The sequence below is a fragment of the Rhinoraja longicauda genome, unplaced genomic scaffold, assembly GCF_053455715.1.
Source record: "Rhinoraja longicauda isolate Sanriku21f unplaced genomic scaffold, sRhiLon1.1 Scf000427, whole genome shotgun sequence".
In the NCBI taxonomy this organism is placed as follows: domain Eukaryota; kingdom Metazoa; phylum Chordata; class Chondrichthyes; order Rajiformes; family Arhynchobatidae; genus Rhinoraja; species Rhinoraja longicauda.
Genome location: NW_027601644.1, coordinates 16241 through 87825, shown reverse-complemented (window position 1 = coordinate 87825; position 71585 = coordinate 16241). Strand labels below are relative to the sequence as shown.

The 71585-nt window shown below is 48.9% G+C and overlaps 2 protein-coding genes and 1 pseudogene across 2 annotated transcripts; all 3 read left to right on the top strand.

Annotated features, from left to right (window-relative positions):
• The first annotated feature begins 9352 nt into the window (after positions 1-9352).
• On the top strand, positions 9353-10433 carry LOC144590959 (galactoside alpha-(1,2)-fucosyltransferase 2-like). The gene has a single exon (XM_078395325.1). The coding sequence runs from the start codon at positions 9441-9443 to the stop codon at positions 10431-10433; it is 993 nt and encodes a 330-aa protein (XP_078251451.1). The 5' UTR covers positions 9353-9440.
• Positions 10434-25203: 14770 nt separating this feature from the next.
• On the top strand, positions 25204-28054 carry LOC144590957 (galactoside alpha-(1,2)-fucosyltransferase 2-like). The gene has a single exon (XM_078395324.1). It carries the CDS (start codon positions 25292-25294, stop codon positions 26297-26299), a length of 1008 nt encoding a protein of 335 aa, XP_078251450.1. The 5' UTR covers positions 25204-25291; the 3' UTR covers positions 26300-28054.
• Positions 28055-41058: 13004 nt separating this feature from the next.
• LOC144590958 (galactoside alpha-(1,2)-fucosyltransferase 2-like) lies at positions 41059-43747 on the top strand (annotated as a pseudogene).
• The last annotated feature ends 27838 nt before the right edge of the window (positions 43748-71585 follow it).

Sequence of the window (71585 nt, the reverse complement as noted above, 5' to 3'; positions counted from 1 at the left end):
CCAAATATACCCTATCTGTGGCCTTCAGTGATCAATCTTCACACCCCTATGATGTTCACCATCTAGAAAAATGGTACAATGGTTTCATTTTCATTAAAAGCACTAAAGATTGTAAAGCAATGACATGTACTTATTTAGATTAATTCACAAAATGCTGGAGTAACTCAGCGGGTCGGGCAGCATCTCGGGAGAGAAGGAATGGGTGACGTTTCCGGTCGAGACCCTTTTTCAGACTTATTTAGATTCACTTCAACTTCCTTATTACAAAACAAATTTGGCAAAAATCCCATTTAAACTGAGTGAGTGAGATATGCCTTGAAGCATTCAAAGTTGAACGGGTGTAAATATATGTCTCGTGTGTAAATCGTTGCTGCTTTGTTGAATGCTGCTGTTATTGGGACTAACATTTGTATTGGTTTATATTATTGTCAGATGTACCATGATAGATAAAAAGGCTATTATTTGGATACATCCGTAGTTTATGGGAGAATCATTCAGACATCTGTAAACAGTGGGGAAGAATTTGTTCTTGAATCTGGAGGTATGATTATGTTGGCTGCTTTTTCAGGGCAGAATGACAGACAGATGAGGAGGGTAGAGGCAAACACAGAGAGTCAGAGAGTCCCACTGTAAAGGAAATTGGTAATTACCTCAAGATTCAAACTACAGTGCCTGTCATACTCTTTAATATTGACTATCCTTCACCGCTGTCTCATCTCTGCACACAATTATTCCCTCTGTTTTCCAGAAATAGGTTAATTGGAAATAAATGTACCATGACCACACCTTTGATGTGTCTTTCCAAACCCGACTGTGCTTGGAGAAATTAGTTGCACATATTCATGTGGGCGGGTCAAAAATATCATGCTCATGTATGTAACTCGTCGTGTCCTGAGAGTTACATACGTAAGATGCCATTGGAAATCATGAAAAATTAATATTTTTCTGATCGATATTCATTTGTTTCTATGATGCTCGAGCCAAGTAAAAAAAAATACATGTCCAAAAATTCTTAACTCAACATACTTTAAAGCAAAGGAGACAGACATACTGTGCTTACTTAGTTCTCCGTGTCCAAATCGTTACGTACATAAGCAGGCATCATTAACACACTGTTTTCATGTATTGTGGGTCTGTCAACATATAAAGACATTTACAATGCTGTCATGAAAGAACCCGGGGGTAAGTGTAGTTTGTCAATTTTCTGCTGACGGAGCTGCAACCTGATGACCTTTTGTGTCTTCGCAACGTCTGCTGGTTACGTACAGGAGACGTTCAATGTAATTATAAATATATAAACATTGTTTATTAAAATCATATTATGAAATTGGGATTAATGATTTGAGTCCTTGGCAAGAATGTCCATGACAATGAAGAAGGGTCTCGACCCGAAACGTCACCCATTCCTTCTCTCCCGAGATGCTGCCTGACCTGCTGAGTTACTCCAGCACTTTGTGAATATGTCCATGACAATGGTTGGTGCTGTCAGATTAGAGGGTGTTGCATGAAAGTTGAACGTTCCTTGATTTCGTAAAGCCAATTATTTTAATTTGAAGATTGCAATGTTGCAATACAACTTAATCCGGTTTCCCTGGCAGAACCAGAAAGGCAAGCACAATCATTGAGACAAATAAAGTAGGCATGCAGATGCAGCAGGCAGTGAAGAAAGCCAATGGTATCTTGCCATTCATTCGTGCCAGGGAGATTGTCAGCTGTCAACCCCTTGTGTCGATAACCAAATCTGCAGTGGATCAATAGACAATAGACAACAGACAATAGGTGCAGGAGGAGGCCATGCTGATCCGGTTTTTCGCCTCTCCCAAGAGATCACTCAGTTCTTTTGGGTGGGCGGTTGGAGCGGTTGGAGTAGCAGCTGGGCGGTAGGTTTAGTAACCGAGCGCGGGGCTTTGTTTGGAGAGTATGACTGCCAGGGCAGTTTTTTGTTCTGGGTGTCAGATGTGGGGAATCTGGGAGTCTGATAGTCTTCCAGACATCCACATCTGCGCCAGGTGTGACGAGATGGGGCTCCTAAGGGACCGTATTAGGAACCTGGAGCGGCAGATTGATGACCTCCGTCTGATCAGGGAGAGTGAGGAGGTTATAGATAGGAGTTACAGAGAGGTGGTCACTCCTAGACCACGGGAGGTAGACAAGTGGGTCACTGTTAGGGGGGGCAAGGAACAGAGGCAGGGACTAGGGAGTACCCCGGTGGCTGTACCCCTTGGAAATAAGTACTCCTGTTTAAGTACTGTTGGGGGGGACAGCCTACCTGGGGGCAACGACGGTGCCCGGGCCTCTGGCAAGGAGTCCGGCCCTGTTGCTCAGAAGGGTAGGGAAAGGAAGAGGAGAGCAGTAGTAATAGGGGACTCTATAGTGAGGGGGTCAGATAGGCGTTTCTGTGGACGCAGTAGGGAGACCCGGATGGTGGTTTGCCTCCCTGGTGCCGGTGTCCGGGATGTGTCTGAGCGTGTCCAGGATATCCTGAAAGGGGAGGGAGAGGAGCCAGAGGTCGTGGTACATATAGGTACCAACAATATAGGTAGGATAAGGGAAGAGGTCCTGAAAGGAGAATTCAGGGGGCTATGAAGAGAGTTAAAAAAAAGGACTTCCAAAGTAATAATCTCAGGCTTGCTGCCTGTGCCACGCGATAGTGAGAATAGGAATGGAGTGAGGTGGAGGATAAATACGTGGCTGAGGAACTGGTGCAGGGAGCAGGGTTTCAAGTTTCTGGATCATTGGGACCTCTTCTGGGGGAAGTATGACCTGTACAAAAAGGACGGGTTGCATCTGAACCCGAGGGGAACCAATATCCTGGCGGGGAGATTTGCTAAAATAACTGCGGAGACTTTAAACTAGTACGGTTGGGGGGAGGGACTCAAACACAGATAGCTAATAGGCAGTGTGTGAGGCAGGAGGCAGAAAAGGGAAACACTCAGACCCAATATGTAGGAGAGAAAGAAGGGAAAAGAAATAAACTGAGAATAAGAAATGATGGGTCCCTTAAATGTGTATATTTTAATGCTAGGAGCATTGTAAGAAAGGTGGATGAGCTTAGAGCCTGGATTGACATCTGGAAGTATGATGTTGTGGCGATCAGTGAAACATGGTTGCAGGAGGGTTGCGATTGGCAATTAAATATTCCAGGATTTCATTGTTTCAGATGTGATAGAATCGGAGGGGCAAGAGGTGGGGGTGTTGCATTGCTTGTCAGGGAGGATATCACAGCAGTGCTTTGGCAGGACAGACTAGAAGGCTCGATTAAGGAGGCTGTTTGGGTGGAACTCAGAAATGAGAAAGGTTTAGCAACACTTATAGGGGTGTATTATAGACCGCCAAATAGGGAACGAGAATTGGAAGAGCAAATATGTAAGGAGATAGCAGATATTAGTAGTAAGCACAGAGTGGTGATTGTGGGTGATTTCAATTTTCCGTATATAGACTGGGAATCACATTCTGTTAAAGGGCTGGATGGTTTGGAGTTTGTAAAATGTGTGCAGGATAGTTTTTTGCAGCAATACGTAGAGGTGCCTACCAGAGAAGGGGCAGTGTTGGACCTCCTGTTAGGAAATGAGATGGGTCAGGTGACGGAGGTATGTGTTGAGGAGCACTTTGGGTCTAGTGATCATAATGCCATTAGTTTCAATATCATTATGGAGAAGGTCAAATCTGGACCAAGGGTTGAGATTTTGGATTGGAGAAAGGCTAATTTTGAGGAGATGAGAAAGGATTTAAAAGGAGTGAAATGGAAATTGTTGTTTTATGAAAAGGATATAATAGAGAAATGGAGGATATTTAAAGGTGAAATTTTGAGAGTACAGAGTCTTTATGTCCCTGTTCGGTGGAAAGGAAAGAATAATAATTTGAAAGAGCCGTGGTTTTCCAGGGAAATTGGACACTTGGTTCGGAAAAAGAGGGAGATATACAATAAATATAAGCGGCAGGGAGTAAATGAGGTTCTTGAGGAATATAAAGAATGTAAAAGGAATCTTAAGAAGGAAATTAGAAAAGCGAAAAAAAGATATGAGGCTGCTTTGGCAAGTAATGTAAAAGTAAACCCCAAGGGGTTCTACAGATATGTCAATAGCAAAAGGATAGTGAGGGATAAAATTGGTCCATTAGAGAGTCAGAGTGGACAGCTATGTGCTGAGCCGGAAGAAATGGGGGAGATATTAAACAATTTCTTTTCTTCGGTATTTACCGAGGAGAAGGATATTGAATTATGTGAGGTAAGCGAAACAAGTAGAGTAGTGATGGAAATTAGGAGGATTAAAGAAGAGGAGGTACGGACACTTTTGAAGAATATAAAAGTGGATAAGTCTCCAGGTCCTGATAGGATATTCCCTAGGACATTGAGGGAAGTTAGTGCAGAAATAGCAGGGGCTATGACGGAAATATTTCAAACGTCATTAGAAACAGGGATGGTGCCGGAAGATTGGCGCATTGCGCATGTTGTGCCGTTGTTTAAAAAAGGTTCTAAAAGTAAACCTAGCAATTATAGACCTATTAGTTTGACGTCTGTGGTGGGAAAATTAATGGAAAAGATACTTAGGGACAATATATATAATTATTTGGATAATCAAGGCCTGATTAGAAACAGTCAACATGGATTTGTGCCTCGAAGGTCATGTTTGACTAATCTTCTTGAATTTTTTGAAGAGGTTACCAGGGAAATTGATAAGGGCAAGGCTGTGGATGTTGTCTATATGGACTTCAGTAAGGCATTTGACAAGGTTCCACATGGAAGGTTGATTAAGAAGGTTAAATCGTTGGGTATTAATAGTGAGGTTGCAAGATGGATTCAACAATGGCTGAATGGGAGATACCAGAGGGTAACGGTTGACAATTGTATGTCAGGTTGGAGGCCAGTGTCTAGTGGAGTGCCCCAAGGATCTGTGTTGGGTCCACTGTTGTTTGTCATTTACATTAATGATCTGGATGATGGTGTGGCAAATTGGATTAGTAAATATGCAGATGATACTAAGATAGGTGGAGTAGTTGATAGTGAGGTAGATTTTCAAAGTCTACAGAGAGACTTGGGCCTTTTGGAAGGGTGGGCTGAAAGATGGCAGATGGAGTTTAATGCTGATAAGTGTGAGGTGCTGCAATTTGGTAGGACAAATCAAAATAGGACGTACAGGGTAAATGGTAGGGAATTGAGGAATGCAGTGGAACAGAGGGATCTGGGAATAACTGTGCATTGTTCCCTGAAGGTGGAATCTCATGTGGATAGGGTGGTGAAGAAGGCGTTTGGTATGCTTGCCTTTATAAATCAGAGCATCGAGTATAGAAGTTGGGATGTAATGTTGAAATTGTACAGGGCATTGGTGAGGCCGAATCTGGAGTATGGTGTGCAGTTCTGGTCGCCAAATTATAGGAAGGATGTCGACAAAATGGAGAGGGTACAGAGGAGATTTACTAGAATGTTGCCTGGGTTTCAGCACTTAGGCTACAGAGAGAGGTTGAACAGGTTGGGTCTTTATTCTTTGGAGCGTAGAAGGTTGAGGGGGGACTTGATAGAGGTTTTTAAAATTTTGAGAGGGACGGACAGAGTTGACGTGGATAGGCTTTTCCCTTTGAGAGTGGGGAAGATTCCAACAAGGGGACATAGCTTCAGAATTGAGGGACAAAGGTTTAGGGGTAACATGAGGGGGAACTTCTTTACTCAGAGGGTTGTGGCTGTATGGAATGGACTTCCGGTGGAAGTGGTGGAGGCTGGCTCGATTTTATTATTTAAGAGTAAATTGGATAGATATATGGATAGGAGGGGATTGGAGGGTTATGGTCTGAGTGCAGGTAGATGAGACTAGGTCAGGGAGAATGGTCGGCGTGGACTGGTAGGGCCGGACAGGCCTGTTTCCATGCTGTAGTTGTTATATGTTATATGTTATGTATGTAACTCGTCGTGTCCTGAGAGTTACATACGTAAGATGCCATTGGAAATCATGAAAAATTAATATTTTTCTGATCGATATTCATTTGTTTCTATGATGCTCGAGCCAAGTAAAAAAAAATACATGTCCAAAAATTCTTAACTCAACATACTTCAAAGCAAAGGAGACATACTGTGCTTACTTAGTTCTCCGTGTCCAAATCATTACGTACATAAGCAGGCATCATTAACACACTGTTTTCATGTATTGTGGGTCTGTCAACATATAAAGACATTTACAATGCTGTCATGAAAGAACCCGGGGGTAAGTGTAGTTTGTCAGTTTTCTGCTGACGGAGCTGCAACCTGATGACCTTTCGTGTCTTCGCAACGTCTGCTGGTTACGTACAGGAGACGTTCAATGTAATTATAAATATATAAACATTGTTTATTAAAATCATATTATGAAATTGGGATTAATGATTTGAGTCCTTGGCAAGAATGTCCATGACAATGAAGAAGGGTCTCGACCCGAAACGTCACCCATTCCTTCTCTCCCGAGATGCTGCCTGACCTGCTGAGTTACTCCAGCACTTTGTGAATATGTCCATGACAATGGTTGGTGCTGTCAGATTAGAGGGTGTTGCATGAAAGTTGAACGTTCCTTGATTTCGTAAAGCCAATTATTTTAATTTGAAGATTGCAATGTTGCAATACAACTTAATCCTGCTGCCCTGGCAGAACCAGAAAGGCAAGCACAATCATTGAGACAAATAAAGTAGGCATGCAGATGCAGCAGGCAGTGAAGAAAGCCAATGGTATCTTGCCATTCATTCGTGCCAGGGAGATTGTCAGCTGTCAACCCCTTGTGTCGATAACCAAATCTGCAGTGGATCAATAGACAATAGACAACAGACAATAGGTGCAGGAGGAGGCCATTCGGCCCTTCGAGCCTGTACGCACCGCCATTCAATGTGATCATGGCTGACCATTCTCAATCAGTACCCCGTTCCTGCCTTCTCCCCATACCCCCTGACTCCACTATCCTTAAGAACTCTATCCAGCTCTCTCTTGACGATCTAGTTCTCTCTCTATCTCGAGCTCTATCCTTAAGAGCTCTATCCAGCTCTCTCTTGAAAGCATCCAACGAACTGGCCTCCACTGCCTTCTGAGGCAGAGAATTCCACACCTTCATCACTCTCTGACTGAAAAAGTTCTTCCTCAACTCCGTTCTAAATGGCCTACCCCTTATTCTTAAACTGTGGCCCCTGGTTCTGGACTCCCCCAACATTGGGAACATGTTTCCTGCCTCTAACGTGTCCAACCCCTTAATAATCTTATACGTTTCGATAAGATCTCCTCTCATCCTTCTAAATTCCAGTGTATACAAGCCTAGTCGCTCCAGTCTTTCAACATATGACAGTCCCGCCATTCCAGGGATTAACCTGGTGCACGCCCTCAATAGCAAGAATATCCTTCCTCAAATTTGGAGACCAAAACTGCACACAGTACTCCAGGTGCGGTCTCACAACTGCAACTGCAACTGCAGAAATACAACTGCAGAAGGACCTCTTTGCTCTTATACTCAAACTAGGAGACCAAAACTGCACACAGTGCTCCAGGTGTTGCATGAAAGTTGAACGTTCCTTGATTTCGTAAAGCCAATTATTTTAATTTGAAGATTGCAATGTTGAAATACAGTTCTTATTCCTTCTTCCCTGGCAGAACCAGAAAGACAAAAACAACCATTGAGACAAATAAAGTAGGCATGCAGGTGCAGCAGGCAGTGAAGAAAGCCAATGGTATGTTAGCATTCATAGCGAGGGGATTTGAGTATAGGAGCAGGGAGGTTCTGCTGCAGTTGTACAGGGCATTGGTGAGACCACACCTGGAGTATTGCGTACAGTTTTGGTCTCCTAATCTGAGGAAAGACATTCTTGCCATAGAGGGAGTACAGAGAAGGTTCACCAGATTGATCCCTGGGATGGCAGGACTTTCATATGAAGAAAGACTGGATAGACTCGGCTTGTACTCGCTGGAATTTAGAAGATTGAGGGGGGATCTTACAGAAACTTACAAAATTCTTAAGGGGTTGGACAGGCTAGATGCAGGAAGATTGTTCCCGATGTTGGGGAAGTCCAGAACAAGGGGTCACAGTTTAAGGATAAGGGGGAAGTCTTTTAGGACCGAGATGAGAACGTTTTTTTTCACACAGAGAGTGGTGAATCTGTGGAATTCTCTGCCACAGAAGGTAGTTGAGGCCAGTTCATTGGCTATATGTAAGAGGGAGTTAGATGTGGCCCTTGTGGCTAAAGGGATCAGGGTGTATGGAGAGAAGGCAGGTACGGGATACTGAGATGGATGATCAGCCATGATCATATTGAATGGCGGTGCGTACAGGCTTGAAGGGCCAAATGGACTACTCCTGCACCTATTTTCTATGTTTCTATGGACATGTATTTTTTTTACTTGGCTTGAGCATCATAGAAGCAAATGAATATCGATTCATATTAATTTTTCATGATTTCCAACGGCATCTCACGTATGTAACTCCCAGGACACGATGCGTTATGTACATGAGCATGATATCTTTGACCCTCCCACATGAATATGTTTAACTAATTTCTCCAATTTGGAAAGGCACATCAAAGGGTGTCCTAGTGCATCAGTCACTGAAAGGAAGCATGCAGGTACAGCAGGCAGTGAAGAAAGCCAATGGAATTTTGGCCTTCATATCAGGAGGAGTTGAGTATAGGGGCAAAGAGGTCCTTCTACAGTTGTACCGGGCCCTGGTGAGACTGCACCTGGAGTACTGTGTGCAGTTTTGGTCTCCAAATTTGAGGAAGGATATTATTGCTATTGAGGGCGTGCAGCGGAGGTTTACTAGGTTAATTCCCGGAATGGCGGGACTATCGTATGTTGAAAGACTGGAGCGACTAGGCTTGTATACACTGGAATCTAGAAGGATCAGAGGGGATCTTATCGAAACGTATAAGATTATTAAGGGGTTGGACACGTTAGAGGCAGGAAACATGTTCCCAATGTTGGGGGAGTCCAGAACAAGGGGCCACAGTTTAAGAATAAGGGGTAGGCCATTTAGAACTGAGATGAGGAATAACATTTTCAGTCAGAGAGTGGTGAATCTGTGGAATTCTCTGCCACAGAAGGTAGTTGAGGCCAGTTCATTGGCTATATTTAAGAGGGAGTTAAATGTGGCCCTTGTGGCTAAAGGGATCAGGGGGTATGGAGAGAAGGCAGGTACAGGATACTGAGTTGGATGATCAGCCATGATCATATTGAATGGTGGTGCGTACAGGCTCGAAGGGCCGAATGGCCTACTCCTGCACCTATTTTTTATGTTTCTATGTTTAAACTAAATTAAACATTGTTCAAATGTAATGATATTAATGACAATTTTATTATAATAATTTTCAATAATACAAACTTAAATAATTTTATTTCAAAAAATCTATTTTCAGAAGCACTGAGCTAAATTGAAAGAACAGAGATACAACTGATAAACTCCATGAAAATAGTTTTTCCAAAGAACATTTCTATTGATTAAAGCAAGATGAAACATCGCATCTTTATATTAATTTTACTTTCAGTAACGTTGGTTTTCATAACAATTGTATTCCAATATAAATATAAGGCTAATATAGATTATTTTAAAAAATCTACAAATGAAAAATGTGTTCAAAGCAGCGTGCAGAATATTCCAAAGGGAATTTGGACAATAAATTCTGCTGGACGTCTTGGCAACCAGATGGGAGAATTTGCATCACTCTATGCTTTGGCAAAGATTAATGGTCACCAGGCCTACATTTTGCCCTCCATGGCCAATTATCTGTCTCCTGTCTTCAAAACTACTCTTCCAACCCTCCATGAAAGTTTGGTCAATAAATTACCCTTTCAACCTTACGGACTCCACGACTGGATGGCTGAGGAGTATCGTAATATTCCAGGGAACTATCGAATGCTCCAGGGATTTCCGTGCTCCTGGACCTTCTTCCATCACCTGCGGGAAGAGATTCTCCACGAGTTCACCTTTCACGACTTCATCACGGAAGAGACAAACGCGTATCTGAGACGCATCGGGGGAGAGCGAAAGAATGTGACTTTTGTTGGAGTCCATGTTCGAAGGGGTGATTATGTTGGCATCATGCCTCTTTACAAAGGGGTCGTGGCTGATAAGGGATATTTAGAAAAAGCGATGGGTTACTTCAGAGATAAATACAGGAATGTTATTTTTGTGGTGACAAGTGATGGAATAGATTGGTGCAAGCAGAACATCAATAATTCCAAAAGGGACGTTTTCTTTTCAGATACTTCAAAGAGTCCAGGTGAAGACCTTTCCATTCTTGCTCACTGTAATCACACTATAATAACGTTAGGGACATTTGGTTTCTGGGCAGCTTACCTGGCTGGTGGGGATACTGTTTACCTGGTTAACTACACTACGCCTCATTCACGGTCTCGAAAGATATTTAAGTACGAAACATTTTACTTACCTCAATGGATTGGAATTGCAGCCGACCTCTCACCTGTTCTGGCAAAGATTTAAAAAAACAATCATTAAATTAACCAGGCATTCTGAATTCATAGTGTCCTACAGCATGGAAAGAGGCCCATCAGCCCAACTTGCCCATACCAAACAACACGCCCCATCCACATTAGTCACACCCATCTCTCTCACCCTTTCCTATACACCTACCTGTCCAAATGTCTTTTAAATGTTCTCATTGTACATGCCTCAACGACCTCCTCTGCGAGCTCTCTCCATATACCCACCACCCTCAGTATGGAAGACTTTGCCACTATTTGCCATCTATTAATAGTTTAAATGGAACTATTTAAATCTTTCCCCTCTCACCTTACACTGGGTAAAAGACTCTCTGCATTTACCCTATCTGTTCCCCTCATGATCTTATACACCCCTATAGGATCACCCCTCAACCTCCTGTGCTCCATGAAATAAACTCCGAGCCTGCCCAAACTCTCACAACAGCACAAGTCCTCGTAAATCTTCTTTGCTGCCTTTCCATCTTCACGACATCCTCCCTATAGTAGGGGGACCAAAACGGAACAAAATGCTCGAAGATTCAAGAAGCAGCAGATTCTTGAAGTCAGGCAGCTTCTGTGGAGGGAATGGGTAGGGAAAATTGGCTGTCACTCTCTCATCCTATGTCAGTCCTGCCATCCCGGGAATAAACCTGGTGAACCTAATCTGCACTCCCCCAATTGCAATAATGTCCTTCCTCAAATTAGACCAAAATTGAACGCAATACTCCAGGTGTGGTTTCACCAGGGCCCTGTACAGCTGCAGTAGGACCTCCTTGCTCCTATACTCAAATCCTCTCGCAATGAAGACCAACGTGCCATTAGCTTTCTCCACTGCCTGCTGTACCTGCATGCTTAATTTCAGGAAGAAGTATGTAAAATACCAAGACCCATTGGTAGAGTCGACAGTCAGAACCTTTTTTCCCCATGATGGAAATATCAAAGGGCATAGGTTTAAGGTGAAAGGGACAAAGTTGAAAGGACATGTCTGGGCAGGTTTGCACATAGAGTGCATTGGGTGATGAGAACGCACTGTCAGGGTTGGTGCTGGAGGCAGATACGATAGTAGCATTTACAGAGGCATTTGGATGGATACGCACATGGATATTCTGAGAATGGATAGATATGCCTTATGTGCTGGCAGATAAGAGGTAGTCTTGGAATCATATTCAGCGCAAACATTGTGTGCTAAAGAAACTGTTCCTAAGTTGTACACTTCTATGTTCTTTGTTGTAAACCCCATGCACCCAAATCCAGGTAATTAATATGGTGCATTCTCTGGGTCCCAGAACTAATAATAATAATAATAATGCATTTTATTTATATAGCGCTTTTCATATACTCAAAGACGCTTTACAGAGATTTAGAGAACATAGGGAAATTAATAAATAGATAAATAAGTAAATAAGTAAACGAACAGAGAAAGGAGACAGAAGGTGAGGTGACCTTCAGTGGTTGAAGGCAGTACTGAACAGGTGAGACTTCAGCGATGTTTTGAATGTGGTGAGTGTGGAGGAGTCTCTGACGGTTTGGGGTAGTGAGTTCCATAGGGTGGGAGCAGCGATGGAGAAAGCCCTGTCCCCCCAGGATCTGAGTTTGGTCCGGATGTGGGGGGATAGGAGATTGGCAGCAGCAGAGCGGAGGGTGCAGGTGGGAGTGTGCCTGTGGAGGAGGTCGGTCAGGTAGGATGGGGCCAGGTTATGGAGGGCTTTGTAGGTTATGAGGAGGATTTTATACTGGATTCTCTGGGGGATGGGGAGCCAGTGGAGTTTGTAAAGGACGGGGGTGATATGGTCACGGATCGGGGTGTGGGTGAGTAGACGGGCAGCGGAGTTTTGAATGTATTGAAGTTTACTGATGATTTTTGAGGGTGCGCCATAGAGGAGGCTGTTGCAGTAGTCCAGACGGGAGGTGATGAAGGCGTAGATGAGGGTTTCTGCAGCTGTGGAGGAGAGGGATGGACGGAGACGGGCAATGTTTTTGAGGTGGAAGAAGGTTGTCTTTGTGATGTGTTTGATGTGTTTGTCGAAGGAGAGGGTTTGATCAAAGATGATTCCAAGATTCCGGATGTGAGGTGAGGTGGATACTGGGAGACCATCAATGTTGAGGATGAAGTTTTGGGTGGATTTGGTGAGCGTTTTTGGACCAATGATGATGATTTCAGCTTTGTTGCAATTGAGTTTGAGGAAATTTGATTGAAGCCAAGATTTGAGTTTGAGGAAATTTGATTGAAGCCAAGATTTTATTTCAGAACTATACTCAACCTCCCTCTCCCTAGTGCCATCCAAAGAACAATTGTCCACCCTAACTCTCTAACAGGGAAATATTGTGAGACAGCTCTTTTTATTTCATAAGCAAACAAAGAGATGATTATTAATGGATATCATTCTATATACAGTATATAATTTGTATTATATTTGATGTTGTGGGAATTAGCTTCTAAGAAATAAACTTTTGTGTGGCTCTTAATAGAAGTGTTTCATCCATCTACAATTCTAGAAATAAAATCATTGTGAAATATGTCACATTGCACAATGAATGTTTATAATTCCCCAGTTATAAACTGTTTTAATCTCCGAGATTAAGGGTGAGTTCTTCCATTCTAAGCTTTTTGCGACTACGTTTGATTACATTTTGCGACTACGTTTGTTTGCTGGCAGTGGCTGGAACACATGGATGGAGGTGGATGTAGATACAACAGTGGTTTTATGAGATCAAAAACACACATACAATGTGCTGGAGTAACTCAGTGGGTCAGGCAGCATCTCTGGACAACGTGAGCTTCTCTGGGTCTTTCTCTGGTCACTTTTTGGGTCTTCAGAGCAAAAGTTACTAGTTTGCCTAGAAGATTGGCTGACTGGTGGAAGGGAAAATGTGGGGATAATGTTGGTTGGCAGCCTCGTTCTTCAGAAAACGGGGCTTCCCCTCCTCCATTATAGATGAGGCTCTCACTAGGGTCTCTTCTACATCCCGCAGCTCCGCTCTTGCTCCCCCTCCCCCCACTCGCAGCAAGGACAGGTTCCCCCTCGTTCTCACCTTCCACCCCACCAGCCAGCGGATCCAACATATCATCCACCAACATTTCCGTCACCTACAACGGGACCCCACCACTGGCCATATCTTCCCATCCCCTCCCCTCTCTGCGTTCCGCAGAGACCGTTCCCTCCGTAACTCCCTGGTCCACTCGTCCCTTCCTACCCAAACCACCCCATCCCCGGGCACTTTCCCCTGCAACCGCACGAGATGCAACACCTGTCCCTTTACCTCCCCCCTCAACTCTATCCAAGGACCCAAACAGTCTTTCCAGGTGAGACAGAGGTTCACCTGCACCTCCTCCAACCTCATCTATTGCATCCGCTGCTCTAGATGTCAACTTATTTACATCGGCGAAACCAAGCGCAGGCTCGGCGATCGCTTCGCTGAACACCTGCGCTCGGTCCGCGTTGACCAAACTGATCTCCCGGTGGCTGAGCACTTCAACTCCCCCTCCCACTCCCGGTCCGACCTTTCTGTCATGGGCCTCCTCCAGTGGCATAGTGAGACCCACCGGAAATTGGAGGAACAGCACCTCATATTTCGCCTGGGCAGTTTGCAGCCCAGTGGTATGAACATCGACTTCTCCAACTTTAGATAGTCCCTCTGTCCCTCTCTTCCCCTCCCCTTCCCAGATCTCCCTCTATCTTCCTGTCTCCACCTATATCCTTCCTTTGTCCCGCCCCCCCTGACATTAGTCTGAAGAAGGGTCTCGACCCGAAACGTCACCCATTCCTTCTCTCCTGAGATGCTGCCTGACCTGCTGAGTTACTCCAGCACTTTGTGAATAAATCCACCAACCCATTTGACTGGGGAATGGTACGCTGTCGAATGGTGGAGCCGTTCCCAACAGGCGGGCCATGGACGACCGCAGTTCCCACGTGAACCGGTCGGACGTGATGTGACGCGGAACACCAAAGCAGGCATTCCAAGTTGCCACCAGGGCACGACTGAATTTGCGAATCTGTGGGGGGTGGGTCATTAGCAAATTTGCAGATGATACAAAGCTGGGTGGCAGTGTGAACTGTGAGGAAGATGCTATGAGGTTGCAGGGTGACTTGGACAGGTTGTGAGAGAGGGCGGATGGTTGGCAGATGCAGTTTAATGTGGATAAGTGTGAGGTTATCCACTTTGGTGGTAAGAACAGGAAGGCAGATTATTATCTGAATGGTGTCAAGTTAGGAAAAGGGGACGTACAACGAGATCTGGGTGTCCTAGTGCATCAGTCACTGAAAGGAAGCATGCAGGTACAGCAGGCAGTGAAGAAAGCCAATGGAATGTTGGCCTTCATAACAAGAGGAGTTGAGTATAGGAGCAAAGAGGTCCTTCTGCAGTTGTACAGGGCCCTAGTGAGACCGCACCTGGAGTACTGTGTGCAGTTTTGGTCTCCAAATTTGAGGAAGGATATTATTGCTATTGAGGGCGTGCAGCGTAGGTTTACTAGGTTAATTCCCGGAATGGCGGGACTGTCATATGTTGAAAGACTGGAGCGACTAGGCTTGTATACACTGGAATTTAGAAGGATGAGAGGGGATCTTATCGAAACGTATAAGATTATTAAGGGGTTGGACACATTAGAGGCAGGAAACATGTTCCCAATGTTGGGGGAGTCCAGAACAAGGGGCCACAGTTTAAGAATAAGGGGTAGGCCATTTAGAACGGAGATGAGGAAAAACTTTTTCAGTCAGAGAGTTGTGAATCTGTGGAATTCTCTGCCTCAGAGGGCAGTGGAGGCCAATTCTCTGAATACGTTCAAGAGAGAGCTTGGTAGAGCTCTTAAGGACAGCGGAGTCAGGGGGTATGGGGAGAAGGCAGGAACGGGGTACTGATTGAGAATGATCCGCCATGATCACATTGAATGGCGGTCTGTACAGGCTCGAAGGGCCGAATGGCCTACTCCTGCAACTATTGTCTATTGTCTATTGTGGTGACACCTGGTGGCAAACCAAGGGCAGAATGAACCATCGGCTCTAGGGGGCGGTGTCTGGGTGTGGCAGGCACAAGTCACAGGGGGTGTTACCTGAGTCGGTATTTAAGGCCAGGTATCGCCCGAGACTGGGGAAGTGGTGGAGAGCCGTGCTGGGGAGAATAAACACGACTATCGCATGCAACTCGTGTCCCATTAGTTTTTGGCTGGACTCCTTGGCGTTCCTGCTACTAATGTATGTATACACTGTGCACTTCATGTGAACAAGCAAGTTTATTGCTCGCCAGTGTATTAGACAATAAACTAATCTGAATCTGAATCTTTCCATTTACTCTCTTTCAATCTCTTTTATTAATCTTTCAATTTATGATGCGATTTTCTATCACCACATGAATTCCAGACTCGTTCCAGACTCCTTGTTTTTGTAATTTTCTTCAAGGGCATTTCTAACATGTGTGTACACTACAATTCCCAAATATACCCTATCTGTGGCCTTCAGTGATCAATCTTCACACCCCTATGATGTTCACCATCTAGAAAAATGGTACAATGGTTTCATTTTCATTAAAAGCACTAAAGATTGTTAAGCAATGACATGTACTTATTTAGATTCATTCACAAAATGCTGGAGTAACTCAGCGGGTCGGGCAGCATCTCGGGAGAGAAGGAATGGGTGACGTTTCGGGTCGAGACCCTTCTTCAGACTTATTTAGATTCACTTCAACTTCCTTATTACAAAACAAATTTGGCAAAAATCCCATTTAAACTGAGTGAGTGAGATATGCCTTGAAGCATTCAAAGTTGAACGGGTGTAAATATATGTCTCGTGTGTAAATCGTTGCTGCTTTGTTGAATGCTGCTGTTATTGGGACTAACATTTGTATTGGTTTATATTATTGTCAGATGTACCATGATAGATAAAAAGGCTATTATTTGGATACATCCGTATTTTATGGGAGAATCATTCAGACATCTGTAAACAGTGGGGAAGAATTTGTTCTTGAATCTGGAGGTATGATTATGTTGGCTGCTTTTTCAGGGCAGAATGACAGACAGATGAGGAGGGTAGAGGCAAACACAGAGAGTCAGAGAGTCCCACTGTAAAGGAAATTGGTAATTACCTCAAGATTCAAACTACAGTGCCTGTCATACTCTTTAATATTGACTATCCTTCACCGCTGTCTCATCTCTGCACACAATTATTCCCTCTGTTTTCCAGAAATAGGTTAATTGGAAATAAATGTACCATGACCACACCTTTGATGTGTCTTTCCAAACCCGACTTTGCTTGGAGAAATTAGTTGCACATATTCATGTGGGAGGGTCAAAAATATCATGCTCATGTATGTAACTCGTCGTGTCCTGAGAGTTACATACGTAAGATGCCATTGGAAATCATGAAAAATTAATATTTTTCTGATCGATATTCATTTGTTTCTATGATGCTCGAGCCAAGTAAAAAAAAATACATGTCCAAAAATTCTTAACTCAACATACTTTAAAGCAAAGGAGACAGACATACTGTGCTTACTTAGTTCTCCGTGTCCAAATCGTTACGTACATAAGCAGGCATCATTAACACACTGTTTTCATGTATTGTGGGTCTGTCAACATATAAAGACATTTACAATGCTGTCATGAAAGAACCCGGGGGTAAGTGTAGTTTGTCAATTTTCTGCTGACGGAGCTGCAACCTGATGACCTTTTGTGTCTTCGCAACGTCTGCTGGTTACGTACAGGAGACGTTCAATGTAATTATAAATATATAAACATTGTTTATTAAAATCATATTATGAAATTGGGATTAATGATTTGAGTCCTTGGCAAGAATGTCCATGACAATGAAGAAGGGTCTCGACCCGAAACGTCACCCATTCCTTCTCTCCCGAGATGCTGCCGAGTTACTCCAGCACTTTGTGAATATGTCCATGACAATGGTTGGTGCTGTCAGATTAGAGGGTGTTGCATGAAAGTTGAACGTTCCTTGATTTCGTAAAGCCAATTATTTTAATTTGAAGATTGCAATGTTGCAATACAACTTAATCCGGTTTCCCTGGCAGAACCAGAAAGGCAAGCACAATCATTGAGACAAATAAAGTAGGCATGCAGATGCAGCAGGCAGTGAAGAAAGCCAATGGTATCTTGCCATTCATTCGTGCCAGGGAGATTGTCAGCTGTCAACCCCTTGTGTCGATAACCAAATCTGCAGTGGATCAATAGACAATAGACAACAGACAATAGGTGCAGGAGGAGGCCATGCTGATCCGGTTTTTCGCCTCTCCCAAGAGATCACTCAGTTCTTTTGGGTGGGCGGTTGGAGCGGTTGGAGTAGCAGCTGGGCGGTAGGTTTAGTAACCGAGCGCGGGGCTTTGTTTGGAGAGTATGACTGCCAGGGCAGTTTTTTGTTCTGGGTGTCAGATGTGGGGAATCTGGGAGTCTGATAGTCTTCCAGACATCCACATCTGCGCCAGGTGTGACGAGATGGGGCTCCTAAGGGACCGTATTAGGAACCTGGAGCGGCAGATTGATGACCTCCGTCTGATCAGGGAGAGTGAGGAGGTTATAGATAGGAGTTACAGAGAGGTGGTCACTCCTAGACCACGGGAGGTAGACAAGTGGGTCACTGTTAGGGGGGGCAAGGAACAGAGGCAGGGACTAGGGAGTACCCCGGTGGCTGTACCCCTTGGAAATAAGTACTCCTGTTTAAGTACTGTTGGGGGGGACAGCCTACCTGGGGGCAACGACGGTGCCCGGGCCTCTGGCAAGGAGTCCGGCCCTGTTGCTCAGAAGGGTAGGGAAAGGAAGAGGAGAGCAGTAGTAATAGGGGACTCTATAGTGAGGGGGTCAGATAGGCGTTTCTGTGGACGCAGTAGGGAGACCCGGATGGTGGTTTGCCTCCCTGGTGCCGGTGTCCGGGATGTGTCTGAGCGTGTCCAGGATATCCTGAAAGGGGAGGGAGAGGAGCCAGAGGTCGTGGTACATATAGGTACCAACAATATAGGTAGGATAAGGGAAGAGGTCCTGAAAGGAGAATTCAGGGGGCTAGGAAGAGAGTTAAAAAAAAGGACTTCCAAAGTAATAATCTCAGGCTTGCTGCCTGTGCCACGCGATAGTGAGAATAGGAATGGAGTGAGGTGGAGGATAAATACGTGGCCGAGGAACTGGTGCAGGGAGCAGGGTTTCAAGTTTCTGGATCATTGGGACCTCTTCTGGGGGAAGTATGACCTGTACAAAAAGGACGGGTTGCATCTGAACCCGAGGGGAACCAATATCCTGGCGGGGAGATTTGCTAAAATAACTGCGGAGACTTTAAACTAGTACGGTTGGGGGGAGGGACTCAAACACAGATAGCTAATAGGCAGTGTGTGAGGCAGGAGGCAGAAAAGGGAAACACTCAGACCCAATATGTAGGAGAGAAAGAAGGGAAAAGAAATAAACTGAGAATAAGAAATGATGGGTCCCTTAAATGTGTATATTTTAATGCTAGGAGCATTGTAAGAAAGGTGGATGAGCTTAGAGCCTGGATTGACATCTGGAAGTATGATGTTGTGGCGATCAGTGAAACATGGTTGCAGGAGGGTTGCGATTGGCAATTAAATATTCCAGGATTTCATTGTTTCAGATGTGATAGAATCGGAGGGGCAAGAGGTGGGGGTGTTGCATTGCTTGTCAGGGAGGATATCACAGCAGTGCTTTGGCAGGACAGACTAGAAGGCTCGATTAAGGAGGCTGTTTGGGTGGAACTCAGAAATGAGAAAGGTTTAGCAACACTTATAGGGGTGTATTATAGACCGCCAAATAGGGAACGAGAATTGGAAGAGCAAATATGTAAGGAGATAGCAGATATTAGTAGTAAGCACAGAGTGGTGATTGTGGGTGATTTCAATTTTCCGTATATAGACTGGGAATCACATTCTGTTAAAGGGCTGGATGGTTTGGAGTTTGTAAAATGTGTGCAGGATAGTTTTTTGCAGCAATACGTAGAGGTGCCTACCAGAGAAGGGGCAGTGTTGGACCTCCTGTTAGGAAATGAGATGGGTCAGGTGACGGAGGTATGTGTTGAGGAGCACTTTGGGTCTAGTGATCATAATGCCATTAGTTTCAATATCATTATGGAGAAGGTCAAATCTGGACCAAGGGTTGAGATTTTGGATTGGAGAAAGGCTAATTTTGAGGAGATGAGAAAGGATTTAAAAGGAGTGAAATGGAAATTGTTGTTTTATGAAAAGGATATAATAGAGAAATGGAGGATATTTAAAGGTGAAATTTTGAGAGTACAGAGTCTTTATGTCCCTGTTCGGTGGAAAGGAAAGAATAATAATTTGAAAGAGCCGTGGTTTTCCAGGGAAATTGGACACTTGGTTCGGAAAAAGAGGGAGATATACAATAAATATAAGCGGCAGGGAGTAAATGAGGTTCTTGAGGAATATAAAGAATGTAAAAGGAATCTTAAGAAGGAAATTAGAAAAGCGAAAAAAAGATATGAGGCTGCTTTGGCAAGTAATGTAAAAGTAAACCCCAAGGGGTTCTACAGATATGTCAATAGCAAAAGGATAGTGAGGGATAAAATTGGTCCATTAGAGAGTCAGAGTGGACAGCTATGTGCTGAGCCGGAAGAAATGGGGGAGATATTAAACAATTTCTTTTCTTCGGTATTTACCGAGGAGAAGGATATTGAATTATGTGAGGTAAGCGAAACAAGTAGAGTAGTGATGGAAATTAGGAGGATTAAAGAAGAGGAGGTACGGACACTTTTGAAGAATATAAAAGTGGATAAGTCTCCAGGTCCTGATAGGATATTCCCTAGGACATTGAGGGAAGTTAGTGCAGAAATAGCAGGGGCTATGACGGAAATATTTCAAACGTCATTAGAAACAGGGATGGTGCCGGAAGATTGGCGCATTGCGCATGTTGTGCCGTTGTTTAAAAAAGGTTCTAAAAGTAAACCTAGCAATTATAGACCTATTAGTTTGACGTCTGTGGTGGGAAAATTAATGGAAAAGATACTTAGGGACAATATATATAATTATTTGGATAATCAAGGCCTGATTAGAAACAGTCAACATGGATTTGTGCCTCGAAGGTCATGTTTGACTAATCTTCTTGAATTTTTTGAAGAGGTTACCAGGGAAATTGATAAGGGCAAGGCTGTGGATGTTGTCTATATGGACTTCAGTAAGGCATTTGACAAGGTTCCACATGGAAGGTTGATTAAGAAGGTTAAATCGTTGGGTATTAATAGTGAGGTTGCAAGATGGATTCAACAATGGCTGAATGGGAGATACCAGAGGGTAACGGTTGACAATTGTATGTCAGGTTGGAGGCCAGTGTCTAGTGGAGTGCCCCAAGGATCTGTGTTGGGTCCACTGTTGTTTGTCATTTACATTAATGATCTGGATGATGGTGTGGCAAATTGGATTAGTAAATATGCAGATGATACTAAGATAGGTGGAGTAGTTGATAGTGAGGTAGATTTTCAAAGTCTACAGAGAGACTTGGGCCTTTTGGAAGGGTGGGCTGAAAGATGGCAGATGGAGTTTAATGCTGATAAGTGTGAGGTGCTGCAATTTGGTAGGACAAATCAAAATAGGACGTACAGGGTAAATGGTAGGGAATTGAGGAATGCAGTGGAACAGAGGGATCTGGGAATAACTGTGCATTGTTCCCTGAAGGTGGAATCTCATGTGGATAGGGTGGTGAAGAAGGCGTTTGGTATGCTTGCCTTTATAAATCAGAGCATCGAGTATAGAAGTTGGGATGTAATGTTGAAATTGTACAGGGCATTGGTGAGGCCGAATCTGGAGTATGGTGTGCAGTTCTGGTCGCCAAATTATAGGAAGGATGTCGACAAAATGGAGAGGGTACAGAGGAGATTTACTAGAATGTTGCCTGGGTTTCAGCACTTAGGCTACAGAGAGAGGTTGAAAAGGTTGGGTCTTTATTCTTTGGAGCGTAGAAGGTTGAGGGGGGACTTGATAGAGGTTTTTAAAATTTTGAGAGGGACGGACAGAGTTGACGTGGGTAGGCTTTTCCCTTTGAGAGTGGGGAAGATTCCAACAAAGGGACATAGCTTCAGAATTGAGGGACAAAGGTTTAGGGGTAACATGAGGGGGAACTTCTTTACTCAGAGGGTTGTGGCTGTATGGAATGGACTTCCGGTGGAAGTGGTGGAGGCTGGCTCGATTTTATTATTTAAGAGTAAATTGGATAGATATATGGATAGGAGGGGATTGGAGGGTTATGGTCTGAGTGCAGGTAGATGAGACTAGGTCAGGGAGAATGGTCGGCGTGGACTGGTAGGGCCGGACAGGCCTGTTTCCATGCTGTAGTTGTTATATGTTATATGTTATGTATGTAACTCGTCGTGTCCTGAGAGTTACATACGTAAGATGCCATTGGAAATCATGAAAAATTAATATTTTTCTGATCGATATTCATTTGTTTCTATGATGCTCGAGCCAAGTAAAAAAAAATACATGTCCAAAAATTCTTAACTCAACATACTTCAAAGCAAAGGAGACATACTGTGCTTACTTAGTTCTCCGTGTCCAAATCATTACGTACATAAGCAGGCATCATTAACACAGTGTTTTCATGTATTGTGGGTCTGTCAACATATAAAGACATTTACAATGCTGTCATGAAAGAACCCGGGGGTAAGTGTAGTTTGTCAGTTTTCTGCTGACGGAGCTGCAACCTGATGACCTTTCGTGTCTTCGCAACGTCTGCTGGTTACGTACAGGAGACGTTCAATGTAATTATAAATATATAAACATTGTTTATTAAAATCATATTATGAAATTGGGATTAATGATTTGAGTCCTTGGCAAGAATGTCCATGACAATGAAGAAGGGTCTCGACCCGAAACGTCACCCATTCCTTCTCTCCCGAGATGCTGCCTGACCTGCTGAGTTACTCCAGCACTTTGTGAATATGTCCATGACAATGGTTGGTGCTGTCAGATTAGAGGGTGTTGCATGAAAGTTGAACGTTCCTTGATTTCGTAAAGCCAATTATTTTAATTTGAAGATTGCAATGTTGCAATACAACTTAATCCTGCTGCCCTGGCAGAACCAGAAAGGCAAGCACAATCATTGAGACAAATAAAGTAGGCATGCAGATGCAGCAGGCAGTGAAGAAAGCCAATGGTATCTTGCCATTCATTCGTGCCAGGGAGATTGTCAGCTGTCAACCCCTTGTGTCGATAACCAAATCTGCAGTGGATCAATAGACAATAGACAACAGACAATAGGTGCAGGAGGAGGCCATTCGGCCCTTCGAGCCTGTACGCACCGCCATTCAATGTGATCATGGCTGACCATTCTCAATCAGTACCCCGTTCCTGCCTTCTCCCCATACCCCCTGACTCCGCTATCCTTAAGAGCTCTATCCAGCTCTCTCTTGACGATCTAGTTCTCTCTCTATCTCGAGCTCTATCCTTAAGAGCTCTATCCAGCTCTCTCTTGAAAGCATCCAACGAACTGGCCTCCACTGCCTTCTGAGGCAGAGAATTCCACACCTTCACCACTCTCTGACTGAAAAAGTTCTTCCTCAACTCCGTTCTAAATGGCCTACCCCTTATTCTTAAACTGTGGCCCCTGGTTCTGGACTCCCCCAACATTGGGAACATGTTTCCTGCCTCTAACGTGTCCAACCCCTTAATAATCTTATACGTTTCGATAAGATCTCCTCTCATCCTTCTAAATTCCAGTGTATACAAGCCTAGTCGCTCCAGTCTTTCAACATATGACAGTCCCGCCATTCCAGGGATTAACCTGGTGCACGCCCTCAATAGCAAGAATATCCTTCCTCAAATTTGGAGACCAAAACTGCACACAGTACTCCAGGTGCGGTCTCACAACTGCAACTGCAACTGCAGAAATACAACTGCAGAAGGACCTCTTTGCTCTTATACTCAAACTAGGAGACCAAAACTGCACACAGTGCTCCAGGTGTTGCATGAAAGTTGAACGTTCCTTGATTTCGTAAAGCCAATTATTTTAATTTGAAGATTGCAATGTTGAAATACAGTTCTTATTCCTTCTTCCCTGGCAGAACCAGAAAGACAAAAACAACCATTGAGACAAATAAAGTAGGCATGCAGGTGCAGCAGGCAGTGAAGAAAGCCAATGGTATGTTAGCATTCATAGCGAGGGGATTTGAGTATAGGAGCAGGGAGGTTCTGCTGCAGTTGTACAGGGCATTGGTGAGACCACACCTGGAGTATTGCGTACAGTTTTGGTCTCCTAATCTGAGGAAAGACATTCTTGCCATAGAGGGAGTACAGAGAAGGTTCACCAGATTGATCCCTGGGATGGCAGGACTTTCATATGAAGAAAGACTGGATAGACTCGGCTTGTACTCGCTGGAATTTAGAAGATTGAGGGGGGATCTTATAGAAACTTACAAAATTCTTAAGGGGTTGGACAGGCTAGATGCAGGAAGATTGTTCCCGATGTTGGGGAAGTCCAGAACAAGGGGTCACAGTTTAAGGATAAGGGGGAAGTCTTTTAGGACCGAGATGAGAACGTTTTTTTTCACACAGAGAGTGGTGAATCTGTGGAATTCTCTGCCACAGAAGGTAGTTGAGGCCAGTTCATTGGCTATATGTAAGAGGGAGTTAGATGTGGCCCTTGTGGCTAAAGGGATCAGGGTGTATGGAGAGAAGGCAGGTACGGGATACTGAGATGGATGATCAGCCATGATCATATTGAATGGCGGTGCGTACAGGCTTGAAGGGCCAAATGGCCTACTCCTGCACCTATTTTCTATGTTTCTATGGACATGTATTTTTTTTACTTGGCTTGAGCATCATAGAAGCAAATGAATATCGATTCATATTAATTTTTCATGATTTCCAACGGCATCTCACGTATGTAACTCTCAGGACACGATGCGTTATGTACATGAGCATGATATCTTTGACCCTCCCACATGAATATGTTTAACTAATTTCTCCAATTTGGAAAGGCACATCAAAGGGTGTCCTAGTGCATCAGTCACTGAAAGGAAGCATGCAGGTACAGCAGGCAGTGAAGAAAGCCAATGGAATTTTGGCCTTCATATCAAGAGGAGTTGAGTATAGGGGCAAAGAGGTCCTTCTACAGTTGTACCGGGCCCTGGTGAGACTGCACCTGGAGTACTGTGTGCAGTTTTGGTCTCCAAATTTGAGGAAGGATATTATTGCTATTGAGGGCGTGCAGCGGAGGTTTACTAGGTTAATTCCCGGAATGGCGGGACTATCGTATGTTGAAAGACTGGAGCGACTAGGCTTGTATACACTGGAATCTAGAAGGATCAGAGGGGATCTTATCGAAACGTATAAGATTATTAAGGGGTTGGACACGTTAGAGGCAGGAAACATGTTCCCAATGTTGGGGGAGTCCAGAACAAGGGGCCACAGTTTAAGAATAAGGGGTAGGCCATTTAGAACTGAGATGAGGAATAACATTTTCAGTCAGAGAGTGGTGAATCTGTGGAATTCTCTGCCACAGAAGGTAGTTGAGGCCAGTTCATTGGCTATATTTAAGAGGGAGTTAGATGTGGCCCTTGTGGCTAAAGGGATCAGGGGGTATGGAGAGAAGGCAGGTACAGGATACTGAGTTGGATGATCAGCCATGATCATATTGAATGGTGGTGCGTACAGGCTCGAAGGGCCGAATGGCCTACTCCTGGACCTATTTTTTATGTTTCTATGTTTAAACTAAATTAAACATTGTTCAAATGTAATGATATTAATGACAATTTTATTATAATAATTTTCAATAATACAAACTTAAATAATTTTATTTCAAAAAATCTATTTTCAGAAGCACTGAGCTAAATTGAAAGAACAGAGATACAACTGATAAACTCCATGAAAATAGTTTTTCCAAAGAACATTTCTATTGATTAAAGCAAGATGAAACATCGCATCTTTATATTAATTTTACTTTCAGTAACGTTGGTTTTCATAACAATTGTATTCCAATATAAATATAAGGCTAATATAGATTATTTAAAAAAATCTACAAATGAAAAATGTGTTCAAAGCAGCGTGCAGAATATTCCAAAGGGAATTTGGACAATAAATTCTGCTGGACGTCTTGGCAACCAGATGGGAGAATTTGCATCACTCTATGCTTTGGCAAAGATTAATGGTCACCAGGCCTACATTTTGCCCTCCATGGCCAATTATCTGTCTCCTGTCTTCAAAACTACTCTTCCAACCCTCCATGAAAGTTTGGTCAATAAATTACCCTTTCAACCTTACGGACTCCACGACTGGATGGCTGAGGAGTATCGTAATATTCCAGGGAACTATCGAATGCTCCAGGGATTTCTGTGCTCCTGGACCTTCTTCCATCACCTGCGGGAAGAGATTCTCCACGAGTTCACCTTTCACGACTTCATCACGGAAGAGACAAACGCATATCTGAGACGCATCGGGGGAGAGCGAAAGAATGTGACTTTTGTTGGAGTCCATGTTCGAAGGGGTGATTATGTTGGCATCATGCCTCTTTACAAAGGGGTCGTGGCTGATAAGGGATATTTAGAAAAAGCGATGGGTTACTTCAGAGATAAATACAGGAATGTTATTTTTGTGGTGACAAGTGATGGAATAGATTGGTGCAAGCAGAACATCAATAATTCCAAAAGGGACGTTTTCTTTTCAGATACTTCAAAGAGTCCAGGTGAAGACCTTTCCATTCTTGCTCACTGTAATCACACTATAATAACGTTAGGGACATTTGGTTTCTGGGCAGCTTACCTGGCTGGTGGGGATACTGTTTACCTGGTTAACTACACTACGCCTCATTCACGGTCTCGAAAGATATTTAAGTACGAAACATTTTACTTACCTCAATGGATTGGAATTGCAGCCGACCTCTCACCTGTTCTGGCAAAGATTAAAAAAAACAATCATTAAATTAACCAGGCATTCTGAATTCATAGTGTCCTACAGCATGGAAAGAGGCCCATCAGCCCAACTTGCCCATACCAAACAACACACCCCATCCACATTAGTCACACCCATCTCTCTCACCCTTTCCTATACACCTACCTGTCCAAATGTCTTTTAAATGTTCTCATTGTACATGCCTCAACGACCTCCTCTGCGAGCTCTCTCCATATACCCACCACCCTCAGTATGGAAGACTTTGCCACTATTTGCCATCTATTAATAGTTTAAATGGAACTATTTAAATCTTTCCCCTCTCACCTTACACTGGGTAAAAGACTCTCTGCATTTACCCTATCTGTTCCCCTCATGATCTTATACACCCCTATAGGATCACCCCTCAACCTCCTGTGCTCCATGAAATAAACTCCGAGCCTGCCCAAACTCTCACAACAGCACAAGTCCTCGTAAATCTTCTTTGCTGCCTTTCCATCTTCACGACATCCTCCCTATAGTAGGGGGACCAAAACGGAACAAAATGCTCGAAGATTCAAGAAGCAGCAGATTCGTGAAGTCAGGCAGCTTCTGTGGAGGGAATGGGTAGGGAAAATTGGCTGTCACTCTTTCATCCTATGTCAGTCCTGCCATCCCGGGAATAAACCTGGTGAACCTAATCTGCACTCCCCCAATTGCAATAATGTCCTTCCTCAAATTAGACCAAAATTGAACGCAATACTCCAGGTGTGGTTTCACCAGGGCCCTGTACAGCTGCAGTAGGACCTCCTTGCTCCTATACTCAAATCCTCTCGCAATGAAGACCAACGTGCCATTAGCTTTCTCCACTGCCTGCTGTACCTGCATCCTTAATTTCAGGAAGAAGTATGTAAAATACCAAGACCCATTGGTAGAGTCGACAGTCAGAACCTTTTTTCCCCATGATGGAAATATCAAAGGGCATAGGTTTAAGGTGAAAGGGACAAAGTTGAAAGGACATGTCTGGGCAGGTTTGCACATAGAGTGCATTGGGTGATGAGAACGCACTGTCAGGGTTGGTGCTGGAGGCAGATACGATAGAGGCATTTGGATGGATACGCACATGGATATTCTGAGAATGGATAGATATGCCTTATGTGCTGGCAGATAAGAGGTAGTCTTGGAATCATATTCAGCGCAAACATTCTGTGCTAAAGAAACTGTTCCTAAGTTGTACACTTCTATGTTCTTTGTTGTAAACCCCATGCACCCAAATCCAGGTAATTAATGTGGTGCATTCTCTGGGTCCCAGAACTAATAATAATAATAATAATACATTTTATTTATATAGCGCTTTTCATATACTCAAAGACGCTTTACAGAGATTTAGAGAACATAGTGAAATTAATAAATAGATAAATAAGTAAATAAATAAACGAACAGAGAAAGGAGACAGAAGGTGAGGTGACCTTCAGTGGTTGAAGGCAGTACTGAACAGGTGAGACTTCAGCGATGTTTTGAATGTGGTGAGTGTGGAGGAGTCTCTGTCGGTTTGGGGTAGTGAGTTCCATAGGGTGGGAGCAGCGATGGAGAAAGCCCTGTCCCCCCAGGATCTGAGTTTGGTCCGGATGTGGGGGGATAGGAGATTGGCAGCAGCAGAGCGGAGGGTGCAGGTGGCAGTGTGCCTGTGGAGGAGGTCGGTCAGGTAGGATGGGGCCAGGTTATGGAGGGCTTTGTAGGTTATGAGGAGGATTTTGTACTGGATTCTCTGGGGGATGGGGAGCCAGTGGAGTTTGTAAAGGACGGGGGTGATATGGTCACGGATCGGGGTGTGGGTGAGTAGACGGGCAGCGGAGTTTTGAATGTATTGAAGTTTACTGATGATTTTTGAGGGTGCGCCATAGAGGAGGCTGTTGCAGTAGTCCAGACGGGAGGTGATGAAGGCGTAGATGAGGGTTTCTGCAGCTGTGGAGGAGAGGGATGGACGGAGACGGGCAATGTTTTTGAGGTGGAAGAAGGTTGTCTTTGTGATGTGTTTGATGTGTTTGTCGAAGGAGAGGGTTTGATCAAAGATGATTCCAAGATTCCGGATGTGAGGTGAGGTGGATACTGGGAGACCATCAATGTTGAGGATGAAGTTTTGGGTGGATTTGGTGAGCGTTTTTGGACCAATGATGATGATTTCAGCTTTGTTGCAATTGAGTTTGAGGAAATTTGATTGAAGCCAAGATTTGAGTTTGAGGAAATTTGATTGAAGCCAAGATTTTATTTCAGAACTATACTCAACCTCCCTAGTGCCACCCAAAGAACAATTGTCCACCCTAACTCTCTAACAGGGAAATATTGTGTGACAGCTCTTTTTATTTCATAAGCAAACAAAAAGATGATTATTAATGGATATCATTCTATATACAGTATATAATTTGTATTATATTTGATGTTGTGGGAATTAGCTTCTAAGAAATAAACTTTTGTGTGGCTCTTAATAGAAGTGTTTCATCCATCTACAATTCTAGAAATAAAATCATTGTGAAATATGTCACATTGTACAATGAATGTTTATAATTCCCCAGTTATAAACTGTTTTAATCTCCGAGATTAAGGGTGAGTTCTTCCATTCTAAGCTTTTTGCGACTACGTTTGATTACATTTTGCGACTACGTTTGTTTGCTGGCAGTGGCTGGAACACATGGATGGAGGTGGATGTAGATACAACAGTGGTTTTATGAGATCAAAAACACACATACAATGTGCTGGAGTAACTCAGTGGGTCAGGCAGCATCTCTGGACAACGTGAGCTTCTCTGGGTCTTTCTCTGGTCACTTTTTGGGTCTTCAGAGCAAAAGTTACTAGTTTGCCTAGAAGATTGGCTGACTGGTGGAAGGGAAAATGTGGGGATAATGTTGGTTGGCAGCCTCGTTCTTCAGAAAACGGGGCTTCCCCTCCTCCATTATAGATGAGGCTCTCACTAGGGTCTCTTCTACATCCCGCAGCTCCGCTCTTGCTCCCCCTCCCCCCACTCGCAGCAAGGACAGGTTCCCCCTCGTTCTCACCTTCCACCCCACCAGCCAGCGGATCCAACATATCATCCACCAACATTTCCGTCACCTACAACGGGACCCCACCACTGGCCATATCTTCCCATCCCCTCCCCTCTCTGCGTTCCGCAGAGACCGTTCCCTCCGTAACTCCCTGGTCCACTCGTCCCTTCCTACCCAAACCACCCCATCCCCGGGCACTTTCCCCTGCAACCGCACGAGATGCAACACCTGTCCCTTTACCTCCCCCCTCAACTCTATCCAAGGACCCAAACAGTCTTTCCAGGTGAGACAGAGGTTCACCTGCACCTCCTCCAACCTCATCTATTGCATCCGCTGCTCTAGATGTCAACTTATTTACATCGGCGAAACCAAGCGCAGGCTCGGCGATCGCTTCGCTGAACACCTGCGCTCGGTCCGCGTTGACCAAACTGATCTCCCGGTGGCTGAGCACTTCAACTCCCCCTCCCACTCCCGGTCCGACCTTTCTGTCATGGGCCTCCTCCAGTGGCATAGTGAGACCCACCGGAAATTGGAGGAACAGCACCTCATATTTCGCCTGGGCAGTTTGCAGCCCAGTGGTATGAACATCGACTTCTCCAACTTTAGATAGTCCCTCTGTCCCTCTCTTCCCCTCCCCTTCCCAGATCTCCCTCTATCTTCCTGTCTCCACCTATATCCTTCCTTTGTCCCGCCCCCCCTGACATTAGTCTGAAGAAGGGTCTCGACCCGAAACGTCACCCATTCCTTCTCTCCTGAGATGCTGCCTGACCTGCTGAGTTACTCCAGCACTTTGTGAATAAATCCACCAACCCATTTGACTGGGGAATGGTACGCTGTCGAATGGTGGAGCCGTTCCCAACAGGCGGGCCATGGACGACCGCAGTTCCCACGTGAACCGGTCGGACGTGATGTGACGCGGAACACCAAAGCAGGCATTCCAAGTTGCCACCAGGGCACGACTGAATTTGCGAATCTGTGGGGGGTGGGTCATTAGCAAATTTGCAGATGATACAAAGCTGGGTGGCAGTGTGAACTGTGAGGAAGATGCTATGAGGTTGCAGGGTGACTTGGACAGGTTGTGAGAGAGGGCGGATGGTTGGCAGATGCAGTTTAATGTGGATAAGTGTGAGGTTATCCACTTTGGTGGTAAGAACAGGAAGGCAGATTATTATCTGAATGGTGTCAAGTTAGGAAAAGGGGACGTACAACGAGATCTGGGTGTCCTAGTGCATCAGTCACTGAAAGGAAGCATGCAGGTACAGCAGGCAGTGAAGAAAGCCAATGGAATGTTGGCCTTCATAACAAGAGGAGTTGAGTATAGGAGCAAAGAGGTCCTTCTGCAGTTGTACAGGGCCCTAGTGAGACCGCACCTGGAGTACTGTGTGCAGTTTTGGTCTCCAAATTTGAGGAAGGATATTATTGCTATTGAGGGCGTGCAGCGTAGGTTTACTAGGTTAATTCCCGGAATGGCGGGACTGTCATATGTTGAAAGACTGGAGCGACTAGGCTTGTATACACTGGAATTTAGAAGGATGAGAGGGGATCTTATCGAAACGTATAAGATTATTAAGGGGTTGGACACATTAGAGGCAGGAAACATGTTCCCAATGTTGGGGGAGTCCAGAACAAGGGGCCACAGTTTAAGAATAAGGGGTAGGCCATTTAGAACGGAGATGAGGAAAAACTTTTTCAGTCAGAGAGTTGTGAATCTGTGGAATTCTCTGCCTCAGAGGGCAGTGGAGGCCAATTCTCTGAATACGTTCAAGAGAGAGCTTGGTAGAGCTCTTAAGGACAGCGGAGTCAGGGGGTATGGGGAGAAGGCAGGAACGGGGTACTGATTGAGAATGATCCGCCATGATCACATTGAATGGCGGTCTGTACAGGCTCGAAGGGCCGAATGGCCTACTCCTGCAACTATTGTCTATTGTCTATTGTGGTGACACCTGGTGGCAAACCAAGGGCAGAATGAACCATCGGCTCTAGGGGGCGGTGTCTGGGTGTGGCAGGCACAAGTCACAGGGGGTGTTACCTGAGTCGGTATTTAAGGCCAGGTATCGCCCGAGACTGGGGAAGTGGTGGAGAGCCGTGCTGGGGAGAATAAACACGACTATCGCATGCAACTCGTGTCCCATTAGTTTTTGGCTGGACTCCTTGGCGTTCCTGCTACTAATGTATGTATACACTGTGCACTTCATGTGAACAAGCAAGTTTATTGCTCGCCAGTGTATTAGACAATAAACTAATCTGAATCTGAATCTTTCCATTTACTCTCTTTCAATCTCTTTTATTAATCTTTCAATTTATGATGCGATTTTCTATCACCACATGAATTCCAGACTCGTTCCAGACTCCTTGTTTTTGTAATTTTCTTCAAGGGCATTTCTAACATGTGTGTACACTACAATTCCCAAATATACCCTATCTGTGGCCTTCAGTGATCAATCTTCACACCCCTATGATGTTCACCATCTAGAAAAATGGTACAATGGTTTCATTTTCATTAAAAGCACTAAAGATTGTTAAGCAATGACATGTACTTATTTAGATTCATTCACAAAATGCTGGAGTAACTCAGCGGGTCGGGCAGCATCTCGGGAGAGAAGGAATGGGTGACGTTTCGGGTCGAGACCCTTCTTCAGACTTATTTAGATTCACTTCAACTTCCTTATTACAAAACAAATTTGGCAAAAATCCCATTTAAACTGAGTGAGTGAGATATGCCTTGAAGCATTCAAAGTTGAACGGGTGTAAATATATGTCTCGTGTGTAAATCGTTGCTGCTTTGTTGAATGCTGCTGTTATTGGGACTAACATTTGTATTGGTTTATATTATTGTCAGATGTACCATGATAGATAAAAAGGCTATTATTTGGATACATCCGTAGTTTATGGGAGAATCATTCAGACATCTGTAAACAGTGGGGAAGAATTTGTTCTTGAATCTGGAGGTATGATTATGTTGGCTGCTTTTTCAGGGCAGAATGACAGACAGATGAGGAGGGTAGAGGCAAACACAGAGAGTCAGAGAGTCCCACTGTAAAGGAAATTGGTAATTACCTCAAGATTCAAACTACAGTGCCTGTCATACTCTTTAATATTGACTATCGTTCACCGCTGTCTCATCTCTGCACACAATTATTCCCTCTGTTTTCCAGAAATAGGTTAATTGGAAATAAATGTACCATGACCACACCTTTGATGTGTCTTTCCAAACCCGACTTTGCTTGGAGAAATTAGTTGCACATATTCATGTGGGAGGGTCAAAAATATCATGCTCATGTATGTAACTCGTCGTGTCCTGAGAGTTACATACGTAAGATGCCATTGGAAATCATGAAAAATTAATATTTTTCTGATCGATATTCATTTGTTTCTATGATGCTCGAGCCAAGTAAAAAAAAATACATGTCCAAAAATTCTTAACTCAACATACTTTAAAGCAAAGGAGACAGACATACTGTGCTTACTTAGTTCTCCGTGTCCAAATCGTTACGTACATAAGCAGGCATCATTAACACACTGTTTTCATGTATTGTGGGTCTGTCAACATATAAAGACATTTACAATGCTGTCATGAAAGAACCCGGGGGTAAGTGTAGTTTGTCAGTTTTCTGCTGACGGAGCTGCAACCTGATGACCTTTTGTGTCTTCGCAACGTCTGCTGGTTACGTACAGGAGACGTTCAATGTAATTATAAATATATAAACATTGTTTATTAAAATCATATTATGAAATTGGGATTAATGATTTGAGTCCTTGGCAAGAATGTCCATGACAATGAAGAAGGGTCTCGACCCGAAACGTCACCCATTCCTTCTCTCCCGAGATGCTGCCGAGTTACTCCAGCACTTTGTGAATATGTCCATGACAATGGTTGGTGCTGTCAGATTAGAGGGTGTTGCATGAAAGTTGAACGTTCCTTGATTTCGTAAAGCCAATTATTTTAATTTGAAGATTGCAATGTTGCAATACAACTTAATCCGGTTTCCCTGGCAGAACCAGAAAGGCAAGCACAATCATTGAGACAAATAAAGTAGGCATGCAGATGCAGCAGGCAGTGAAGAAAGCCAATGGTATCTTGCCATTCATTCGTGCCAGGGAGATTGTCAGCTGTCAACCCCTTGTGTCGATAACCAAATCTGCAGTGGATCAATAGACAATAGACAACAGACAATAGGTGCAGGAGGAGGCCATGCTGATCCGGTTTTTCGCCTCTCCCAAGAGATCACTCAGTTCTTTTGGGTGGGCGGTTGGAGCGGTTGGAGTAGCAGCTGGGCGGTAGGTTTAGTAACCGAGCGCGGGGCTTTGTTTGGAGAGTATGACTGCCAGGGCAGTTTTTTGTTCTGGGTGTCAGATGTGGGGAATCTGGGAGTCTGATAGTCTTCCAGACATCCACATCTGCGCCAGGTGTGACGAGATGGGGCTCCTAAGGGACCGTATTAGGAACCTGGAGCGGCAGATTGATGACCTCCGTCTGATCAGGGAGAGTGAGGAGGTTATAGATAGGAGTTACAGAGAGGTGGTCACTCCTAGACCACGGGAGGTAGACAAGTGGGTCACTGTTAGGGGGGGCAAGGAACAGAGGCAGGGACTAGGGAGTACCCCGGTGGCTGTACCCCTTGGAAATAAGTACTCCTGTTTAAGTACTGTTGGGGGGGACAGCCTACCTGGGGGCAACGACGGTGCCCGGGCCTCTGGCAAGGAGTCCGGCCCTGTTGCTCAGAAGGGTAGGGAAAGGAAGAGGAGAGCAGTAGTAATAGGGGACTCTATAGTGAGGGGGTCAGATAGGCGTTTCTGTGGACGCAGTAGGGAGACCCGGATGGTGGTTTGCCTCCCTGGTGCCGGTGTCCGGGATGTGTCTGAGCGTGTCCAGGATATCCTGAAAGGGGAGGGAGAGGAGCCAGAGGTCGTGGTACATATAGGTACCAACAATATAGGTAGGATAAGGGAAGAGGTCCTGAAAGGAGAATTCAGGGGGCTAGGAAGAGAGTTAAAAAAAAGGACTTCCAAAGTAATAATCTCAGGCTTGCTGCCTGTGCCACGCGATAGTGAGAATAGGAATGGAGTGAGGTGGAGGATAAATACGTGGCCGAGGAACTGGTGCAGGGAGCAGGGTTTCAAGTTTCTGGATCATTGGGACCTCTTCTGGGGGAAGTATGACCTGTACAAAAAGGACGGGTTGCATCTGAACCCGAGGGGAACCAATATCCTGGCGGGGAGATTTGCTAAAATAACTGCGGAGACTTTAAACTAGTACGGTTGGGGGGAGGGACTCAAACACAGATAGCTAATAGGCAGTGTGTGAGGCAGGAGGCAGAAAAGGGAAACACTCAGACCCAATATGTAGGAGAGAAAGAAGGGAAAAGAAATAAACTGAGAATAAGAAATGATGGGTCCCTTAAATGTGTATATTTTAATGCTAGGAGCATTGTAAGAAAGGTGGATGAGCTTAGAGCCTGGATTGACATCTGGAAGTATGATGTTGTGGCGATCAGTGAAACATGGTTGCAGGAGGGTTGCGATTGGCAATTAAATATTCCAGGATTTCATTGTTTCAGATGTGATAGAATCGGAGGGGCAAGAGGTGGGGGTGTTGCATTGCTTGTCAGGGAGGATATCACAGCAGTGCTTTGGCAGGACAGACTAGAAGGCTCGATTAAGGAGGCTGTTTGGGTGGAACTCAGAAATGAGAAAGGTTTAGCAACACTTATAGGGGTGTATTATAGACCGCCAAATAGGGAACGAGAATTGGAAGAGCAAATATGTAAGGAGATAGCAGATATTAGTAGTAAGCACAGAGTGGTGATTGTGGGTGATTTCAATTTTCCGTATATAGACTGGGAATCACATTCTGTTAAAGGGCTGGATGGTTTGGAGTTTGTAAAATGTGTGCAGGATAGTTTTTTGCAGCAATACGTAGAGGTGCCTACCAGAGAAGGGGCAGTGTTGGACCTCCTGTTAGGAAATGAGATGGGTCAGGTGACGGAGGTATGTGTTGAGGAGCACTTTGGGTCTAGTGATCATAATGCCATTAGTTTCAATATCATTATGGAGAAGGTCAAATCTGGACCAAGGGTTGAGATTTTGGATTGGAGAAAGGCTAATTTTGAGGAGATGAGAAAGGATTTAAAAGGAGTGAAATGGAAATTGTTGTTTTATGAAAAGGATATAATAGAGAAATGGAGGATATTTAAAGGTGAAATTTTGAGAGTACAGAGTCTTTATGTCCCTGTTCGGTGGAAAGGAAAGAATAATAATTTGAAAGAGCCGTGGTTTTCCAGGGAAATTGGACACTTGGTTCGGAAAAAGAGGGAGATATACAATAAATATAAGCGGCAGGGAGTAAATGAGGTTCTTGAGGAATATAAAGAATGTAAAAGGAATCTTAAGAAGGAAATTAGAAAAGCGAAAAAAAGATATGAGGCTGCTTTGGCAAGTAATGTAAAAGTAAACCCCAAGGGGTTCTACAGATATGTCAATAGCAAAAGGATAGTGAGGGATAAAATTGGTCCATTAGAGAGTCAGAGTGGACAGCTATGTGCTGAGCCGGAAGAAATGGGGGAGATATTAAACAATTTCTTTTCTTCGGTATTTACCGAGGAGAAGGATATTGAATTATGTGAGGTAAGCGAAACAAGTAGAGTAGTGATGGAAATTAGGAGGATTAAAGAAGAGGAGGTACGGACACTTTTGAAGAATATAAAAGTGGATAAGTCTCCAGGTCCTGATAGGATATTCCCTAGGACATTGAGGGAAGTTAGTGCAGAAATAGCAGGGGCTATGACGGAAATATTTCAAACGTCATTAGAAACAGGGATGGTGCCGGAAGATTGGCGCATTGCGCATGTTGTGCCGTTGTTTAAAAAAGGTTCTAAAAGTAAACCTAGCAATTATAGACCTATTAGTTTGACGTCTGTGGTGGGAAAATTAATGGAAAAGATACTTAGGGACAATATATATAATTATTTGGATAATCAAGGCCTGATTAGAAACAGTCAACATGGATTTGTGCCTCGAAGGTCATGTTTGACTAATCTTCTTGAATTTTTTGAAGAGGTTACCAGGGAAATTGATAAGGGCAAGGCTGTGGATGTTGTCTATATGGACTTCAGTAAGGCATTTGACAAGGTTCCACATGGAAGGTTGATTAAGAAGGTTAAATCGTTGGGTATTAATAGTGAGGTTGCAAGATGGATTCAACAATGGCTGAATGGGAGATACCAGAGGGTAACGGTTGACAATTGTATGTCAGGTTGGAGGCCAGTGTCTAGTGGAGTGCCCCAAGGATCTGTGTTGGGTCCACTGTTGTTTGTCATTTACATTAATGATCTGGATGATGGTGTGGCAAATTGGATTAGTAAATATGCAGATGATACTAAGATAGGTGGAGTAGTTGATAGTGAGGTAGATTTTCAAAGTCTACAGAGAGACTTGGGCCTTTTGGAAGGGTGGGCTGAAAGATGGCAGATGGAGTTTAATGCTGATAAGTGTGAGGTGCTGCAATTTGGTAGGACAAATCAAAATAGGACGTACAGGGTAAATGGTAGGGAATTGAGGAATGCAGTGGAACAGAGGGATCTGGGAATAACTGTGCATTGTTCCCTGAAGGTGGAATCTCATGTGGATAGGGTGGTGAAGAAGGCGTTTGGTATGCTTGCCTTTATAAATCAGAGCATCGAGTATAGAAGTTGGGATGTAATGTTGAAATTGTACAGGGCATTGGTGAGGCCGAATCTGGAGTATGGTGTGCAGTTCTGGTCGCCAAATTATAGGAAGGATGTCGACAAAATGGAGAGGGTACAGAGGAGATTTACTAGAATGTTGCCTGGGTTTCAGCACTTAGGCTACAGAGAGAGGTTGAAAAGGTTGGGTCTTTATTCTTTGGAGCGTAGAAGGTTGAGGGGGGACTTGATAGAGGTTTTTAAAATTTTGAGAGGGACGGACAGAGTTGACGTGGGTAGGCTTTTCCCTTTGAGAGTGGGGAAGATTCCAACAAAGGGACATAGCTTCAGAATTGAGGGACAAAGGTTTAGGGGTAACATGAGGGGGAACTTCTTTACTCAGAGGGTTGTGGCTGTATGGAATGGACTTCCGGTGGAAGTGGTGGAGGCTGGCTCGATTTTATTATTTAAGAGTAAATTGGATAGATATATGGATAGGAGGGGATTGGAGGGTTATGGTCTGAGTGCAGGTAGATGAGACTAGGTCAGGGAGAATGGTCGGCGTGGACTGGTAGGGCCGGACAGGCCTGTTTCCATGCTGTAGTTGTTATATGTTATATGTTATGTATGTAACTCGTCGTGTCCTGAGAGTTACATACGTAAGATGCCATTGGAAATCATGAAAAATTAATATTTTTCTGATCGATATTCATTTGTTTCTATGATGCTCGAGCCAAGTAAAAAAAAATACATGTCCAAAAATTCTTAACTCAACATACTTCAAAGCAAAGGAGACATACTGTGCTTACTTAGTTCTCCGTGTCCAAATCATTACGTACATAAGCAGGCATCATTAACACAGTGTTTTCATGTATTGTGGGTCTGTCAACATATAAAGACATTTACAATGCTGTCATGAAAGAACCCGGGGGTAAGTGTAGTTTGTCAGTTTTCTGCTGACGGAGCTGCAACCTGATGACCTTTCGTGTCTTCGCAACGTCTGCTGGTTACGTACAGGAGACGTTCAATGTAATTATAAATATATAAACATTGTTTATTAAAATCATATTATGAAATTGGGATTAATGATTTGAGTCCTTGGCAAGAATGTCCATGACAATGAAGAAGGGTCTCGACCCGAAACGTCACCCATTCCTTCTCTCCCGAGATGCTGCCTGACCTGCTGAGTTACTCCAGCACTTTGTGAATATGTCCATGACAATGGTTGGTGCTGTCAGATTAGAGGGTGTTGCATGAAAGTTGAACGTTCCTTGATTTCGTAAAGCCAATTATTTTAATTTGAAGATTGCAATGTTGCAATACAACTTAATCCTGCTGCCCTGGCAGAACCAGAAAGGCAAGCACAATCATTGAGACAAATAAAGTAGGCATGCAGATGCAGCAGGCAGTGAAGAAAGCCAATGGTATCTTGCCATTCATTCGTGCCAGGGAGATTGTCAGCTGTCAACCCCTTGTGTCGATAACCAAATCTGCAGTGGATCAATAGACAATAGACAACAGACAATAGGTGCAGGAGGAGGCCATTCGGCCCTTCGAGCCTGTACGCACCGCCATTCAATGTGATCATGGCTGACCATTCTCAATCAGTACCCCGTTCCTGCCTTCTCCCCATACCCCCTGACTCCGCTATCCTTAAGAGCTCTATCCAGCTCTCTCTTGACGATCTAGTTCTCTCTCTATCTCGAGCTCTATCCTTAAGAGCTCTATCCAGCTCTCTCTTGAAAGCATCCAACGAACTGGCCTCCACTGCCTTCTGAGGCAGAGAATTCCACACCTTCACCACTCTCTGACTGAAAAAGTTCTTCCTCAACTCCGTTCTAAATGGCCTACCCCTTATTCTTAAACTGTGGCCCCTGGTTCTGGACTCCCCCAACATTGGGAACATGTTTCCTGCCTCTAACGTGTCCAACCCCTTAATAATCTTATACGTTTCGATAAGATCTCCTCTCATCCTTCTAAATTCCAGTGTATACAAGCCTAGTCGCTCCAGTCTTTCAACATATGACAGTCCCGCCATTCCAGGGATTAACCTGGTGCACGCCCTCAATAGCAAGAATATCCTTCCTCAAATTTGGAGACCAAAACTGCACACAGTACTCCAGGTGCGGTCTCACAACTGCAACTGCAACTGCAGAAATACAACTGCAGAAGGACCTCTTTGCTCTTATACTCAAACTAGGAGACCAAAACTGCACACAGTGCTCCAGGTGTTGCATGAAAGTTGAACGTTCCTTGATTTCGTAAAGCCAATTATTTTAATTTGAAGATTGCAATGTTGAAATACAGTTCTTATTCCTTCTTCCCTGGCAGAACCAGAAAGACAAAAACAACCATTGAGACAAATAAAGTAGGCATGCAGGTGCAGCAGGCAGTGAAGAAAGCCAATGGTATGTTAGCATTCATAGCGAGGGGATTTGAGTATAGGAGCAGGGAGGTTCTGCTGCAGTTGTACAGGGCATTGGTGAGACCACACCTGGAGTATTGCGTACAGTTTTGGTCTCCTAATCTGAGGAAAGACATTCTTGCCATAGAGGGAGTACAGAGAAGGTTCACCAGATTGATCCCTGGGATGGCAGGACTTTCATATGAAGAAAGACTGGATAGACTCGGCTTGTACTCGCTGGAATTTAGAAGATTGAGGGGGGATCTTATAGAAACTTACAAAATTCTTAAGGGGTTGGACAGGCTAGATGCAGGAAGATTGTTCCCGATGTTGGGGAAGTCCAGAACAAGGGGTCACAGTTTAAGGATAAGGGGGAAGTCTTTTAGGACCGAGATGAGAACGTTTTTTTTCACACAGAGAGTGGTGAATCTGTGGAATTCTCTGCCACAGAAGGTAGTTGAGGCCAGTTCATTGGCTATATGTAAGAGGGAGTTAGATGTGGCCCTTGTGGCTAAAGGGATCAGGGTGTATGGAGAGAAGGCAGGTACGGGATACTGAGATGGATGATCAGCCATGATCATATTGAATGGCGGTGCGTACAGGCTTGAAGGGCCAAATGGCCTACTCCTGCACCTATTTTCTATGTTTCTATGGACATGTATTTTTTTTACTTGGCTTGAGCATCATAGAAGCAAATGAATATCGATTCATATTAATTTTTCATGATTTCCAACGGCATCTCACGTATGTAACTCTCAGGACACGATGCGTTATGTACATGAGCAAGATATCTTTGACCCTCCCACATGAATATGTGTAACTAATTTCTCCAATTTGGAAAGGCACATCAAAGGGTGTCCTAGTGCATCAGTCACTGAAAGGAAGCATGCAGGTACAGCAGGCAGTGAAGAAAGCCAATGGAATTTTGGCCTTCATATCAAGAGGAGTTGAGTATAGGGGCAAAGAGGTCCTTCTACAGTTGTACCGGGCCCTGGTGAGACTGCACCTGGAGTACTGTGTGCAGTTTTGGTCTCCAAATTTGAGGAAGGATATTCTTGCTATTGAGGGCGTGCAGCGGAGGTTTACTAGGTTAATTCCCGGAATGGCGGGACTATCGTATGTTGAAAGACTGGAGCGACTAGGCTTGTATACACTGGAATCTAGAAGGATCAGAGGGGATCTTATCGAAACGTATAAGATTATTAAGGGGTTGGACACGTTAGAGGCAGGAAACATGTTCCCAATGTTGGGGGAGTCCAGAACAAGGGGCCACAGTTTAAGAACTGAGATGAGGAATAACATTTTCAGTCAGAGAGTGGTGAATCTGTGGAATTCTCTGCCACAGAAGGTAGTTGAGGCCAGTTCATTGGCTATATTTAAGAGGGAGTTAAATGTGGCCCTTGTGGCTAAAGGGATCAGGGGGTATGGAGAGAAGGCAGGTACAGGATACTGAGTTGGATGATCAGCCATGATCATATTGAATGGTGGTGCGTACAGGCTCGAAGGGCCGAATGGCCTACTCCTGCACCTATTTTTTATGTTTCTATGTTTAAACTAAATTAAACATTGTTCAAATGTAATGATATTAATGACAATTTTATTATAATAATTTTCAATAATACAAACTTAAATAATTTTATTTCAAAAAATCTATTTTCAGAAGCACTGAGCTAAATTGAAAGAACAGAGATACAACTGATAAACTCCATGAAAATAGTTTTTCCAAAGAACATTTCTATTGATTAAAGCAAGATGAAACATCGCATCTTTATATTCATTTTACTTTCAGTAACGTTGGTTTTCATAACAATTGTATTCCAATATAAATATAAGGCTAATATAGATTATTTTAAAAAATCTACAAATGAAAAATGTGTTCAAAGCAGCGTGCAGAATATTCCAAAGGGAATTTGGACAATAAATTCTGCTGGACGTCTTGGCAACCAGATGGGAGAATTTGCATCACTCTATGCTTTGGCAAAGATTAATGGTCACCAGGCCTACATTTTGCCCTCCATGGCCAATTATCTGTCTCCTGTCTTCAAAACTACTCTTCCAACCCTCCATGAAAGTTTGGTCAATAAATTACCCTTTCAACCTTACGGACTCCACGACTGGATGGCTGAGGAGTATCGTAATATTCCAGGGAACTATCGAATGCTCCAGGGATTTCCGTGCTCCTGGACCTTCTTCCATCACCTGCAGGAAGAGATTCTCCGCGAGTTCACCTTTCACGACTTCATCACGGAAGAGACAAACGCATATCTGAGACGCATCGGGGGAGAGCGAAAGAATGTGACTTTTGTTGGAGTCCATGTTCGAAGGGGTGATTATGTTCGCATCATGCCTCTTTACAAAGGGGTCGTGGCTGATAAGGGATATTTAGAAAAAGCGATGGGTTACTTCAGAGATAAATACAGGAATGTTATTTTTGTGGTGACAAGTGATGGAATAGATTGGTGCAAGCAGAACATCAATAATTCCAAAAGGGACGTTTTCTTTTCAGATACTTCAAAGAGTCCAGGTGAAGACCTTTCCATTCTTGCTCACTGTAATCACACTATAATAACGTTAGGGACATTTGGTTTCTGGGCAGCTTACCTGGCTGGTGGGGATACTGTTTACCTGGTTAACTACACTACGCCTGATTCACGGTCTCGAAAGATATTTAAGTACGAAACATTTTACTTACCTCAATGGATTGGAATTGCAGCCGACCTCTCACCTGTTCTGGCAAAGATTAAAAAAAACAATCATTAAATTAACCAGGCATTCTGAATTCATAGTGTCCTACAGCATGGAAAGAGGCCCATCAGCCCAACTTGCCCATACCAAACAACACACCCCATCCACATTAGTCACACCCATCTCTCTCACCCTTTCCTATACACCTACCTGTCCAAATGTCTTTTAAATGTTCTCATTGTACATGCCTCAACGACCTCCTCTGCGAGCTCTCTCCATATACCCACCACCCTCAGTATGGAAGACTTTGCCACTATTTGCCATCTATTAATAGTTTAAATGGAACTATTTAAATCTTTCCCCTCTCACCTTACACTGGGTAAAAGACTCTCTGCATTTACCCTATCTGTTCCCCTCATGATCTTATACACCCCTATAGGATCACCCCTCAACCTCCTGTGCTCCATGAAATAAACTCCGAGCCTGCCCAAACTCTCACAACAGCACAAGTCCTCGTAAATCTTCTTTGCTGCCTTTCCATCTTCACGACATCCTCCCTATAGTAGGGGGACCAAAACGGAACAAAATGCTCGAAGATTCAAGAAGCAGCAGATTCGTGAAGTCAGGCAGCTTCTGTGGAGGGAATGGGTAGGGAAAATTGGCTGTCACTCTTTCATCCTATGTCAGTCCTGCCATCCCGGGAATAAACCTGGTGAACCTAATCTGCACTCCCCCAATTGCAATAATGTCCTTCCTCAAATTAGACCAAAATTGAACGCAATACTCCAGGTGTGGTTTCACCAGGGCCCTGTACAGCTGCAGTAGGACCTCCTTGCTCCTATACTCAAATCCTCTCGCAATGAAGACCAACGTGCCATTAGCTTTCTCCACTGCCTGCTGTACCTGCATCCTTAATTTCAGGAAGAAGTATGTAAAATACCAAGACCCATTGGTAGAGTCGACAGTCAGAACCTTTTTTCCCCATGATGGAAATATCAAAGGGCATAGGTTTAAGGTGAAAGGGACAAAGTTGAAAGGACATGTCTGGGCAGGTTTGCACATAGAGTGCATTGGGTGATGAGAACGCACTGTCAGGGTTGGTGCTGGAGGCAGATACGATAGAGGCATTTGGATGGATACGCACATGGATATTCTGAGAATGGATAGATATGCCTTATGTGCTGGCAGATAAGAGGTAGTCTTGGAATCATATTCAGCGCAAACATTCTGTGCTAAAGAAACTGTTCCTAAGTTGTACACTTCTATGTTCTTTGTTGTAAACCCCATGCACCCAAATCCAGGTAATTAATGTGGTGCATTCTCTGGGTCCCAGAACTAATAATAATAATAATAATACATTTTATTTATATAGCGCTTTTCATATACTCAAAGACGCTTTACAGAGATTTAGAGAACATAGTGAAATTAATAAATAGATAAATAAGTAAATAAATAAACGAACAGAGAAAGGAGACAGAAGGTGAGGTGACCTTCAGTGGTTGAAGGCAGTACTGAACAGGTGAGACTTCAGCGATGTTTTGAATGTGGTGAGTGTGGAGGAGTCTCTGTCGGTTTGGGGTAGTGAGTTCCATAGGGTGGGAGCAGCGATGGAGAAAGCCCTGTCCCCCCAGGATCTGAGTTTGGTCCGGATGTGGGGGGATAGGAGATTGGCAGCAGCAGAGCGGAGGGTGCAGGTGGCAGTGTGCCTGTGGAGGAGGTCGGTCAGGTAGGATGGGGCCAGGTTATGGAGGGCTTTGTAGGTTATGAGGAGGATTTTGTACTGGATTCTCTGGGGGATGGGGAGCCAGTGGAGTTTATAAAGGACGGCGGTGATATGGTCACGGATCGGGGTGTGGGTGAGTAGACGGGCAGCGGAGTTTTGAATGTATTGAAGTTTACTGATGATTTTTGAGGGTGCGCCATAGAGGAGGCTGTTGCAGTAGTCCAGACGGGAGGTGATGAAGGCATGGATGAGGGTTTCTGCAGCTGTGGAGGAGAGGGATGGACGGAGACAGGCAATGTTTTTGAGGTGGAAGAAGGCTGTCTTTGTGATGTGTTTGATGTGTTTGTCGAAGGAGAGGGTTTGATCAAAGATGATTCCAAGATTCCGGATGTGAGGTGAGGTGGATACTGGGAGACCATCAATGTTGAGGATGAAGTTTTGGGTGGATTTGGTGAGCGTTTTTGGACCAATGATGATGATTTCAGATTTGTTGCAATTGAGTTTGAGGAAATTTGATTGAAGCCAAGATTTGAGTTTGAGGAAATTTGATTGAAGCCAAGATTTTATTTCAGAACTATACTCAACCTCCCTCTCCCTAGTGCCATCCAAAGAACAATTGTCCACCCTAACTCTCTAACAGAGAAATATTGTGTGACAGCTCTTTTTATTTCATAAGCAAACAAAAAGGTGATTATTAATGGATATCATTCTATATACAGTATATAATTTGTATTATATTTGATGTTGTGGGAATTAGCTTCTAAGAAATAAACTTTTGTGTGGCTCTTAATAGAAGTGTTTCATCCATCTACAATTCTAGAAATAAAATCATTGTGAAATATGTCACATTGTACAATGAATGTTTATAATTCCCCAGTTATAAACTGTTTTAATCTCCGAGATTAAGGGTGAGTTCTTCCATTCTAAGCTCGTTTGTTTACATTTTGCGACTACGTTTGTTTGCTGGCAGTGGCTGGAACACATGGATGGAGGTGGATGTAGATACAACAGTGGTTTTATGAGATCAGAAACACACATACAATGTGCTGGAGTAACTCAGTGGGTCAGGCAGCATCTCTGGACAACGTGAGCTTCTCTGGGTCTTTCTCTGGTCACTTTTTGGGACTTCAGAATGACCCGAAATGTCTCCTGTCGATGTCCTCCAGCGATGCTGCCTGGCCCGCTGACTTACTCCAGCACTTTGTGCATTTTTTGTATCCAGCATCTGCAGTTTCTTGTTTCTAACATATAACATATAACATATAACAACTACAGCACGGAAACAGGCCTGTCCGGCCCTACCAGTCCACCCCGACCATTCTCCCTGACCTAGTCTCATCTACCTGCACTCAGACCATAACCCTCCAATCCCCTCCTATCCATATACCTATCCAATTTACTCTTAAATAATAAAATCGAGCCTGCCTCCACCACTTCCACCGGAAGCCCATTCCATACAGCCACCACCCTCTGAGTAAAGAAGTTCCCCCTCATGTTACCCCTAAACCTTTGTCCCTCAATTCTGAAGCTATGTCTCCTTGTTGGAATCTTCCCCACTCTCAAAGGGAAAAGCCTACCCACGTCAACTCTGTCCGTCCCTCTCAAAATTTAAAAAACCTCTATCAAGTCCCCCCTCAACCTTCTACGCTCCAAAGAATAAAGACCCAACCTGTTCAACCTCTCTCTGTAGCCTAAGTGCTGAAACCCAGGCAACATTCTAGTAAATCTCCTCTGTACCCTCTCCATTTTGTCGACATCCTTCCTATAATTTGGCGACCAGAACTGCACACCATACTCCAGATTCGGCCTCACCAATGCCCTGTACAATTTTAACATTACATCCCAACTTCTATACTCGATGGTCTGATTTATAAAGGCAAGCATACCAAACGCCTTCTTCACCACCCTATCCACATGAGATTCCACCTTCAGGGAACAATGCACAGTTATTCCCAGATCCCTCTGTTCCACTGCATTCCTCAATTCCCTACCATTTACCCTGTACGTCCTATTTTGATTTGTCCTACCAAAATGCAGCACCTCGCACTTATCAGCATTAAACTCCATCTGCCATCTTTCAGCCCACCCTTCCAAAAGGCCCAAGTCTCTCTGTAGTCTTAAGATACGTTTACATATCTGAGACACTTTATGTGAGTTTGGGCTCTGGGGAGTGTTGGAGAGCAGAGGGACCTAGGAGTACAAGTACATAGTTCCTTGAATGTGGCGTCACAGGTAGATAGGGAACATTTGCCATCATCGTCTGAGTATTGAGTAGGATGGGAGTTCCTGTTGCAGTTGTGCAAGATGTTGGTGAGACCACATTTAGAGTACCATGACCAGTTTTGGGCACCATGTTGTCAAGCTGTAAAGGATGCGGAAATAATTCATGAGGATATTGCTGACAGATTTACCTCTTTGCAAAGTCAAAATGAAAGTCTGGGTTTAAATAGGATGTAATTTCTTTCATTTCCATTGTAAATTACCCCATTTCTGATTCTGACTGACACATAACATATAACATATAACATATAACAACTACAGCACGGAAACAGGCCTGTCCGGCCCTACCAGTCCACACCGACCATTCGCCCTGACCTAGTCTCATCTACCTGCTCTCAGACCATAACCCTCCAATCCCCTCCTATCCATATACCTATCCAATTTACTCTTAAATAATAAAATCGAGCCTGCCTCCACCACTTCCACCGGAAGCCCATTCCATACAGCCACCACCCTCTGAGTAAAGAAGTTCCCCCTCATGTTACCCCTAAACCTTTGTCCCTCAATTCTGAAGCTATGTCCCCTTGTTGGAATCTTCCCCACTCTCAAAGGGAAAAGCCTACCCACGTCAACTCTGTCCGTCCCTCTCAAAATGTTAAAAACCTCTATCAAGTCCCCCCTCAACCTTCTACGCTCCAAAGAATAAAGACCCAACCTGTTCAACCTCTCTCTGTAGCCTAAGTGCTGAAACCCAGGCAACATTCTAGTAAATCTCCTCTGTACCCTCTCCATTTTGTCGACATCCTTCCTATAATTTGGCGACCAGAACTGCACACCATACTCCAGATTCGGCCTCACCAATGCCCTGTACAATTTCAACATTACATCCCAACTTCTATATTCGATGCTCTGATTTATAAAGGCAAGCATACCAAACGCCTTCTTCACCACCCTATCCACATGAAATTCCACCTTCAGGGAACAATGCACAGTTATTCCCAGATCCCTCTGTTCCACTGCATTCCTCAATTCCCTACCATTTACCCTGTACGTCCTATTTTGATTTGTCCTACCAAAATGCAGCACCTCACACTTATCAGCATTAAACTCCATCTGCCATCTTTCAGCCCACCCTTCCAAAAGGCCGAAGTCTCTCTGTAGACTTTGAAAATCTACCTCACTATCAACTACTCCACCTATCTTAGTATCATCTGCATATTTACTAATCCAATTTGCCACACCATCATCCAGATCATTAATGTAAATGACAAACAACAGTGGACCCAACACAGATCCTTGGGGTACTCCACTAGACACTGGCCTCCAACCTGACATACAATTGTCAACCGTTACCCTCTGGTATCTCCCATTCAGCCATTGTTGAATCCATCTTGCAACCTCACTATGTTTTCACCACAGTCCCTACAGCCCAACTCATCTTTGCTGATCAACATGTATTTCCTCAATATCTCTGAACTTTTCCTATTCCTTTACTTGTCTACATGTCTTTGAAATCCTGTCATAATATTATAGAAACATAGAAACATAGAAAATAGGTGCCGGAGTAGGCCATTCGGCCCTTCGAGCCTGTACGCACCGCCATTCAATATGTCAAGTCAAGTCAAGTCAAATTTATTTGTCACATACACATACACGATGTGCAGTGAAATGAAAGTGGCAATGCCTGCGGATTGTGCAAAAAAAAGAATTACAGTTACAGCATATAAATAAGTTAATAAGTTACTAAAAATAAATAGTGTAGACAAAAATTTAGTCTCTGGAGTTATAGACAATAGACAATAGACAATAGGTGCAGGAGTAGGCCATTCAGCCCTTCGAGCCTGTACGCACCGCCATTCAATGCGATCATGGCTGATCACTCTCAATCAGTACCCCGTTCCTGCCGTCTCCCCATACCCCCTCACTCCGCTATCCTTAAGAGCTCTATCCAGCTCTCTCTTGAAAGCATCCAACGAACTGGCCTCCACTGCCTTCTGAGGCAGAGAATTCCACACCTTCACCACTCTCTGACTGAAAAAGTTCTTCCTCATACAAGTTGACAGTCCTGATGGCCTGTGGGAAGAAACTCCGTCTCATCCTCTCCGTTTTCACAGCGTAGCATCTGGAACGGTCCGTTGCTGGGGTGGTCGGGGTCCCCCATAATGTTGCTGGCTCTGGATCTGCACCTCCTGATGTATAGGTCCTGCAGGGGGGCGAGTGTAGTTCCCATGGTGCGTGTAGTTCTGCCGAACGCACTACTCTCTGCAGGGCCTTCCTGCCCTGGGCAGAGCTGTTCCCAAACCAGACTGTGATGTTCCCGGACAGGATGCTCTCTACAGCCCCAGAGTAGAAGCACTGAAGGATCCTCAGAGACACTCTGAATTTCCTCAGTTGTCTGAGGTGGTAAAGGCGCTGCTTTGCCTTACCCACCAGTGGGGCAATGTGCGTTGTCCATGTCAGATCCTCTGTGATGTGGACTCCCAGGTATTTAAAACTGCTCACCCTATCCACAGTAGACCCATTTATCTCCAGGTGGGACAAACTCCCCCGGGATGGTAAGCTGAGCACCATATCCCAACTCATCCATCCACCCCGGGCCCATGAGACGAGGCTTCAGGGCGGCCTTCAGACAGCAGTGGAAATGCTCCACCTCTCCCCTCAACTCCATCCAAGGACCCAAACAGTCTTTCCAGGTGAGACAGAGGTTCACCTGCACCTCCTCCAACCTCATCTATTGCATCCGCTGCTCCAGATGTCAACTTATTTACATCGGCGAAACCAAGCGCAGGCTCGGCGATCGCTTCGCTCAACACCTGCGCTCGGTCCGCGTTGACCAAGCTGATCTCCCGGTGGCTGAGCACTTCAACTCCCCCTCCCACTCCCAGTCTGACCTTTCTGTCATGGGCCTCCTCCAGTGCCATAGTGAGGCCCACCGCAAATTGGAGGAACAGCACCTCATATTTCGCCTGGGCAGCTTGCAGCCCAGCGGTATGAACGTCGACTTCTCCAACTTTAGATAGTTCCTCTCTTCCCCACCTCCTTCCCAGATCTCCCTCTATCTTCCTGTCTCCACCTATATCCTTCCTTTGTCCCGCCCCCCCGACATCAGTCTGAAGAAGGGTCTCGATCCGAAACGTCACCCATTCCTTCTCTCCCGAGATGCTGCCTGACCTGCTGAGTTACTCCAGCATTTTGTGAATAAATCCACCAACCCGTTTGACTGGGGAATGGTACGCTGTCGAATGGTGGAGCCGTTCCCCAACAGGCGGGCCATGGACGACCGCAGTTCCCACGTGAACCGGTCGGACGTGATGTGACCCGGAATGCCAAAGCGGGCATTCCAAGTTGCCACCAGCGCACGACTGAGTTGTAGCGTCCGTGAGTAAAACGGTCAACCACCGTAAGCAGGTGTGAAACACCCTGCGGTCCCCACCATGTCCACGTGTACGTGATCGAACCGCCGGCGTGGCACCGCGAAGTCCGGAACGGGCGGCCGGACGTGTCGACGCACCTTTGACGCTTGGCACGTGATGCACGTCCGGGCCCAGCGAGCGACCTGCCTCCGAAGCCCGTGCCACATAAACCTTGCGGCCACCATAGCGACCGTGGCCCGGATGGATGGGCGGGTCACCTCAAAGACGCGTTGGCGCCAAGCCACGGGAACGATAGGCCTCGGCTGACCCGTGACACGTCACAGAGGATGAAACCCACGGGACCCGATGGCACTTCCTCAAGTACCACGCCAGAGATCGCGGTGTGGTACATATACACACACATATATGTACACACACACACACATATATATGTACACACACACACACACACACTGGGTAAATGTAAAAATTGTCCCTAGTGGGTGTAGGATAGTGTTAATGTATGGGGATCACTGGGCGGCACGGACTTGGAGGGCCGAATTTCCGGCTGTATATATATGATATGATATGATATATATATACACACACACACATATATATATACACACATATATGTACACACACACACACACACACATATATATACACATACACACACATATATATACACACACATATATATATATACACACACACACACACACACACATATATATATACACACACACACACACACACACACACACGCATACATATATATACACACACATATATGCACACACACACACACACACACACACATATATACACACATATATGCACACACACACACACACACATATATATACACACACACACACACACACACATATATATACACACACATATATGCACACACACACACATATATATACATATATATGCACACACACACACATATATACACACATATATGCACACACACACACATATATATATACACACACACACACACGCATACATATATATACACACACATATATGCACACACACACACATATATATATACACATACACACACACACACACACATATATATACACACACATATATGCACACACACACATATATACATACACACACATATATACACACACATATATGCACACACACACACATATATATATATACACACACACACACACACACACATATATATACACACACATATATGCACACACACACACATATATACACACACACACATATATACACACACATATATGCACACACACACACACATATATACACACACATATATGCACACACACACACACCAGGGAGGAGCCAGCGCTGCCGTCGCAGCTGCGGCTTGCCTGCAGTCCGTCTGTCTTTTGTGTTTTTTGTTGTTTTTGTCTCAATTGTAGTGTTAATATGATGTAGTGTTGTATGTTATGTTTTGGGGGGGGTGGGAGGGAACGGGAACTGTAACTGTAACATTCTCTCTCCAGAACGGAGACGCGACCTTTGTTCTGTATCGTGTCTCCGTTCCCGTTGCGGCCTACCACCGGCCATGCACCTGGGACCACCTGGGTCTCTGGTTCGCAGAGCCCGCGGTCCGGACTCACCACCTGCGGCGCTGGCTGCCTGCGAATGCTGCGGGAACGGCTGCGACTCGTCTCCGGAGGCTCCGGCGCGGGCCGCGTGGACGTCGGAAACCCGCAGGCCCCTGGATGGGGGCCGACATCGGGAGCTCCGGCAGCGGCAGAGGCAACGTGTCCGCCCGCCCCGAATCGCGGGGCTTGGGTCGGCCCGCCACGGACCTTTCACCATCCGGCGCGGCCTGAAATAGGCCGCGGGATTTTTTTTCACTGCCCAGCGGGGGCTTCAATATCGGGAGCCCCGACCGCCCCGACGTGGCAACTCCAACAGCCTGACCGCGGGACAAGACGGCAGGGAAGAGAAAAAGACATTCTGGCCTTCCATCACAGTGAGGAGGGACTGGAGGAGACTCACTGTGATGGATGTTTCTTTTTGTTTGGTGTTAGTTGTGATTGTATGTGTTATTGCATTTTTATTGATTAATCTTATTGGTCTTATTGTTCAACTGCGGGTAATGTTCCATTTTACTACACATTTATGTGTATGTAACAAATAAACGACTATTGATTATTGATATACACATATATACACACACACACGCATATATACACACATATATGCACACACACACACATATATATAAACACACACACGCATACATATATATACACAAACATATATGCACACACACACATATATACACACACATATATGCACACACACACACATATATACACACATATATACACACACATATATACACACACATATATGCACACACACACACAGATATATATGCACACACACATATATATTGTGATATCTTGAGGGGTCGGGAGCTTTTCTCTTGAAGGTTGGGAGGTGTGGGTGCCGGAAATCAAGACAGAAAAGTTCTTGTTTTCAAACTTAAATTCCATATATTTAGTCTTTTCCAAAAACAGGTAAACTTAATTGTTTGCAGACAGGTACACAAAACCAAAACAGGTAGTTAAATCAAAACTGTAACTTGCTGCCTTCTTACAAAATATAACTTCTGCTTCTCTCTCTGTCTGCTCCAGTCGTCGTCTCTCTTTTTAAATACTCTGCTTCTCTTCCCTTTTTGCATCCACCGAGAGGAAATGTATTTCCCCTCTATGATTCTACCTCTCATGATATCACAATATACACACGCATATATGCACACACACACACACACACACACACATATATATATATATACTAGACCGAGTGGGCCCGTTGGGCCCGTCCTCGTAGGGTTTCCATTGTAACCGGGAGGGGAGGAAAGGGGGAGGGTTGGAGGAGGGAAGGGGGGGAGGGAGAGGGGAGGGAGGTGGGTAGGGGGGAGGGAGGGAGGGGGACCTCCCCTTTTCCCAGTACCCCTCTTTCCCCGTTGGGCCCGTCCTCGTAGGGTTTCCATTGTAACCGGGAGGAGGGGAGGGCGGGAAGGGGGAGGGAAGGAGGAGGGAGGTGTGGAAGGAGGAGGGGAGGGGAGGGAGGGGGGAGGGGAGGGAGGGGGGTAGGGAGGAGGGGAGGGAGGGGGAGGGAGAGGGGAGGGGGGAGGGGAGGGGGAAGGGGGGAGGGAGGGGGACCTCCCCTTTTCCCAGTACTCCTCTTTCCCCGTTGGGCCCGTCCTCGTAGGGTTTCAAGGAGGGGGGAGAGGGATGGAAGGGTGGAGGGAGGGGGGTAGGGATTGGGGAGGGAGGGATGGAGGGAAGGAGGGAGGGGGGAGTTAGGGGGGAGGGGGGAGGGAGGGGGGAGGGAGTTGGGGAGGGAGGGGGAGGAGGGGGGGAGGGAGTGGGGATGGAGGTGGGAAGGAGGGGGGATGAAGGGGTTGAGGGGGGAAGGGGGACCTCCCCTTTTCCCAGTACCCCTCTTTCCCCGTTGGGCCCGTCCTCATAGGGTTTCCATTGTAACCGGGAGGGGGGGAGGGAGGGAGGAGGGAGGTGTGGAGGGAGGAGGGGAGGGGGAGGGAGGGGGGGAGGGGAGGGGGAAGGGGAGGGGGGAAGGGGGGAGGGGGGAGGGGAGGGGGGAGGGGAGGGGGGAGGGGAGGGAGGGGGATCTCCTCTTTTCCCAGTACCCCTCTTTCCCTGTTGGGCCCGTCCCCGTAGGGTTTCCATTGTAACCGGGAGGGGGGGAGGGAGGGTGGAAGGAGGTGGGAGGGGGAGAGGGATGGAAGGGTGGAGGGAGGGAGCAGGGAGTGGGGGAGGGTGGGATGGAGGGAAGGAGGGAGGGGGGGAGTTAGGGGCTGAGTGGTGATGGAGGTTGGGATTGAGGGGGGAGGGAGGGGGGGAGCGAGTGGGGATGGAGGTGGGAAGGAGGGGGGAGGAAGGGGTTGAGGGGGGAAGTGGAACCTCCCCTTTTCCCAGTACCCCTTTTTCCCCCACCACCAAGCCCCCTCCGCAACGACCCCTGTTGTCCCCCTCCCCAGTCCCCATTCTCAGACCCCTCCCCCATTCTCTCTCTCCCCCAGACACACTCTGGTGATGGGAGGGAGGGAAGGGGAGGGAGAGAGGAGAGAGGTGTGGAGGGAGGGGGGAAGGGGAGGGGGGAACGGGGGGAAGGGGGAGGGAGAGGGGATGGGATGGGGGAAGGGGGGAGGGAGGGGGACCTCCCCTTTTCCCAGTACCCCTCTTTCCCCGTTGGGCCCGTCCTCGTAGGGTTTCCATTGTAAACGGGAGGAGGGGAGGGAGGGAGGAGGGAGGTGTGGAGGGAGGAGGGGAGGGGGGAGGGGAGGGGGGAAGGGGGAGGGAGAGGGTTAGGGGGGAGGGGGAGGGGGGAGGGGAGGGGGGAAGGGGAGGGAGGGGGACCTCCCCTTTTCCCAGTACCCCTCTTTCCCCGTTGGGCCCGTCCCCGTAGGGTTTCCTTTGTAACCAGAAGGGGGGGAGGGAGGGTGGAAGGAGGGGGGAGGGGGAGAAGGATGGAAGGGTGGAGGGAGGGGGGGAAGGATGGAGGGAAGGAGGGAGGGGGGGGAGTTAGGGGAGGAGGGGTGAGGGAGGTGGGGAGGGAGTTGGGGAGGAGGGGGGGAGGGAGTGGGGATGGAGGTGGGAAGGAGTGGGGAGGAAGGGGTTGAGGGGGGAAGGGGGGGAGGGAGGGAATAGGGGCCCCATGCTGATCTGTGTATGTTAAGTGACTTGCACAACTTTAAAAAACTGGCAGTTGCTTTTCGCAACAATGTTGCAACAATCTCACACAAGCATTGTGACGTCACAAGCTGAAGATGTAAATTTAAAACCGAGCTGATCTCTCATTGGTGCACGGGTGCCATTGTGACATCACGCGCTGAAGCCCCTTCAAGAAAAGGGTTAGAAATGAAAATTTAAACTTTAATATCTCTCTAGCTTTAAAAAGGTAGCTTCAATTTGAACGAAAGTACTTACAATAGTTGCCCACGTCAATGGTGAATATGGCGGTACAAAAATCGTAGCGCTTTGGTGTACCGTCTGGGAGGAGTAGGGTTTGTAAGTTATGGACAGAAACTCTTCGGAATCTTCCGTACATACACATATACATCCATACATACGGAATGTTGGACCGCAGAGTTTTAGTAGTATACTAGACCGAGTGGGCCCGTTGGGCCCGTCCTCGTAGGGTTTCCATTGTAACCGGGAGGGGAGGAAAGGGGGAGGGTTGGGGGAGGGAAGGGGGAGGGAGGAGGGGAGGGAGGGGGGGAGGGGGAGGGAGAGGGGAGGGAGGGGGGTAGGGGGGAGGGAGAGGGGGGGATGGGAGGGGGGAGGGGAGGGGGGGAGGGAGGAGGGAAGGGGGGGAGGGAGAGGGGAGGGAGGTGGGTAGGGGGGAGGGAGGGAGGGGGACCTCCCCTTTTCCCAGTACCCCTCTTTCCCCGTTGGGCCCGTCCTCGTAGGGTTTCCATTGTAACCGGGAGGAGGGGAGGGCGGGAAGGGGGAGGGAGGGAGGAGGGAGGTGTGGAGGGAGGAGGGGAGGGGAGGGAGGGGGGAGGGGGGGAAGGGGAGGGGGGAAGGGGGAAGGGGGAGGGAGAGGGAGAGGGGAGGGAGGGGGGATGGGATGGGGGAAGGGGGGAGGGAGGGGGACCTCCCCTTTTCCCAGTACTCCTCTTTCCCCGTTGGGCCCGTCCTCGTAGGGTTTAAATTGTAACCGGGAGGGGGGGAGGGAGGGTGGAGAGGGATGGAAGGGTGGAGGGAGGGGGGGAGGGATTGGGGAGGGAGGGATGGAGGGAGGGGGGAGTTAGGGGGGAGGGGGGAGGGAGTTGGGGAGGGAGGGGGAGGAGGGGGGGAGGGAGTGGGGATGGAGGTGGGAAGGAGGGGGGATGAAGGGGTTGAGGGGGGAAGGGGGACCTCCCCTTTTCCCAGTACCCCTCTTTCCCCGTTGGGCCCGTCCTCATAGGGTTTCCATTGTAACCGGGAGGGGGGGAGGGAGGTGTGGAGGGAGGTGTGGAGGGAGGAGGGGAGGGGGGGAGGGGAGGGGGGAAGGGGAGGGGGAAGGGGGGAGGGGGTAGGGGGGAGGGGAGGGAGGGGGACCTCCCCTTTTCCCAGTACCCCTCTTTCCCCGTTGGGCCCGTCCCCGTAGGGTTTCTATTGTAACCGGGAGGGGGGAGGGAGGATGGAAGGAGGGGGGAGGGGGAGAGGGATGGAAGGGTGGATTGATTGGGGGAGGGAGGGATGGAGGGAAGGAGGGAGGGGGGGAGATAGCGGGGAGGTTTGAGGGAGGTGGGGAGGGAGGGGGAGGGAGTTGGGGAGGGAGGGGGAGGAGGGGGGGAGGGAGTGGGGATGGAGGTGGGAAGGAAGGGGTTGAGGGGTGAAGGGGGACCTCCCATTTTCCCAGTACCCCTCTTTCCCCCACCACCAAGCCCCCTCCGCAACGACCCCTGTTGTCCCCCCTCCCCAGTCCCCATTCTCAGACCCCCCCCCCATTCTCTCTCTCCCCCAGACACACTCCAAGTGCTGTTTCGCAACACTTGCCCCGGTGGCCCACGAGCATAGAGGCCCCATGTTGATCTGTGTATGTTAAGTGACTTGCAATAAAAAAGACTACTTGAAAACAGTGGTTTAAAGTGGTTTAAAGTGCTGTTTTTGCTACATTCGCGGTCATTTAGTGCTTCTCACGACCACGGTCATTTAGTGCTTCTCACTGCGATCTGTTAGTGGTGCTTTTCGAAACAATGTAGCACCCATCTCAAACAAGCATTGGGAGGATGGGAGGGACGGAAGGGGAGGGAGGGAGGAGAGAGGTGTGGAGGGAGGAGGGGAGGGAGGGGGAAGGGGAGGGGGGAACGGGGGGAAGGGGGAGGGAGAGGGGAGGGAGGGGGGATGGGATGGGGGAAGGGGGGAGGGAGGGGGACCTCCCCTTTTCCCAGTACCCCTCTTTCCCCGTTGGGCCCGTCCTCGTAGGGTTTCCATTGTAACCGGGAGGAGGGGAGGGAGGGAGGAGGGAGGTGTGGAGGGAGGAGGGGAGGGGGGGAGGGGAGGGGGGAAGGGGGAGGGAGAGGGTTAGGGGGGAGGGTGATGGGGAGGGGTTAAGGGGAGGGAGGGGGACCTCCCCTTTTCCCAGTACCCCTCTTTCCCCGTTGGGCCCGTCCCCGTAGGGTTTCCTTTGTAACCAGAAGGGGGGGAGGGAGGGTGGAAGGAGGGGGGAGAGGGAGAGGGATGGAAGGGTGGAGGGAGGGGGGGAAGGATGGAGGGAAGGAGGGAGGGGGGGAGTTAGGGGAGGAGGGGTGAGGGAGGTGGGGAGGGAGTTGGGGAGGAGGGGGGGAGGGAGTGGGGATGGAGGTGGGAAGGAGTGGGGAGGAAGGGGTTGAGGGGGGAAGGGGGGGGAGGGAGGGAATAGGGGCCCCATGCTGATCTGTGTATGTTAAGTGACTCGCACAACTTTAAAAAACTGGCAGTTGCTTTTCGCAACAATGTTGCAAACCATCTCACACAAGCATTGTGACGTCACAAGCTGAAGACCTTGAAAAAAAAGGTCAGAAAAAAAATTATGTAAATTTAAAACCGAGCTGATCTCTCATTGGTGCACGGGTGCCATTGTGACATCACGCGCTGAAGCCCCTTCAAGAAAAGGGTTAGAAATGAGAAATTTTAACTTTAATATCTCTCTAGCTTTAAAAAGGTAGCTTCAATTTGAACGAAAGTACTTACAATAGTTGCCCATGTTAATGGTGAATATGGCGGTACAAAAATCGTAGCGCTTTGGTGTACCGTCTGGGAGGAGTAGGGTTTGTAAGTTATGGACAGAAATCTTCGGAATCTTCCGTACAAACATACGGAATCTTCCGTATATACATACGGAATGTTGGACCGCAGAGTTTTAGTAGTATATAGACTAGACCGAGTGGGCCCGTTGGGCCCGTCCTCGTAGGGTTTCCATTGTAACTGGGAGGATGGGAGGGAGGGAAGAGGGAGGGAGGGAGGAGGGAGGTGTGGAGGGAGCAGGGGAGCAGGGGAGGGGGAGGGAGGGGGGGAGGGGAGGGTGGAGTGGAGGGGGGAAGGGGGGGAGGGAGGGGGACCTCCCCTTTTCCCAGTACCCCTCTTTCCCCGTTGGGCCCGTCCCCGTAGGGTTTCCATTGTAACGGGGAGGGGGGAGGGGAGGGAGGGGGGTAGGGGGGAGGGGGAGGGAGGGGGAGGGAGAGGGGAGGGGGAAGGGGGGAGGGAGGGGGACCTCCCCTTTTCCCAGTACTCCTCTTTCCCCGTTGGGCCCGTCCTCGTAGGGTTTCCATTGTAACCGGGAGGGGGGGAGGGAGGGAGGGAGGAGGGAGGTGTGGAGGGAGGTGTGGAGGGAGGAGGGGAGGGGGAGGGAGGGGGGGAGGGGAGGGGGAGGGGGAAGAGTGGTAGGGGGGAGGGGAGGGAGGAGGGGAGGGAGGGGGAACTCCCCTTTTCCCAGTACCCCTCTTTCCCCGTTGGGCCCGTCCCCGTAGGGTTTCCATTGTAACCGGGAGGGGGGGAGGGAGGGTGGAAGGAGGGGGGAGGGGGAGAGGGGTGGAAGGGTGGAGGGATGGGGGGAGGGAGTGGGGGAGGGTCGGATGGAGGGAAGGAGGGAGGGGTGAGTTAGATGCTGAGTGGTGATGGAGGTTGAGATTGAGGGGGGAGAGAGTGGGGATGGAGGTGGGAAGGAGGGGGGAGGAAGAGGTTGAGGGGGAAGTGGGACCTCCCCTTTTCCCAGTACCCCTCTTTCCCCCACCACCAAGCCCCCACCGCAACGACCCCTGTTGTCCCCCTACCCAGTCCCCATTCTCAGACCTCCCCCCATTCTCTTGGAATAAAAAAAAATGCTTTAAAAAAAAAAGTGCTTTTTAATTGCTTGTTTTGAAACATTCGCGGTTAAGTGCTTTTTAAAAAAACATTCGCGGTTAAGTGCTGGTTTTGAAACATTCGCGGCTACTTAGTGCTTCTGTCAGTTGCTTTTCGAGGGAGGGAGTAGGGAGGTGTGGAGGGGGGAGGGGAGGGGGAGGGAGGGGGGGAGGGGGGAAGGGGGGGAGGGAGAGGGGAGGGAAGGGGGTAGGGGGAGGGGGAGGGAGGGGGGAAGGGGAGGGAGGGGGAAGGGGAGGGGGAGGGAGGGGGGGAGGGAGAAGGGAGGGAGGGGGGAGTGAGGGGGGAGGGAGGGGAACCTCCCATTTTCCCAGTACCCCTCTTTCCCCATTGGGCCCGTCCTCGTAGGGTTTCCATTGTAACCGGGAGGAGGGGAGGGAGGGAAGGGGGAGGGAGGGAGGAGGGAGGTGTGGAGGTGTGGAGGGAGGAGGGGAGGGGAGGGGGAGGGGAGGGGGGGAGGGGGGAAGTGGGGAGGAGGGAGGGAGAGGGGAGGGAGGGGGGTAGGGGGGGAGGTAAGGGGGAGGGAGGGGGAGGGGAGGGGGGAAGGGGGAGGGAGGGGGATCTCCCCTTTTCCCTGTACCCCTCTTTCCCCGTTGGGCCCGTCCTCGTAGGGTTTCCATTGTAACCGGGAGGAGGGGAGGGAGGGAAGGGGGAGGGAGGGAGGAGGGAGGTGTGGAGGGAGGAGGGGAGGGGAGGGAGGGGGAGGGGAGGGAGGGGGGTAGGGGGGAGGGGGAGGGAGGGGAAGGGGGAGGGGAGGGGGAAGGGGGTAGTGAGGGGGACCTCCCCTTTTCCCAGTACCCCTCTTTCCCCGTTGGGCCCGTCCTCGTAGGGTTTCCATTGTAACCGGGAGGGAGGGGGGAGGGAGGTGTGGAGGGAGGTGTGGAGGGAGGAGGGGAGGGGGAGGGAGGGGGAGGGGAGGGGGGAAGGGGGGAGGGAAGGGGGGAGCGGGTAGGGGGGAGGGGAGGGGGATCTCCCCTTTTCCCAGTACCCCTCTTTCCCCGTTGGGCCCGTCCCCGTAGGGTTTCCATTGTAACCGGGAGGGGGGGAGGGAGGGTGGAAGGAGGGGGGAGGGGGAGAGGGATGGAATGGTGGAGGGAGGGGGGAGGGAGTGGGGGAGGGTGGGATGGAGGGAAGGAGGGAGGGGGGGAGTTAGGGGATGAGTGGTGATGGAGGTTGGGATTGAGGGGGGAGGGAGGGGGGGAGGGAGTGGGGATGGGAGTGGGGATGGAGGTGGGAAGGAGGGGGGAGGAAGGGGTTGAGGGGGGAAGTGGGACCTCCCCTTTTCCCAGTACCCCTCTTTCCCCCACCACCAAGCCCCCTCCGCAACGACCCCTGTTGTCCCCAGTCCCCATTCACAGACCCCCCCCCCATTCTCTCTCTCCCCCATACACACTCTCAGTGCTTTTTTCGAAACATTCGCGGTCACATAGTGCTTCTCACTGTAGCACCCATCTCAAACAAGCATTGGGAGGATGGGAGGGAGGGAAGGGGAGGGAGGGAGGAGGGAGGTGTGGAGGGAGGAGGGGAGGGAAGGGGGGAAGGGGGGGAAGGGGGAGGGAGAGGGGAGGGAGGGGGGATGGGATGGGGGAAGGGGGGAGGGAGGGGGACCTCCCCTTTTCCCAGTACCCCTCTTTCCCCGTTGGGCCCGTCCTCGTAGGGTTTCCATTGTAACCGGGAGGAGGGGAGGGAGGGAAGGGGGAGGGAGGGAGGAGTTAGGGGAGGAGGGGTGAGGGAGGTGGGGAGGGAGTTGGGGAGGAGGGGGGGAGGGAGTGGGGATGGAGGTGGGAAGGAGTGGGGAGGAAGGGGTTGAGGGGGGAAGGGGGGGAGGGAGGGAATAGGGGCCCCATGCTGATCTGTGTATGTTAAGTGACTTGCACAACTTTAAAAAACTGGCAGTTGCTTTTCGCAACAATGTTGCAACAATCTCACACAAGCATTGTGACGTCACAAGCTGAAGATGTAAATTTAAAACCGAGCTGATCTCTCATTGGTGCACGGGTGCCATTGTGACATCACGCGCTGAAGCCCCTTCAAGAAAAGGGTTAGAAATGAGAAATTTTAACTTTAATATCTCTCTAGCTTTAAAAAGGTAGCTTCAATTTGAACGAAAGTACTTACAATAGTTGCCCATGTTAATGGTGAATATGGCGGTACAAAAACCGTAGCGCTTTGGTGTACCGTCTGGGAGGAGTAGGGTTTGTAAGTTATGGACAGAAATCTTCGGAATCTTCCGTACAAACATACGGAATCTTCCGTATATACATACGGAATGTTGGACCGCAGAGTTTTAGTAGTATACTAGACCGAGTGGGCCCGTTGGGCCCGTCCTCGTAGGGTTTCCATTGTAACCGGGAGGGGAAGAAAGGGGGAGGGTTGGGGGAGGGAAGGGGGAGGGAGGAGGGGAGGGAGGGGGAGGGGAGGGGGGAGGGAGAGGGGGAGGGAGGGGGTTAGGGGGAGGGAGGGGGGAGAGGGGGTGATGGGAGGGGGGAGGGGAGGGGGGAAGGGAGGAGGGAAGGGGGGGAGGGAGAGGGGAGGGAGGTAGGGAGGGGGACCTCCCCTTTTCCCAGTACCCCTCTTTCCCCGTTGGGCCCGTCCTCGTAGGGTTTCCATTGTAACCGGGAGGAGGGGAGGGCGGGAAGGGGGAGGGAGGGAGGAGGGAGGTGTGGAAGGAGGAGGGGAGGGGAGGGAGGGGGGAGGGGAGGGAGGGGGGTAGGGGGGAGGGGGAGGGAGAGGGGGGAGGGGAGGGGGAAGGGGGGAGGGAGGGGGACCTCCCCTTTTCCCAGTACTCCTCTTTCCCCGTTGGGCCCGTCCTCGTAGGGTTTCAAGGAGGGGGGAGAGGGATGGAAGGGTGGAGGGAGGGGGGGAGGGATTGGGGAGGGAGGGATGGAGGGAAGGAGGGAGGGGGGAGTTAGGGGGGAGGGGGGAGGGAGTTGGGGAGGGAGGGGGAGGAGGGGGGGAGGGAGTGGGGATGGAGGTGGGAAGGAGGGGAGATGAAGGGGTTGAGGGGGGAAGGGGGACCTCCCCTTTTCCCAGTACCCCTCTTTCCCCGTTGGGCCCGTCCTCATAGGGTTTCCATTGTAACCGGGAGGGGGGGAGGGAGGGAGGAGGGAGGTGTGGAGGGAGGAGGGGAGGGGGAGGGGGGAAGGGGGTAGGGGGGAGGGGAGGGAGGGGGATCTCCTCTTTTCCCAGTACCCCTCTTTCCCCGTTGGGCCCGTCCCCGTAGGGTTTCCATTGTAACCGGGAGGGGGGGAGGGAGGGTGGAAGGAGGGGGGAGGGGGAGAGGGATGGAAGGGTGGAGGGAGGGGGGAGGGATTGGGGGAGGGTGGGATGGAGGGAAGGAGGGAGGGGGGAGTTAGGGGCTGAGTGGTGATGGAGGTTGGGATTGAGGGGGGAGAGAGTAGGGATGGAGGTGGGAAGGAGGGGGGAGGAAGAGGTTGAGGGGGAAGTGGGACCTCCCCTTTTCCCAGTACCCCTCTTTCCCCCACCACCAAGCCCCCACCGCAACGACCCCTGTTGTCCCCCTCCCCAGTCCCCATTCTCAGACCCCCCCCATTCTCTTGGAATAAAAAAAAAAACTTTTAAAAAAATAAGTGCTTTTTAATTGCTGGTTTTGAAACATTCGCGGTTAAGTGCTTTTTAAAAAAACATTCGCGGTTAAGTGCTGGTTTTGAAACATTCGCGGCTACTTAGTGCTTCTGTCAGTTGCTTTTCGAAACAATGTTGCAACCATCTCACACAAGCATTGGGAGGATGGGAGGGAGGGAAGGGGAGGGAGGGAGGGAGGAGGGAGGTGTGGAGGGAGGAGGGGAGGGAGGGGGAAGGGGAGGGGGGGGAAGGGGGCGGGAGAGGGGGACGTAGGGGGGATGGGATGGGGAAGGGGGGAGGGAGGGGGACCTCCCCTTTTCCCAGTACCCCTCTTTCCCCGTTGGGCCCGTCCTCGTAGGGTTTCCATTGTAACCGGGAGGAGGGGAGGGAGGGAAGGGGGAGGGAGGGAGGGAGGGGAGGGGGAGGGAGGGAGGAGGGAGGTGTGGAGGGAGGGGAGGGGGAGGGAGGGGGGAGGGGAGGGGGGAAGGGGGGGGAGGGGGAGGGAGAGGGGGAGGGAGGGGGGAGGGGGGAAGTGGGGTGAGGGGGGAGGGAGAGGGGTAGGGGGGGAGGGGAGGGGAAGGGGAGGGAGGGGGACCTCCCCTTTTCCCAGTACCCCTCTTTCTCCGTTGGGCCCATCCTCGTAGGGTTTCAATTGTAACCGGGAGGAGGGGAGGGAGGGAAGGGGGAGGGAGGGAGGTGTGGAGGGTGGAGGGGGAGGGGGAGGGAGGGGGGGAGGGGAGGGGGGAAGGGGGGGAGGGAGGGGGGATGGAGGTGGGAAGGAGTGGGGAGGAAGGGGTTGAGGGGGGAAGGGGGGGAGGGAGGGAATAGGGGCCCCATGCTGATCTGTGTATGTTAAGTGACTCGCACAACTTTAAAAAACTGGCAGTTGCTTTTCGCAACAATGTTGCAACATCTCACACAAGCATTGTGACGTCACAAGCTGAAGACCTTGAAAAAAAAGGTCAGAAAAAAAATCATGTAAATTTAAAGTAGTAAACACCCAATAGCAGCTGCTTGTCCATCGCGAGCTGATCTCTCATTGGTGCACGGGTGCCATTGTGACATCACGCGCTGAAGCCCCTTCAAGAAAAGGGTTAGAAATGAGAAATTTTATCTTTAATATCTCTCTAGCTTTAAAAAGGTAGCTTCAATTTGAACGAAAGTACTTACAATAGTTGCCCATGTTAATGGTGAATATGGCGGTACAAAAATCGTAGCGCTTTGGTGTACCTTCAGGGAGGAGTAGGGTTTGTAAGTTATGGACAGAAATCTTCGGAATCTTCCGTATATACACACGGAATCTTCCGTATATACATACGGAATGTTGGACCGCAGAGTTTTAGTATTATACTAGACCGAGTGGGCCCGTTGGGCCCGTCCTCGTAGGGTTTCCATTGTAACCGGGAGGGGAGGAAAGGGGGAGGGTTGGGGGAGGGAAGGGGGAGGGAGGAGGGGAGGGGAGGGGGGGAGGGGAGGGAGGGAGGGAGAGGGGAGGGAGGGGGTAGGGGGGAGGGAGGGGGAGAGGGGGGGATGGGAGGGGGAGGGGAGGGGGGAAGGGAGGAGGGAAAGGGGGGAGGGAGAGGGGAGGGAGGTGGGTAGGGGGGAGGGAGGGGGACCTCCCCTTTTCCCAGTACCCCTCTTTCCCCGTTGGGCCCGTCCTCGTAGGGTTTCCATTGTAACCGGGAGGAGGGGAGGGCGGGAAGGGGGAGGGAGGGAGGAGGGAGGTGTGGAGGGAGGAGGGGAGGGGAGGGAGGGGGGAGGGGAGGGAGGGGGGTAGGGGGGAGGGGAAGGGGGGAGGGAGGGGGACCTCCCCTTTTCCCAGTACTCCTCTTTCCCCGTTGGGCCGGTCCTCGTAGGGTTTCAATTGTAACCGGGAGGGGGGGAGGGAGGGTGGAAGGAGGGGGGAGAGGGATGGAAGGGTGGAGGGAGGGGGGGAGGGATTGGGGAGGGAGGGAAGGAGGGAGGGGGGAGTTAGGGGGGAGGGGGGAGGGAGTTGGGGAGGGAGGGGGAGGAGGGGGGGAGGGAGTGGGGATGGAGGTGGGAAGGAGGGGGGATGAAGGGGTTGAGGGGGGAAGGGGGACCTCCCCTTTTCCCAGTACCCCTCTTTCCCCGTTGGGCCCGTCCTCATAGGGTTTCCATTGTAACCGGGAGGGGGGAGGGAGGGAGGTGTGGAGGGAGGAGGGGGAGGGGGAGGGAGGGGGGAGGGGAGGGGGGAAGGGGAGGGGGGGAAGGGGGGGAGGAGTAGGGGGGAGGGGAGGAGGGGATCTCCCTTTTCCAGTACCCCTCTTTCCCCGTTGGGCCCGTCCCCGTAGGGTTTCCATTGTAACCGGGAAACACTTGCCCCGGTGGCCCACGAGCATAGGGCCCAATGGCTGATCTGTGTATGTTAAGTGACTTGCAATTAAAAAAAATACTTTAAAAAAAAGATAAGTGCTTTTTAGTGCTTGTTTTGAAACATTCGCGGTCACATAGTGCTTCTCACTGCGATCTGTTAGTGGTGCTTTTCGAAACAATGTAGCACCCATCTCCAAACAAGCATTGGGAGGATGGGAGGGAGGGAAGGGGAGGGAGGGAGGAGAGAGGTGTGGGAGGGATGGGGGAAGGGGAGGGGGGGAACGGGGGGAAGGGGGAGGGAGAGGAGAGGGAGGGGGATGGGATGGGGGAAGGGGGGAGGGAGGGGGACCTCCCCTTTTCCCAGTACCCCTCTTTCCCCGTTGGCCCGTCCTCGTTAGGGTTTCCATTGTAACCGGGAGGAGGGGAGGGAGGGGAGGAGGGAGGTGTGGAGGGAGGAGGGGAGGGGAAGGGGGAGGGAGAGGGTTAGGGGGGAGGGGGAGGGGAGGGGAGGGAGGGGGACCTCCCCTTTTCCCAGTACCCCTCTTTCCCCGTTGGGCCCGTCCCCGTAGGGTTTCCTTTGTAACCAGAAGGGGGGAGGGAGGGTGGAAGGAGGGGGGAGGGGGGAGAGGGATGGAGGGTGGAGGGAGGGGGGGAGGGATGGAGGGAAGGAGGGAGGGGGGGGAGTTAGGGGAGGAGGGGTGAGGGAGGTGGGGAGGGAGTTGGGGAGGAGGGGTGGAGGGAGTGGGGATGGAGGTGGGAAGGAGTTGGGGAGGAAGGGGTTGAGGGGGGAAGGGGGGGGGAGGGAGGGAATAGGGGCCCCATGCTGATCTGTGTATGTTAAGTGACTTGCACAACTTTAAAAAACTGGCAGTTGCCTTTCGCAACAATGTTGCAAACCATCTCACACAAGCATTGTGACGTCACAAGCTGAAGATGTAAATTTAAAACCGAGCTGATCTCTCATTGGTGCACGGGTGCCATTGTGACATCACGCGCTGAAGCCCCTTCAAGAAAGGGTTAGAAATGAAAATTAAACTTTAATATCTCTCTAGCTTTAAAAAGGTAGCTTCAATTTGAACGAAAGTACTTACAATAGTTGCCCATGTTAATGGTGAATATGGCGGTACAAAAATCGTAGCGCTTTGGTGTACGTCAGGGAGGAGTAGGGTTTGTAAGTTATGACAGAAACTCTTCGGAATCTTTGCGTACATACACATATACATACGGAATGTTGGACCGCAGAGTTTTAGTAGTATACTAGACCGAGTGGGCCCGTTGGGCCCGTCCTCGTAGGGTTTCCATTGTAACCGGGAGGGGAGGAAAGGGGGAGGGTTGGGGGAGGGAAGGGGGAGGGAGGAGGGGAGGGAGGGGGGGAGGGGAGGGAGAGGGGAGGGAGGGGGGTAGGGGGGAGGGAGGGGGGAGAGGGGGGGATGGGAGGGGGGAGGGGAGGGGGGAAGGGAGGAGGGAAGGGGGGGAGGAGAGGGGAGGGAGGTGGGTAGGGGGGAGGGAGGGAGGGGGACCTCCCCTTTTCCAGTACCCCTCTTTCCCCGTTGGGCCCGTCCTCGTAGGGTTTCCATTGTAACCGGGAGGAGGGGAGGGCGGGAAGGGGGAGGGAGGGAGGAGGGAGGTGTGGAGGGAGGAGGGGAGGGGAGGGAGGGGGGAGGGGAGGGAGGGGGGTAGGGGGGAGGGGGAGGGAGGGGGAGGGAGAGGGGATGGGGGAGGGGAGGGGGAAGGGGGGAGGGAGGGGGACCTCCCCTTTTCCCAGTACTCCTCTTTCCCCGTTGGGCCCGTCCTCGTAGGGTTTCCATTGTAACCGGGAGGGGGGGAGGGAGGGAGGAGGGAGGTGTGGAGGGAGGTGTGGAGGGAGGAGGGGAGGGACAGGGAGGGGGGGAGGGGAGGGGGAGGGGGGAAGAGGGGTAGGGGGGAGGGGAGGGAGGAGGGGAGGGAGGGGAACTCCCCTTTTCCCAGTACCCCTCTTTCCCCGTTGGGCCCGTCCCCGTAGGGTTTCCATTGTAACCGGGAGGGGGGGAGGGAGGGTGGAAGGAGGGGGAGAGGGGTGGAAGGGTGGAGGGAGGGGGGGAGGGAGTGGGGGAGGGTCGGATGGAGGGAAGGAGGGAGGGGTGAGTTAGGGGCTGAGTGGTGATGGAGGTTGGGATTGAGGGGGGAGAGAGTGGGGATGGAGGTGGGAAGGAGGGGGGAGGAAGAGGTTGAGGGGGAAGTGGGACCTCCCCTTTTCCCAGTACCCCTCTTTCTCCCACCACCAAGCCCCCACCGCAACGACCCCTGTTGTCCCCCTCCCCAGTCCCCATTCTCAGACCCCCCCCATTCTCTTGGAATAAAAAAAAATACTTTAAAAAAAAAAAGTGCTTTTTAATTGCTTGTTTTGAAACATTCGCGGTTAAGTGCTTTTTTAAAAAACATTCGCGGTTAAGTGCTGGTTTTGAAACATTCGCGGCTACTTAGTGCTTCTGTCAGTTGCTTTTCGAGGGAGGGAGTAGGGAGGTGTGGAGGGGGGAGGGGAGGGGGAGGGAGGGGGGAGGGGAGGGGGGAAGGGGGGGAGGGAGAGGGGAGGGAAGGGGGTAGGGGGGAGGGGGAGGAAGGGGGTAGGGGGGAGGGGGAGGGAGGGGGGAGGGGGGAAGGGGAGGGAGGGGGGAAGGGGAGGGGGAGGGAGGGGGGGAGGGAGAAGGGAGGGAGGGGGGAGTGAGGGGGGAGGGAGGGGAACCTCCCATTTTCCCAGTACCCCTCTTTCCCCATTGGGCCCGTCCTCGTAGGGTTTCCATTGTAACCGGGAGGAGGGGAGGGAGGGTGGAAGGAGGGGGGAGGGGGAGAGGGATGGAATGGTGGAGGGAGGGGGAGGGAGTGGGGGAGGGTGGGATGGAGGGAAGGAGGGAGGGGGGGAGTTAGGGGCTGAGTGGTGAAGGAGGTTGGGATTGAGGGGGGAGGGAGGGGGGAGGGAGTGGGGATGGAGATGGGAAGGAGGGGGGAGGAAGGGGTTGAGGGGGGAAGTGGGACCTCCCCTTTTCCCAGTACCCCTCTTTCCCCCACCACCAAGCCCCCTCCGCAATGACCCCTGTTGTCCCCCTCCCCAGTCCCCATTCTCAGACCCCCCCCCCCATTCTCTCTCTCCCCCAGACACACTCTCAGTGCTTTTTTCGAAACACTTGCCCCGGTGGCCCACGAGCATAGGGGCCCAATGCTGATCTGTGTATGTTAAGTGACTTGCAATAAAAAAAAATACTTTAAAAAAAGATAAGTGCTTTTTAAGTGCTTGTTTTGAAACATTCACGGTCACATAGTGCTTCTCACTGCGATCTGTTAGTGGTGCTTTTCGAAACAATGTAGCACCCATCTCAAACAAGCATTGGGAGGATGGGAGGGAGGGAAGGGGAGGGAGGGAGGAGAGAGGTGTGGAGGGAGGGGGGAAGGGGAGGGGGAATGGGGGGGAGGGAGAGGGGAGGGAGGGGGGATGGGATGGGGGAAGGGGGGAGGGAGGGGGACCTCCCCTTTTCCCAGTACCCCTCTTTCCCCGTTGGGCCCGTCCTCGTAGGGTTTCCATTGTAACCGGGAGGAGGGGAGGGAGGGAGGAGGAGGTGTGGAGGGAGGAGGGGAGGGGGGGAGGGGAGGGGGAGGGAGAGGGTTAGGGGGGAGGGGGAGGGGGGAGGGGAGGGGGGAAGGGGAGGGAGGGGGACCTCCCCTTTTCCCAGTACCCCTCTTTCCCCGTTGGGCCCGTCCCCGTAGGGTTTCCTTTGTAACCAGAAGGGGGGGAGGGAGGGTGGAAGGAGGGGGGAGGGGGAGAGGGATGGAAGGGTGGAGGGAGGGGGGGAAGGATGGAGGGAAGGAGGGAGGGGGGGGAGTCAGGGGAGGAGGGGTGAGGGAGGTGGGGAGGGAGTTGGGGAGGAGGGGGGGAGGGAGTGGGGATGGAGGTGGGAAGGAGTGGGGAGGAAGGGGTTGAGGGGGGAAGGGGGGGAGGGAGGGAATAGGGGCCCCATGCTGATCTGTGTATGTTAAGTGACTTGCACAACTTTAAAAAACTGGCAGTTGCTTTTCGCAACAATGTTGCAACAATCTCACACAAGCATTGTGACGTCACAAGCTGAAGATGTAAATTTAAAACCGAGCTGATCTCTCATTGGTGCACGGGTGCCATTGTGACATCACGCGCTGAAGCCCCTTCAAGAAAAGGGTTAGAAATGAAAATTTATACTTTAATATCTCTCTAGCTTTAAAAAGGTAGCTTCAATTTGAACGAAAGTACTTACAATAGTTGCCCATGTTAATGGTGAATACGGCGGTACAAAAATCGTAGCGCTTTGGTGTACCGTCTGGGAGGAGTAGGGTTTGGACCCTTCAAGAAAAGTGTTAGAAATGAAAATTTAAACTTTAATATCTCTCTAGCTTTAAAAAGGTAGCTCCAATTTGAACGAAAGTACTTACAATAGTTGCCCACGTTAATGGTGAATACGGCGGTACAAAAATCGTAGCGCTTTGGTGTACCGTCTGGGAGGAGCAGGGTTTGTAAGTCATGGACAGAAATCTTCGGAATCTTCCGTATATACATACGGAATCTTCCGTATATACATACGGAATGTTGGACCGCAGAGTTTTAGTATTATACTAGAAAAGAGGGCCCGTTGGGCCCGTCCCCACACCCCCCATTCTCACTCCCCCAGCCCCACTCTTACTCTCCAAGTGTGCCCGTTGGGCCCGGAAAAGAGGGCCCGTTGGGCCCGTCCCCACACCCCCCATTCTCTCCTCCCCCAGCCCCACTCTTACTCTCCAAGTGTGCCCGTTGGGCCCGTCCTCCTGATCTGTGTATGTCAAGTGACCACTATAGCCTTCATTCTTTTTTTTTTTCCCTAATCAGATGTTTGTTTGTTTTTTCCTATTCAGATGTGCAGTACTTTGGTCAACGTGGGTTGTTTTTAAATGTGCTATACAAATAAAACTGACTTGACTTGACTTGACTTGCAATAACAAAAAAGACTATGGGCCCGTCCCCACACCCCCCATTCTCTCCTCCCCCAGCCCCACCCTTACTCTCCAAGTGTGCCCGTTGGGGAGGGCCCGTTGGGCCCGTCCCCACACCCCCCATTCTCTCCTCCCCCAGCCCCACTCTTACTCTCCAAGATGTTTTGGTTTTTTTTCCTAATCAGATGTGCAGTACTTTGGTCAACGTGGGTTGTTTTTAAATGTGCTATACAAATAAAAGTGACTTGACTTGACTTGACTTGACTTGCAATAACAAAAAAGACTTCTTGGAAGCTTTTCGAAACAATGTAGCCGTCACAAGCTGAAAACTAAATCCTTGCTGAAAACTAAATCCTTTTCTGGAAACTTTTGGAAACAAATGTAGCCCCTTGAAGAAAAGGGTTAGAAATGAAAAATTTAAACTTTAATATCTCTCTAGCTTTAAAAAGGTAGCTTCAATTTGAACGAAAGTACTTACAATAGTTGCCCAGGTTAATGGTGAATACGGCGGTACAAAAATCGTAGCGCTTTGGTGTACCGTCTAGGAGGAGTAGGGTTTGTAAGTAATCTTCCGTACATACACATATACATACATACATACGGAATGTTGGACCGCAGAGTTTTAGTATTATATAGATAGACTAGACCGAGTGGGCCCGTTGGGCCCGTCCTCGTAGGGTTTCCATTGTAACCGGGAGTGGAGGAAAGGGGGAGGGTTGGGGGAGGGAAGGGGGAGGGAGGAGGGGAGGGAGGGGGGTAGGGGGGAGGGAGGGGGGAGAGGGGGGGATGGGAGGGGGGAGGGGAGGGGGGAAGGGAGGAGGGAAGGGGGGGAGGGAGAGGGGAGGGAGGTGGGTAGGGGGGAGGGAGGGAGGGTGACCTCCCCTTTTCCCAGTACCCCTCTTTCCCCGTTGGGCCCGTCCTCGTAGGGTTTCCATTGTAACCGGGAGGAGGGGAGGGCGGGAAGGGGGAGGGAGGGAGGTGTGGAGGGAGGAGGGGAGGGGAGGGAGGGGGGAGGGGAGGGAGGGGGGTAGGGGGAGGGGGAGGGAGGGAGAGGGGAGGGGGAAGGGGGGAGGGAGGGGGACCTCCCCTTTTCCCAGTACTCCTCTTTCCCCGTTGGGCCCGTCCTCGTAGGGTTTCAATTGTAACCGGGAGGGGGGGAGGGAGGGTGGAAGGAGGGGGGAGAGGGATGGAAGGGTGGAGGGAGGGGGGGAGGGATTGGGGAGGGAGGGATGGAGGGAAGGAGGGAGGGGGGAGTTAGGGGGGAGGGGGAAGGGAGTTGGGGAGGGAGGGGGAGGAGGGGGGGAGGGAGTGGGGATGGAGGTGGGAAGGAGGGGGGATGAAGGGGTTGAGGGGGGAAGGGGGACCTCTCCTTTTCCCAGTACCCCTCTTTCCCCGTTGGGCCCGTCCTCATAGGGTTTCCATTGTAACCGGGAGGGGGGAGGGAGGGAGGAGGGAGGTGTGGAGGGAGGAGGGGAGGGGGAGGGAGGGGGGGAGGGGAGGGGGGAAGGGGAGGGGGGAAGGGGGGAGGGAGTAGGGGGGAGGGGAGGGAGGGGGATCTCCCCTTTTCCCAGTACCCCTCTTTCCCCGTTGGGCCCGTCCCCGTAGGGTTTCCATTGTAACCGGGAGGGGGGAGGGAGGGTGGAAGGAGGGGGGAGGTGGAGAGGGATGGAAGGGTGGAGGGAGGGGGGAGGGAGTGGGGGAGGGTGGGATGGAGGGAAGGAGGGAGGGGGGGAGTTAGTGGTTGAGTGGTGATGGAGGTTGGGATTGAGGGGGGAGGGAGGGGGGGAGCGAGTGGGGATGGAGGTGGGAAGGAGGGGGAAGGAAGGGGTTGAGGGGGGAAGTGGAACCTCCCCTTTTCCCAGTACCCCTCTTTCCCCCACCACCAAGCACCCTCCGCAACGACCCCTGTTGTCCCCCTCCCCAGTCCCCATTCTCAGACCCCCCCCCCATTCTCTCTCTCCCCCAGACACACTCTCAGTGCTTTTTTCGAAACACTTGCCCCGGTGGCCCACGAGCATAGGGGCCCAATGCTGATCTGTGTATGTTAAGTGACTTGCAATAAAAAAAAATACTTTAAAAAAAGATAAGTGCTTTTTAAGTGCTTGTTTTGAAACATTCGCGGTCACATAGTGCTTCTCACTGCGATCTGTTAGTGGTGCTTTTCGAAACAATGTAGCACCCATCTCAAACAAGCATTGGGAGGATGGGAGGGAGGGAAGGGGAGGGAGGGAGGAGAGAGGTGTGGAGGGAGGGGGGGAAGGGGAGGGGTGAACGGGGGGAAGGGGGAGGGAGAGGAGAGGGAGGGGGGATGGGATGGGGGAAGGGGGGAGGGAGGGGGACCTCCCCTTTTCCCAGTACCTCTCTTTCCCCGTTGGGCCCTTCCTCGTAGGGTTTCCATTGTAACCGGGAGGAGGGGAGGGAGGGAGGAGGGAGGTGTGGAGGGAGGAGGGGAGGGGGGAAGGGGGAGGGAGAGGGTTAGGGGGAGGG

What these genes read in the sequence shown, in the direction of transcription:
- LOC144590959 (XM_078395325.1), top strand. Translation starts at nt 9,441, where the DNA reads ATGAAACATCGCATCTTTATATTAATTTTACTTTCAGTAACGTTGGTT.
- LOC144590957 (XM_078395324.1), top strand. Translation starts at nt 25,292, where the DNA reads ATGAAACATCGCATCTTTATATTAATTTTACTTTCAGTAACGTTGGTT.